The 58,287-nt window shown below is 38.1% G+C and overlaps 11 protein-coding genes across 18 annotated transcripts; 7 read left to right on the top strand and 4 right to left on the bottom strand.

The window, feature by feature from the left end:
- The first annotated feature begins 6,213 nt into the window (after positions 1–6,213).
- On the top strand, positions 6,214–9,337 carry LOC103440119 (uncharacterized protein At1g65760-like). 2 transcript variants are annotated; one of them, XM_008378791.2, is made up of 2 exons: positions 6,214–6,944; positions 8,059–9,337. In XM_008378791.2, exon 2 carries the CDS (start codon positions 8,076–8,078, stop codon positions 9,201–9,203), a length of 1,128 nt encoding a protein of 375 aa, XP_008377013.2. In that variant the 5' UTR covers positions 6,214–6,944; positions 8,059–8,075; the 3' UTR covers positions 9,204–9,337. The 2 variants fall into 2 exon arrangements, with proteins under 2 accessions (XP_008377013.2, XP_070681081.1); XM_070824980.1 differs by having other exon boundaries at positions 6,214–7,145.
- Positions 9,338–13,339: 4,002 nt separating this feature from the next.
- Positions 13,340–17,544, bottom strand: LOC103439739 (methyl-CpG-binding domain-containing protein 13). The gene is made up of 7 exons (XM_029106152.2): positions 17,340–17,544; positions 16,424–16,549; positions 16,227–16,322; positions 15,916–16,056; positions 15,662–15,773; positions 15,043–15,417; positions 13,340–14,797 (listed from the first exon to the last, which is right to left on the bottom strand). The coding sequence occupies exons 1-7, from the start codon at positions 17,421–17,423 to the stop codon at positions 13,632–13,634; spliced, it is 2,100 nt and encodes a 699-aa protein (XP_028961985.1). The 5' UTR covers positions 17,424–17,544; the 3' UTR covers positions 13,340–13,631.
- A 2,765-nt stretch (positions 17,545–20,309) lies between these two features.
- LOC103440118 (uncharacterized) lies at positions 20,310–21,314 on the bottom strand. The gene has a single exon (XM_008378790.1). The coding sequence runs from the start codon at positions 21,312–21,314 to the stop codon at positions 20,310–20,312; it is 1,005 nt and encodes a 334-aa protein (XP_008377012.1).
- Positions 21,315–24,500: 3,186 nt separating this feature from the next.
- Positions 24,501–25,453, top strand: LOC103439737 (uncharacterized). The gene is made up of 2 exons (XM_008378332.4): positions 24,501–24,917; positions 25,169–25,453. Exons 1-2 carry the CDS (start codon positions 24,566–24,568, stop codon positions 25,231–25,233), a joined length of 417 nt encoding a protein of 138 aa, XP_008376554.1. The 5' UTR covers positions 24,501–24,565; the 3' UTR covers positions 25,234–25,453.
- LOC103439738 (uncharacterized) lies at positions 25,413–28,405 on the bottom strand. Its single transcript, XM_008378334.4, has 7 exons — positions 28,157–28,405; positions 27,281–27,511; positions 27,016–27,156; positions 26,614–26,722; positions 26,407–26,468; positions 25,914–26,017; positions 25,413–25,702 (listed from the first exon to the last, which is right to left on the bottom strand). Exons 2-7 carry the CDS (start codon positions 27,371–27,373, stop codon positions 25,603–25,605), a joined length of 609 nt encoding a protein of 202 aa, XP_008376556.1. The 5' UTR covers positions 27,374–27,511; positions 28,157–28,405; the 3' UTR covers positions 25,413–25,602.
- A 1,090-nt stretch (positions 28,406–29,495) lies between these two features.
- LOC103439735 (protein phosphatase inhibitor 2) lies at positions 29,496–31,809 on the top strand. 6 transcript variants are annotated; one of them, XM_070824982.1, is made up of 6 exons: positions 29,604–29,680; positions 29,761–29,834; positions 30,097–30,169; positions 30,359–30,483; positions 30,700–30,882; positions 31,354–31,809. In XM_070824982.1, the coding sequence occupies exons 3-6, from the start codon at positions 30,165–30,167 to the stop codon at positions 31,599–31,601; spliced, it is 561 nt and encodes a 186-aa protein (XP_070681083.1). In that variant the 5' UTR covers positions 29,604–29,680; positions 29,761–29,834; positions 30,097–30,164; the 3' UTR covers positions 31,602–31,809. The 6 variants fall into 6 exon arrangements, with proteins under 6 accessions (XP_070681085.1, XP_070681082.1, XP_070681083.1 ...); XM_070824985.1 differs by having other exon boundaries at positions 29,606–29,680; positions 30,365–30,483; XM_070824984.1 differs by lacking the exon at positions 29,761–29,834 and having other exon boundaries at positions 29,496–29,680; positions 30,365–30,483.
- A 13-nt stretch (positions 31,810–31,822) lies between these two features.
- On the top strand, positions 31,823–32,954 carry LOC103439734 (uncharacterized). Its single transcript, XM_008378327.4, has one exon. It carries the CDS (start codon positions 31,876–31,878, stop codon positions 32,464–32,466), a length of 591 nt encoding a protein of 196 aa, XP_008376549.2. The 5' UTR covers positions 31,823–31,875; the 3' UTR covers positions 32,467–32,954.
- Positions 32,955–33,742: 788 nt separating this feature from the next.
- LOC103439733 (uncharacterized) lies at positions 33,743–36,713 on the top strand. Of its 2 annotated transcripts, none has more exons than XM_008378326.4 (3): positions 33,743–34,291; positions 36,073–36,149; positions 36,239–36,713. In XM_008378326.4, exons 1-3 carry the CDS (start codon positions 34,069–34,071, stop codon positions 36,341–36,343), a joined length of 405 nt encoding a protein of 134 aa, XP_008376548.1. In that variant the 5' UTR covers positions 33,743–34,068; the 3' UTR covers positions 36,344–36,713. The 2 variants fall into 2 exon arrangements, with proteins under 2 accessions (XP_008376548.1, XP_017188616.1); XM_017333127.2 differs by having other exon boundaries at positions 33,773–34,291; positions 36,251–36,713.
- Positions 36,714–37,445: 732 nt separating this feature from the next.
- LOC103439732 (uncharacterized) lies at positions 37,446–39,280 on the top strand. The gene has a single exon (XM_008378325.4). The coding sequence runs from the start codon at positions 37,606–37,608 to the stop codon at positions 38,974–38,976; it is 1,371 nt and encodes a 456-aa protein (XP_008376547.1). The 5' UTR covers positions 37,446–37,605; the 3' UTR covers positions 38,977–39,280.
- A 4,278-nt stretch (positions 39,281–43,558) lies between these two features.
- Positions 43,559–45,191, top strand: LOC103439731 (heat stress transcription factor B-2a-like). The gene is made up of 2 exons (XM_008378324.4): positions 43,559–44,264; positions 44,353–45,191. Exons 1-2 carry the CDS (start codon positions 44,013–44,015, stop codon positions 44,992–44,994), a joined length of 894 nt encoding a protein of 297 aa, XP_008376546.1. The 5' UTR covers positions 43,559–44,012; the 3' UTR covers positions 44,995–45,191.
- A 739-nt stretch (positions 45,192–45,930) lies between these two features.
- Positions 45,931–50,177, bottom strand: LOC103440117 (leucine-rich repeat receptor protein kinase EMS1-like). The gene has a single exon (XM_070824979.1). It carries the CDS (start codon positions 49,961–49,963, stop codon positions 46,070–46,072), a length of 3,894 nt encoding a protein of 1,297 aa, XP_070681080.1. The 5' UTR covers positions 49,964–50,177; the 3' UTR covers positions 45,931–46,069.
- Between the last annotated feature and the right edge of the window lie 8,110 nt (positions 50,178–58,287).

Here is a 58,287-nt window from a genome sequence, read left to right as displayed (position 1 = left end):
TATTTCTTCAAGTTTGGTCAAGATTCCAAACTGCGTACCGCCGGCCTCGTAATTTCAAACTTCTCATTTTTTTTTTCTTGCATCGTGAATAATACAACCGTGTTTAGTCAATTGCTGCAAATGTTGAGAAAGAAAATGTATGAACATATAAAAAACATGGATTAGGTCATATCTTATACATAAGCAAACAAACAGAAATGTCAACCGACTTTGTTTTTCCATGGATCAATCTCATTATCTCAGTGTCGTTTTTTATAAGCAACCTGCTTGCTGACACCATGAATTTGTCTGTAATGTTACAGTAAGTAAGCGTTTTATTTTGGTCAAATTTATGCTGCAATGAATGAATTACACGTCTTGCACGTCGTATTCACGCGAAAAAGCAGTCAAAATTCATCTTCTGTATTTAAAATAATGCAATCATAACAACAAAAAGTCCGGATGGATTGAAATTTTTCACGCATCTGTCCCACAACTTCCTCCTAGAGACTCTGGAAATAAAAAAGGATTACGTAATTCTACAGTCCATACCAGTTGCATAATTTAATCGATTCCCGAAGGAAAAGAGAAAGAAAATTTCACCATAGAACGATCGATTGATATGCTTGCAGTTCCATCTAATTTTTTTTTTAAGACAAAGTTGTAGCTTGGGGGATAAGTCAACTGTGCCTGTTAACATATAGGAGCTACGCACGGTGGCCAGCTTACAATTACATTGCAGAAAGTGACTTCCTGCAAAGTCGACTTTTGTCAATTGGATAAACGTGGATAAACGTGCTCCTTTATTTATAGAGTAGTGTAAAGGATTTGTTGACAAACACCAACACTACAAACTACCACATATCTCTTGTGCTTTTCTTATCAGACAAACCATGAAAGCTCAAAAGCCCATAATCCCAATTTTAGTTGTCATTTTTCTGTTATCAGTGATTCAAATTTGCAGCTGTCGACCGATAACTACTACTACTCAAGCTTCTAATGGAGATACAGAACAGAAGTCGATATACAGCAAGTATTTTCCTATGTTCCTAAAATCTATGGAGTCGATGATGAAGAACAAGATCAACCCGATCCATGCAGTTTCACACCGGCTTGTTCCTGGAGGACCAAATCCGCTTCACAATTAACTTGATGGCACCAACTGCTTTCACTTGATGGTTCATAGTTGGATTATAATATATTCCTTTTGTAATTTTTTTGTATTTATAATGTATAGTACATAGGTTGATGAGATTCCAAGTTTTCTATTACCGATGTCAATTACACGAGTTTAGCAAAATTAATACCAAATTATCTAGTTCGTATATGCTACCTCTTGCAAGTTTCTGTGTGTGAATATTGCATGACTCCATATATGTAGGCAGTCATTTCTGTTTAACTAAACATAAAACCAACAGTTAGAAAGAAAGAAAAAAACATAAAACCAACAGGCAGTTCATCCTCGATTAACAGCGAAATTTTTTTATGCTCAGGTATATTATATATACCGGGATTTGAGCCGTTAAATTTTGATTTTTGGGTGAAAGATCTAACAGCTAAAAATAATATGATAAAAAATGAAGGCAGACCAAGAAATACTCAACATTATGATCAAGATCACCAATATGATAGGAAATGAAGGGAGAGAAAGTCTGGAGTTTTGGATTTTGACAGAAACAAGAGTTTTTGTTTTGTTTATGTATCATTCGAGCTCCACGTGTAAGTTTCAACTGGGCTCAGTAATTGCCAGTGAGATGTTTGTGACAATTCCTTCTCTGCGAACTTGGAATTATGTCGAAAGCACAAATTCGTGGGTTCCAAGTTCACTGAGAATGATTTACTGAAATATGCACATAAAAGGCCTAAATTTTTTGTTTATCTTTTGTTTATTTCATCTAATTTTTTTTTTTTTACAATGTTTACATCTATCGTTTAATTGTAATGACACATATCATGATATAACTTTTGAGGTGGAACGATATCTAGACTAACATAATGAACTACAAACAGGTCCAGGTGGCCACTTATAGGTGCTCAGGGCGATTGCCTACGAGAATTGAGGTGGAACGATATCTAGACTAACATAATGAACTACAAACAGGTCCAGATGGCCACTTATAGGTGCTCAAGGGCGATTGCCTACGAGAAGAAAGTCTGCTGTGAAGATCCTTCTTGCAGACGTACGACTCATAAGTGGATACTTGTACGTGTTGAGTCCATTATGTTTGTCTAGATTTATTTGTTGGTTGCAAGAAAAGAAACTTTAATTCCTTAAGTTTGGGCTTGTTTGGAAGTATTTTTAAAATGGTTAAAAATGTTTTTGATGAAAGTGTTTTGGATTCCAAAATGACTTGAAGTGCTTATTGCAAGAAGCATCAATTATGCGTTTTTACAGGAAGCACTTCAAGTGATTTTCCATGATACACTAGCATTTTTCTTAGGTATTGGTTTCAAAAGCACTTTCATAAAAAATAATTTTAGTTATTTTAAAAGTACTGTCAAACGAGCCATATATATATACATCTTTGCAATATAACCATAAAAGTGTGTGATGCTTTTTTATTTTCTTCCGCAAAATCTTGAAAAGTGTGTGCTTTGCGTCAAATGATTAATTTCATTCACTCTTTTGTGTGGCTGCTAATCTTCCTTACAAAATTTCTTACCGACCAAAGTCATGCAGATAGCAAGAAGAGTCCTCTCTTTTGCATTTGGATGTGCCTATATTGGGTATCTACCCAATAGACTTTGTTCTTATTTGCTCTCTTTTTGCATTTCATTGCTCTAGTTATAAAGGTTTATGTTGAAAATGCTAGTGGGTAATGAATGCCCACAGTAATATTGAAATCTTTGGCAGATGAATGAAAATCTTGGCAGATGAATGTAGACTTTGGAAACAACATGATCCTATTTTCAAAGTCATGGGATGAAAATTTCAAATTGTAATATTTTATATCTGTTTCGCTCCATTCACTAAAAAGGTTATCCCTCATTTTGATCCTCGAAGCATTCAATGTGAAAATGAAGTAAAAATGATTGTTCATCTTCAAAGCATTGCCAATCAAATGCCAGATGCATTTAATGATGTTATGAAAGTGACAAAATCACATATACCAGCTGCAAATGCACCTGCAAGAATTGATGTCTCTGTTGGACAAAATAAAGTGGCAGCGTATGATTCATCTGGTGCACGCCTAAAGCGTGGTAAACCCCCAGGTTCAAAAGATTCAGCCCCTCGAAATAGAAAGACAAGGGTACAGCTGAATCCAAATGAAATCATTCAGGAAGAGAGAATGAATGACAAATCAACAATTCATGATTCTGGACATCCAGAAAAAGAAAATGTCCTTGATGAGACACATGTCCCTGAAGAGACAGAAGTACATGAGAGCAAAGAAATCTCCATAAATTATGCATGTACTAATGAATTGTGGGATCATAATGAAATAATCATCGACGATATGTTCGCATTCGCAGTAGCCACTGAAATCATATTAAGTGATGATATTAAGCCCCGCTCTGTTGATGAATGTAAACAGAGACAAGATTGGCCTAAGTGGAAAGATGCAATCCAGGCAGAATTAAATTCCTTGGAAAGGTGAAATGTTTTTAAACCAGTAGTCCAAACCCCACCTGGTGTAAACCCCGTGGGTTACAAATGGGTATTCACAAGGAAACGCAACAAGAAAAACGAGATTGCATGATATAAAGCATGACTCGTTGCACAAGGTTTTTCGCAAAGACTTGAAATTGATTATGAGGAGACATACTCTCCTGTAATGGACGCAATTACGTTCCGTTACTTAATAAGTTTAGTGGTTTCAGAAAAACTTGACATGCGACTTATGTATGTCATCACCGCGTATCTATATGGAGAATTAGATACTGACATATATATGAAAGTCTCAGAAGGACTTAAGTCACCTAAAACAACTAACAAATCATGAGGCATGCTCTCAATCAAATTAAGGCGATCATTGTATGGGCTAAAACAATCCGGACAAATGTGGTATAATCGTCTCAGTGAGTATTTGATCAAAGAAGGGTATGTCAACAATGTCATTTGCCCTTGTGTATTCATTAAGAAATCCAACTCTGGATTTGCTATAGTGGTAATATATGTCGATGATATGAACCTAGTTGAAACTCCTGAATAGCTCAATAAAACTACTAAATATCTGAAAAACGAATTTGAAATGAAAGACCTTGGGAAAACAAAATTTTGTCTCGGCCTGCAGATCGAGCATTGTGCTAGTGGAATTTTGGTCCACCAATTAGCTTACATTGAAAAAAATCCTAAAGCGATTTGGTATGGACAAGGCTTATCCACTCAGCACGCCAATGGTCGTTCGTTCTCTGGACGTTAAGAAAGATCCATTCCGTCCAAAAGAAGATGATGAAATGGTCCTTGGTCCAGAAAGTGTCTTTTTTATTTTAGAAAACTATATTTTAATCCTTAAATAAGATAAAGTTTAGAAAAATGTTTTATACAAGATTAAAATTTGATTTTAGTCCCTAGACTCTATTTAATGTCAACATATGTATTCAATGTTTCTCTGTTTTATTTATAATTTTATGGTGTTCATAAATTAAATCTTATGAAAATATTATAAATTTTAATTCTCATTATGGTAAGTATCTTATATAAGAAAATATTTTCATAGAGATTTTTTAGTACACTTATGTTTTTCTATATTTTCTTATGTGTCACTAATTCATTACAATATATTTAGGTATGAATATTTCGGTACACTAAGTTAGTATAATATGTTTAGGTACGGACATTTCGGTACACTAATTAATTTAGTAAAATATATTATGATACGAACGTTTAGGTACACTAATTAGAGGAAGTAAAATAAAATTAATGAATTAAAATATGTATAACAATAAATTTTAATTTTAATGTAATGACATTAAATAAGATATCTATTAAATATTAAAACAAAAATGTAATATGAATTGAATTAAGTGCACATTAGAGGACTAAAATCAATATCCAATCTAACACCAGATTTTTATTGAATTTTAATCTTCTTCAAGGATTAAAGTTCAAAACCCCCATTTTATTTTGATTCTATGAATTTAGTTTTCAATTATCGTTTTTAGTCATACTAGGATACTTCCAAAATCTCCAGTTATCAATTACAATCAAACAGTTCCGAGTACAACAAGAACACTGGGCCCTTAATTAAGAAAATTTATAAAAACAACCAAGCAACAAAAAGGTCAGACCAAGTCAACTTTGTTTCAGTCCAAGTCACACAAATTTTGTTTTTGACGACTCAAAGTTTATCACCGTGAGTTTTAAGGTATATAAGTTGGTGTTGAACGATGATCATGATCAGTCGGCCCTTGTGCAACATGTTGAGCCAAAAGGCATCGGAGACTAGGCTCTCTCCGTGGGCGCAAATCAGTCAACATCCGTCTTGGCTTCGAATTTTCCGGGATGTCAACCAATCTCCATATAAAAACTTCTGTTTTCCTTGACGGTCTTTGCCTCAGGTTTATTAATGGAGTCTGTATATGTTTACATCTTAATCATAATTACTGAAAAACTTAGCTAACATAATTGAAAAATAGCATGAATACATCGTACTAAAGTTACAGACACTAGTGTTACACGTACACAGAGATGCAAACAGCGAAAACTTCACCAATGCGGTCTCTTCCTAAAAGACGACACAAGAAAAGTAAAAAGGGTTAGAGGGAGGGTGAAAGCGGGGCGTGGAAGCAGGTTGCTACAATTCTATAAGCTGTACAAGGTTTGAAGTCAGTGTCTCTGCCTCCCCTTTTGGTTTACATCTGATCTACCGGAACTATGTAAACTTCCACTCTTTGTGAGTCGAGGCTCAGAAAGCGCTTGTTTCTTAAGCATGGGGACCTCAGCATGACAGAATTGCTCGCACAAATCATCCGTTTGGCAGAAGTTATCTAGACCAACATTTTTCAAGGTCAAGTCACTTGTTCCTTGAGTTTTTGATGAGCTTAGTTGCTGCTGAAAGTACTCCTCAATATGGGGATCGTAGTCTACTGGGATTGCACCAGTGAGAGTTTTTATAGCAAATTCAATGCATGGATAGGGCCATGAACCCCCAAAAGGCAACTCAGTTGGGGATCCTGACTTCTGTCTAGCGCTATCATCCTTTCCAACTTTCCCTCCGCCTTCTGGGATAAAAAGGTTGCCACTTTCCTGCTTCCCGCTGCTCATTATTGTCTGCTTCTACGTCCCCAGGACGACCTTTGGAGTTGCCAGGTCCCCTGAAGAATGCTCACCATTGCTCCCGGAATTGTCAAAACCTATTCCAGTGAGAGTATTGTAAATGCAATGCAGGGATCTGTGAAGAAATCCGCAAGAGGCAAGTCTGGTTGAAGTCCTGGCTTCTCTTCAGCCTTATCATTGGTTTCAAGTTTTCCTCCATGCTCTTTTGGGCTACTTCGGCCCCCCAATGGGAAAACAGAAGCACACCTTTGCTTCTCGCACCATTAATTGCTCGTTCCACATTTTGTATGCTCTTTTCTGGCTCAACCTCAAGATAATCAGGCTGTTGGGATCCGCAACTGGGCAAATCACCAGGGGAAGAACCTTCAGTTTTATGGCGTACTCCATCCCCTGACTGTTTAATTGCAACTCGACATGCACGAGTACTTGTTTTCAGTTCTGGAACTGGACCAACTTCAACTCCAGCTAGTCGCTTTGAAGCACGGCGAGGCAAGATAAGCTCTTTCTTGTTCTTTGATTTGCAGACGCCGGGACGGTTTCTTTCATGTTTTATCAGCCCACTTTCCAGGCATTGGTTACCCGGCGGGTCTCCACCTGCAGGAGCTGAAATACATTCAATATTTTTGGAATCACCATCCTGTTCATTTTGTTCTAAACCTTTGGCTTCTGAAGGATTTAAGCTGCCTAATTCAGTGCCCGCCTCGCCTGGAGCATGTAACTTTTCAACTGAGCTCAGTAATTGCCAGTAAGTTTTCAGTCATTTCGTTAATTTCATCTAAATTTTTTTGTTTTACAATGTTTACCTATGTCGTTTAATTATAACGACGCATATCGTTGATATGACTTTTGAGGTGGACCAATATCTAGACTAACATAATGCACTACAACACGTCCAAGTGGCCAATTATAGGTGCTCAAGGGCGATTGCCCACGAGAAGAAAGTCAGGTATGGAGATCCTTCTCGTTGACGTACAACTTATAAGTCGATACTTGTACGAGTTTAGTCCATTATGTTTGTCTATAATTATTTGTTGGTTAGAAGAAAAGAAACTTGTACGAGTTTACCCTTGCTTTACAAAGACATTGTTTCCATGACTCGAACCTGTGACCTTTCGGTCACAAATGAGCAACCTTTGCACAAAGGCTCACCCTCAAAGCATGAATTTAGTTATAGAAACTCAAAGCATGTGAAGTGTGAACTTAGGAGCATCACACACTTTTCATGGTCTACAAGGGAAAAGTAATAAAGTGTCTAAGCACAAGAAACTGAAACAAGAAAACAAATCCTAATTCTTATAGAAGACCAGTCGGCAATTAGTTTCATAATTCATATTGAAGACCATTTTGTTTGTAATCCTTATCATCCTTGTAGTCCTGCTACTCACTCAGTTTATGGATTATACACGCCGGGATGTATAACTAGGGACTATTAGTCAATTATTTACAATTAATCTTCTGCGCAAGAAAAACTTGTTCACAGTTTTGAAATCATGGCATCAGGTGTGTTTTCTCTTCATAATTCCCTTTATTTTGTACATTTTTTTACCTTGTTATATCATGATATCCTACTTTAGATACATATCAGTTTTTAGATATTAAATATCGGTGTTTAGGGTTAAAGCATTCTAAATTTATGGTCAACTTTTAGTCGTCGTTCTCTGTTTGTGACTGATTTGTTTTCCAAGTGCCTGACTACCTTGACGGTGTTTCATATATACATACTATTTATATCTTGAAATAAAAGAAATAGGGTTTTTCTTTGAAAGTAAAAAAGATGTGGTTTGTCCCGTGCATAAAACATCTATATTTATGTCTGCAATTTTATGTGATTTAACATATATAATTTTTCTTCCTGCCAGATTGGGCAAATCTTCCTATGCATCTTTTGGATTCAATTTTAGAGAACTTAGTGTCACGGTTAGATTATATTCGATTCAGTGTTGTTTGTATGCCATGGTATTGCGTTGCAAAAGATAATAAAAGAAAATTTGACGAGATGTCAAGTTGTCGTCATAATCCTCCGCTACTCTTGATCCAAACTCCTAAAAAACCCGAGTGGAATTTATACAACCCCATGGAAGACCAGGTTCTTGGTTTGCAGCTGAAATTTCCGAAGAAGCGACTCTGTGGTTCTTCAAAAGGATGGTTAATAGCTATGAATATGGATTTAGTAGTGACTCTTATAAATCCGTTTTTAAGGGTGAAAGGGAGGCAAAAGAGAGCAGATTCCATCATCCATCTTCCTCCTCTAGCTTGTCCAGATCGTCTGCTTGACCGGGTAAAGGCTGAGTTTGTAAATAAGGCGACATTGTCAGCAGATCCAATATTAGAGGCCGATAAATGCATTGTTATGGTCATATATGAGCCAACTGGTCATGATTTGGCTTTCATTAGACTCAACAAAGATTCATCATGGACTTACATTGTTGATGAAAAATTTAGCTCTCTCCAAGATGTTGTTCATGTTGGAGATAAGTTTTATGTTGTTGAACAAATGGGAAGACTTTTTTCTTTTGATATTACTACTGATCAATCCATCTCTAATAAACAATTGGTTGCTGGCGATACCTTGGAAGATTTCGAATACGAAGTAAAGACATATATCGTGGTTTTAGATGATAACGAATGGTTGATGGTTCAAAGGGTTGTTGAATTTGATCATGGTGGTCGTTGGACAAAGGAAGTTAGGATATTTAAATTGGATTTTGACAAGTACAAGTGGATTGAGACAGAAACCTTAGGTGATGTTGCTCTATTTTTGGGCGATAACTTTTCGATATCTGTCAAGGCCTTGAATTTTTCAGGATGTCTGCCAAATTGCATATACTTCAACTATGATTTTGATCGTATCAACAGTTATCCAAAGAACCGCATATATGATGATTATGGCGTGTACAACATTGAAAGTCGAAGCTTTTCGCAGGCTTACACCCAAGAGGCTAAGAGACTTTTGGAGAAGACCATGCAACCTCCATATTGGGTCGTGCCTACTTTGCAGTTGTAAAAAAGTTGTTATGTTTCTTCTTATGTATTATTTACTTCTGTCACTTTTATGCGTTGTATCCTTTTTTTTTTGTTTTACAATGGAAGCTCAATGGAGAGTTTATATATGCAACAAATTTTCCACCTTTTTGTTAAGAGACGATTTTCTAGAATGGAGCTTGAGAAAATAAAAATTCATGACATTTCTTCTGCGCTAAACTGGGAAAATTTTTAGCCGAAACCGAAAACATCTGGTTTTCAATCTTCTCCGGCGATGTTCAGTGTGGCCATATCCCATTTTGGGGGACATATCCTCAAAGCAAAATAACTTGGCTTCTTCCTTTCTTTTTCATTTTGGGGGATTTGAGCCATTAAATCTTGATTGTTGGGTGAAAGATCTAACGGCTAAAAATTAATATGATAAATGAAGGCAGACCAAGAAATCCTCAACATTATGATCAAGATCACCAATATGATAAGAGAAGAAGGGAGAGCAAGAAAGTCTTGAGTTTTGGATTTGGACAGAAAAAAAAAAAAAGTTTTTGTTTTGTTTATGTATCATTCGAGCTCCACATGAAAGTTTTCAACTTTGTGACAATTCCTTCGCTGCGAACTTCGAATTATGTCGAATGATCAGATACAAATTCGTGGGTTTCCAAGCTCATTGAGAAGGAATTACTTAAATACGCACATAAAACGCCTAAATTTTTTGTTTATCTGTTGTTAATTTCATCTAAATGTTTTTGTTTTACAATGTTCACATATCTCGTTTAATTGTAACGACACATATCGTAATATGACTGTTGAGGTGAAATGATATCTTGACTAACATAATGAACTAACATGTCCAAGTGGCCAATTATAGGTGCTCTAGGGCGATTGCCTACGAGAAGAAAGTCCGCTATGGAGATCCTTCATACGACTTATAAGTGGATACTTGTACATGTCTAGATTTATTTGTTGGTTGAAAGAAAAGAAACCTTGACAAAGAAACCTAGTAGTGTTTAGTCTGTTGAGTTTGGGTTCGTTTGGAAGTGTTTTTAAAATAACTAAAAACACTTTTAGTGAAAGTGTTTTGGGCTCCAAAGTGACTTGAAGTGCTTCTTGCAAGAAGCACCAATTATGCGTTTTTGCAAAAAGCACTTCAAATGATTTTTCATGATACACTAGCATTTTTCCTAATGATTGATTCCAAAAGCACTTTCATAAAAACGGTTTTTAGTTATTTTAAAAACACTTTCAAACGAGCCATATATATACATGTTTGCAGTAATGTGTGATGCTTTTTTATTTTCTTCCATAAAATCATGAAAAAGGTGTGCTTTGAGTCAAATGGTTAGTTTCATTCAAACTCTTGTGTGGCTGCTATTCTTCCTTACAAAATTTCTTACCTACCAAAGTCATGCAGACTGCAAGAAGAGTTATGTCTTTTGCATTTGGATGTGACACATCCTGACCCAGATTGTCCACTAAGGCTCTAAATCGAGTTGTGTTGGCCGACACCTAGAAGGTGACGAAACCATAAAATGTAGTGATATGGAAAATGTGAATAAATTTAAACCTAAAGGTGCCTAAATACGAGAGTGCGTTGTGAGCGGGAATGAACCCATTTCACATGTGGCGTCATAGCATAAGTAAAGTACAGTAGAGTGGATTGAAAAGCATACCATCGAAGGTAATCTCCAATACCAAGACTTGCCACGAATCCTCGTCGATACGAAAACTCTGCTACGTAACTCAATCCGGAAGATCCGCATCTCGGATTTCTGGTCCGTACTTCCAAAGATCCACATTGTGCTTCTAAAACATCATACTAAAGTTTCATTACGATCCAACAGTTGGATCTCCGCCAATTGCCAATTCAAGTGGCGATCAACATTTTATTTTACGAACTTACATATCCAATTCGAGAAGATCCATACGTCAGATTCTCAATCCGTAAGTTTCTATGGTCCTCAAATATTACATATAATAACGTACTAAAGTTTGGTGACGATCCAACGATCGAATTATCGATTCATAAAATGGTCAAGTGACGGACCTTAATGGAACTAGGTTCAAATGATGGAAATTCGTCAATCGTACTACACATACAGAATTAGAGAATCAAATTTAATCTAGGAAGGTCAGGGGATGCCTCAGCCCATGCGTCGCCGCCACACACCGCCGTACACGACGGCCGGCTGCCCCGACTCGCCGAAAAATCCAACTATTTCTAAAAATTTCCAAATTTTGCCACAATGAAGATCTCAATGAGTAGAGAAAGATTTATACATGTCGCCAGGTCCAATTTGGCCGGAAAAGCCTCAATTTCACTAAAACCTGTCGGAAACCTTAGAAATTGGTGGCTTCGATCCATCACCTCCGGTGCTCCGCCGCCCCTATAGTTGTTTGGGCTTTGTTCCGGACCTCAAAAGGAGTATGTTGATGGTGGTGGTCGACTGTACTAACTTCAAAAATAGAGGAATTTGAGCCGTAACCCCATGAACCCGCCGGTGAGTTTATCCCGAAATCAAACTCATTTAACTCGGTTTTTTTATGAGATTGGAAGAGGAAGGAGCGCTAGGTCAATTCCAGGTGGTGTGTGGCTTCTAATCGTTGGAGAAATCGTCTGAAAAGGCGTCGGAAATCACTTCTGTAGTAGGGTCAAGCAGCGGGTCACAAAATGACCCGGTTTGGCTGGGTGGATTTCCCCATGTTCCTCTCCTTTCTCTCCTTTCTCTTGGTCCTCATTGGTCAGTCACCTCATCTCCTCTTCTCTTTCCCGATTCCCTCTCTTCTTCTTCTTCTTCCTCCTCCTGCTGCCATTCGACAGTTTCTATTTCTTTCTCTCTTTTTTTCCTCCCAGCCACACACATGTGGCCTAATAATTTTGTAGTATAAAATAATATAATATAATTAAAATAGTTATTTCTTCAAAATACTTTCGGGTTCGTAGCTCCGTAAAAACTTTAACCGTAACTCCAAATTCACTTATGCTTGCGCTTACGCGTTCGTATCGTTGAGTACTTCAGAAATACGCTAAAAGAATATTTAGTATGTCTCACTATACGTTGATCAACGAAAGTCAAAACCTTCCTCTAGAGCATTTTCGTAAATTCACACTTTTAAAATTTATAAAATCGTAGAACTAGGGACGGATTGTCACAGGATGTGCCAATATATATCTACCTAATGGACCTTGTTCTTATTTGCTCTCTCATTTTGCATTTCATTGCTCTAGTTATAAATGTTTATGCTTTGATTTTATTTTAATTTTTATTTTCTATTTGTTAGCTTAATTTCTTGTTTTCTTGTTTTCTTTTTCTATTTGTTTGCTTAATTTCTTGTAAGAGCTATCAAAGCTATGAAATCTAAGCAACAAGTGAAAACTAAATTCATAGAATCAAAATAACAAAGCCACCTTCGTAGGATACACGGTTGCATTCAAGTATGCAACAAATTCTTAAAATATCCAGGTAGAGGTTCTTCTTTCTTAGAAGATGATGAGTTGTTTGTCGAGAGCTTTGTTCTTTTACCTTTTTCACGGGAGCAATTGTGCTCCTCTTTGTCGTCTTTTGTGCAGTAGACGTTATAGCAACTCTTGCAAAAGAATTTTCCTTCATACTCTGGTTTGTGTTTGGAATTGTAGCACATGTATCTTCCAAACACAAACAGAGTATGAAGGAAATTTTGTAAGAGTCGCTACAATGTTTACTGTATAAAAACCAACAAGCAGGCGCACAATTGCTCCGGTGAAAAAAAGAACATAACAAAACCTTCAACAGACAAATCATTCTCTCCTAAGAAGTAAGAACCTCGTATCATAGCTAGGTATTTTAAGAATTTGGTTACATGGTTGAATGCAACTGTGTTTCCTACAAAAGTGTCTGTTATTTTGATTCTATGAATTTAGTTTTCAATTATCGTTTTTAGCCTTACTATTACACTTCCAAAATCTCCAGTTATCAATGACAATCAAATAATTCCGAGTACAACAACAAAACTGGGTCCTTAAGTAAGAAAATACATAAAAACAACCCAGCAACAAAAAGCTCAGACCTCTACTGATCACCAAATTTAAACTTTTCCTAGAATTTTTCGGTCAATATCCGTCTTTGGCTTCGAATTTTTCGGGATGTCAACCAAACTCCATATACTACACTTATGATCCGAAAATTTGAAAATAAAAACTTCTGTTCTCCTTGACGGTCTTTGCCTCAGGTTTATTAATGGAGTCTATACATGTTTACATCTTAAACATAATTAGTGAACAAACTTAGCTAACATAATGGAAAAATAGCATGAATACATCGTACTAAAGTTACAGACACTAGTGTTACACGTACACAGAGATGCAAACAGCGAAAACTTCACCAATGCGGTCTCTTCCTAAAAGACGACACAAGAAAAGTAAAAAGGGTTAGAGGGAGGGAGGGAGGCAGGGGGAGTAGCTGTACAAGGGTTGAAGTCAGTGTCTCTGCCTCCCCGTTTGGTTTACATCTGATCCACCGGAACTATGTAAACTTCCACTCTTGGTGAGTCGAGGCTCAGAAAGCGCTTGTTTCTTAAGCATGGGGACCTCCGGATGACAGAATTGCTCGCACAAATCATCCGTTTGGCAGAAGTTATCTAGACCAACATTTTTCAAGGTCAAGTCACTTGTTCCTTGAGTTTTTGATGAGCTTAGTTGCTGCTGAAAGTACTCCTCGATATGGGGATCGTAGTCTACTGGGATTGCACCCGTGAGAGTTTTAATAGCAAATTCAATGCACGGGTCGGGCCATGAACCCCCAAAAGGCAACTCAGTTGGGGATCCGGACTTCTGTCTAGCGTTATCGTCCTTTGCAACTTTCCATCCATCTTCTGGTATAAAAAGGTTGCCGCTTTCCTGCTTTCTGCTGCTCTTATTGTCTGCTTGTACGTCCCCAGGATGACCTTTTGGAGTAGCCAGGTCCCCTGAAGCATGCTCACCATTGCTCCTGGAATTGTCAAAACCTATTCCAGTGAGAGTCTCTATTGCAAATGCAATGCAGGGATCTGTGAAGAAATCCCCAAGAGGCAAGTCTGGTTGAAGTCCTGGTTTATCTTCAGCCTTATAATCGGTTTCAAGTTTTCCTGCATGCTCTTCTGGGCCACTTTGGCTCCCCGATGGGAAAACAGAAGCACACCGTTGCTTGTTGTCACCATTAATTGCTCGTTCCACATTTTGAATATGCTTTTCTGGCTCAACCTCAAGATAATCAGGATGTTGGGACGCACAACTGAGCAAATCACCAGGGGAAGAACCTTCAGTTGTATGGCGGACTCCCTCCCCTGACTGTTTAATTGCAACTCGACATGCTCGAGTACTTGTTTTCAGTTCTGGAACCGGACCAACTTCAACTCCAGCTAGTCGCTTTGAAGCACGGCGAGGCAACATAAGCTCTATCTTGTTCTTTGATTTGCAAAGGCCAAGACGGGTCTTTTTCCTTTCATGTTTTATCAGCCCACTTTCCAGGCATTGCTTACCTGGCAGGTCTCCACCTGCAGCAACTGAAATACATTCACCATTTGTGGAATCACTGTCCTGTTCTGTTTGGTCCGAACCTTTGGCTTCTGGAGGATTTAAGCTGCCTGATTCAGTGCCCACCTCACCTGCAACATGTCACGAGTTCATATCAGATAAAAGATTATTAACTTAGTGTTGCAGAATAAGGGTTGGCCTTGGAAATCAATCGAACTTCCTAAATCATTACAATGTATAAAGAAATTAACTTCATGCCAATTTTCAGAGTCTCAAATCCCATTCCCACATAAAAAATAGAGGAAAGAATACGGAATATATCTACAAAAGGACAATACCAAGAGATTGTAAACAAGACGTGAAATTTGAACATTACTCTGATCAGAACTGTGTTCAGGAAGGGACGGGCCTTCAGTTGTATGGCGTGCTCCCTCCCCTGACTGTTCAATTGCAACTCGACGGGTTCGAGTACTTGTTTTCAGTTCTGGAACTGGACCAACTTCAACTCCAGCTAGTCGCTTTGAAGCACGACGAGGCAAGATAAGCTCTTTCTTGTTCTTTGATTTGCAGAGACCAGGACGGTTTCTTTCATGTTTTATCAGCCCACTTTCCAGGCATTGGCTACCTGGTGGGTCTCCACCTGCAGGAGCTGAAATACATTCACTTTTTGTGGAATCACCATCCTGTTCATTTTGCTCCAAACCTTTGGCTTCTGAAGGATTTAAGCTGCCTAATTCAGTGCCCACCTCACCTGCAGCATGTTGCAGGTTCATGTCAGTTAAAAGATTATTTTTGAGAAAGATTATTAACTTAGTGTTTCAGAATAAGGTTTGGCCTTGCAAAGCAATCAAACTTTCTTAAATCATCAAGACAAAAAAGAAAATAACTTTATGTCAATTTTCAGTCCCAAGTCCCATGAAAGGGGAAAGTAAGGAATACACCTATGAAGGACAATACCAAGAGACTGTAAATAAGACGTGAAGTTTGAACATTACTCTGATCAGAAGTATGTTCAGGAAGGGACGGGCCTTCTCTATTACATGAACAATTAAGTATCTCTCCATCCTTCATTGTCTCATTCAATTTCAAGCTCGGTTTGTCTAATTCCTGTTTCACGGTTACAAGAGAGAATCCAAACAAGGAAAGATATCAATGAAAAACTGTAAGTACACATTTTCCTAACAATCAAAATTAATAGCAGGCACAGTAGCGGTTAAAATCCAGACAATCCATTTTGTTGTACACTTACAAACGCTTTTTGATCTTCCGATTCCTTATCGCCGCTACCACTCGGCTCAAGAGTTAACGTTCCTGGCTGCTCATTTTCAAGATAGCGATGCACATCCCTGATAGAGCAGAATACTTTTTCACTTGCAGGAGCAATATAATGCTGCGCAGAGATTAAATATCAGTAAAAAAAGGAGTGAACTTTAGGGATGACCCAATATAAAGTGAATGAGTGGAATGAGCTTGAAACTGAAAGACCGTGGAAACTCTAAACAAGCCCATGCTGCGCACGCACACTCACATGAGCAGAGAGAGAGAGAGAGAGTTCATTACCGTGTCTCTCCTAGTCTTACGAGCCTTTTTTGTAATCCGAATTTCTTTGGTCCATCCTGGAGGTAGTCCTTCTGCTACAGTCTTCTCAACTACAACCTAAATGCTTGAAAATTGAAGTTTCCATATCTTAATTAGTAAAATCTGTCAAGATTAAACATCTAAACACAAATAATAAACAGAAGTTTGAGTCAACGGACATCATCTGAAGGTCGCTTGAGAGTCTCTTTAATTTTCTGTTCGTCTTCATGACTGGAGGTGCTGAGATATCGAGATACCTCTGCCCTGGAACTAAATCTATGCCCACTTGAGGATTCGTAATAATACTGCAACAAACACAAAATATAACCACCTCTACTAAATTATCTATCGCAAAAGATAATCAGATCTCTCTCCAAAATAATTAAAAATGGTGTCAAACTTTGTTCAAATAGTTTTAAAGTTTCATGTTACCACAAATGAAGTTGCAAGTTCAGTTCCCTATAAATAAGGATATCGATATATGCATTAAACAAGAAACTTTCCGGATTTAGTCCGAGAAATTTAGGCAGAAAAAAATTTGATGATACATAACAGATTGTCAAAGGAACTTGAAACTTCGAAATTCGATAGTACAAAGTTCAGAGAAGCACAGTATGTTCCACATATCACAAAATTCCATATAATCAACGTAGAAAATTGGTTTCGAAGGGAACATGGTACATTATAACACATTCAAAAACAGCAGCAAAGGTGTCAAATTTATTCTCAAAATCCACATTTTCAACAACCTAGGAAATGCCCCGTTCTAAGTTCATATCTAAAATGCACACCTCAACATCACAACTAAATTTCCAAACTTGTGCGGAGGTGCTCGAATCCTCTTCCGCGCAGTTTAAATTAGTTTAAAGTAGAATATCGCTCGTATCAATCCAACCTTCCAATCCTCTGTCCACTTTTATACAAGCACAAAAATTGGTTCTTACCAACTTACAGAAAACTAAATTAAAACTAAACTATAACTTCAATTCCAGAAATTACTCAAGGATGTTGCACCTGTACTAATTTCCTAATTAGGGTTTGAGAAGTCAATAAATAAACTTAATTAAAAGATAGAAAGGAGAGTAAATTCCATACCTTGTCTCTTTTGCCGTTTTTTCTAAACTTGACCTCCACTGTCCATCCAGTTGGGAGCCAGTCCTCGGAGTTCTGCTCCTCCATCGCCGGAAAATGACTTCCCCGGCGACCACCGCTGGAATATGAGTCGCACACACACTCTCTCTCTCTCTCTCTCAGTAAAATGTTGAAAACTAAAAAGCTTCGAAGGTCTTCGGACCCACGTGTTTCCGATACTGTATTGCTAGGGCTGCGAGTTATAATTGTTAGACGATAATACCCCTCGTTTTTTATCAGTAAAAGACACATTTGACGCGAAGTACCATAATATGAAGCAAAGTTTTAAAAGAGTGCCTAAGAACAAGTCCACTCCTAAAGACTTTGCACTAACATTTAGCACATTTATACACTTAAATGAACCGTAATAGACTTCAATGAATAGTAATAGGTCAAAGCATCTCCATCCCTAACAAAAAATAGCCTAATCAATTTTATTAAAATATTATTATTTTTTATTATAAAATAATAAAAATAATAATTTTATAGAAAAAAATAAAGAAGTCAGGAACCTCTTCTCTCTCAATCTATCACGCTTCTCTCTCTCTGGTTTCTCACATCCCTATCGCCGCCTCGTCTCTATCGCTCTGTCGTCCTTCACTCCTCATGGACTCGAATCTGCGCTCTCTTTCCTTCGAAAGGTAGGTGGCTTTCAAGTTCCACTACCCTCTATACTATCCCCTCTACATCCCCAATCGGTTCTCTCTCTCTCTCTCTCTCTCTCTCTCTCTCTCTCTCTCTCTCTCTCTCTCTCTCTCTCTCTTTTCCAACTCACTCCGGCGGTTCATAATTCCGACGTTGAAACGGCGTGGAAGATCGTACATGTAGACCTTGAGAGGCGGGGAGGTGGTGGCGCAGAGGGACCGGACAACCGGAGGCGGCGATAAGGGGAGGAGCGGGAGGAAGTAAGATCGGATGTCGATGGTGCCGATGAAGATTGAGTAGGTGAGGAGGAGGAGGAAGGCGAAGATGAGGGCGTCAGGCAACGGGTCACCAGCTTGATTTCGCCAGCGCCACCAACTGCTTTTCTTCTTGCTCAGTCATCTTGTGTTTTCTCGGTGCCATTCCCAAAAAATGCACGCTAATAGCCTGGTCCTTAGCTCTGTCAATTCTAGGCTGGTCTTCAGACCAGCTTAGGCTGGGTGCCAGGCAATTGAACGGGCTGGAGTGGATTGACTGAGTCCCGGCCCCTTTTTTTTACTGGGTGCCGGCCTAATGGTGTTCCAATGGAATGCTCTAAGGGCGGTTGCAGGCGATTGAAGACTTTGAAGTGGGACCAAGTAGAATAATGACACATGTTAGTGAAGAGCAGCAAGCTTTCAACTCTTCTGCGTGCTATCTCTTCCATCAAGATCACCAGATTAAGTGATTCAGGTATTTGAAATTTTATCAAACGGTCAAAAATTATTATAGTTTTTAAGGGATCAAAACAGGTGGACCGTTGGATGAAATTTCAAAGGTTCGGATCACTTAATCCGGTGGCCTTAGTGGAAGAGATCCGGTGAGAATCTCTTTCCGCACCTCTCAAGCAAAGATGGAAAGATTTATCCATATATAGCTAGAGATGAAAAAAATTAGCTATAAATTATGGACAAGGATTGTCTGCCCTCCTTGTTCACGTGCCCTCCCATACCCTCCTGTTTGTGTGGTCACGGTTAAGCCACGTCAACATTTTATATTACTATTCATTTTTGTCTTATTATCTCTATAAAAAAAACCAATATAAAATGTTGACATGGTTTAATTGTGACCACACAAAACAGGAGGGCACGGAGACAAGGAGGGTAGACAATCCTTGTCCATAAATTATTTCTCTTATCTAACATTCGTGTCATGTTTTCCGTATTGTGTCGTTTTCATGACATACTCGATATTTTAACGGATCGTGCTATATAACACCCGTTAAAATTTGTTGCATACACTAAATGCTCCCTTGAGCTTCCATTATAAACAAAAAAGGGACACAACGCATAAAAGTGACAGAAGTAGATATTTACACAAGAAACGTAACAACTTGTTTACAATTGCAAAGTAGGCACGACCCAATGTGGAGGTTGCATGGTCTTGTCTATAAGGGTGCGTTTGTTGCACCGGACTGTCTCGGACTGGACTAGCTTCAGGGACTAAGCTGGACTGACTTAGACTAGACTAAGCTAGACTAGCTTAGTGAAGCGTTTGGTGCAGCGTCAGACTAAAAAACAGGATAATTAATAACTATAATATTATATTATATAATACACATCTAATAATATTTTATTATTAATTCAATAATATTTTATTACTAAATCAAGCTTTTTCATTTTGAGTTCCAAAGTACACAGCCAGACACTCCACTGCTCTCTCTGGAGAGTTCTTCCCTTTTCTTCCTCTTTAGTTTCGTTCCCCATCACTTCTTTTCTCCTTCTTCTTTCCTGCAAGACAACATCCTTCAAATCATTTTTCTTGCAAATCGTCCCCCGTGCTACTCTCCCCTCCCTCTCTGTCTCTCCATTTCTCTTTGTCCCAAAGCTACTCTCTCCCCTTCTCTATCCATTCTTTCCGAAATTTTCTGGGGCAAAGGAAAAAAATTTGGAAATTTTCTGGGAATATTCGGGAATAAGGAAGAATTTTGCTATTGGGATTGTTGTTGTTATCGTTTTGCATATATGTTTTTGAATTTTGGTGTTGAGATTTAGGCAGTGGGTAGGGCTGTGTTTTAGATCTAGACATGGGTTGGCAAACGGAGTCGCCCAGAAGCATTCTTGCAGATTTGTAGTTCACAAGACTTGCTGCATGCGATCGTCCTATGCAAGTTCTGGAGACGGGATTAGCAATCCCATGGTTTTTGGGGGGCTTAGCAAAGACCGGCTAGGCCCTGTTTTAGTCGGGACGAGTGAGAGCTAGTCTCATTAACTCTAAGCCCTATGGGAAACAAACACGGGACTGGACTAACCCTTAGTCCAGTCCAGTCCAGTGAACTTTAGTGAGGGAAAACAAACACCCCCTAAGTTTCTTAGCCTCTGGGGTATAAGTCTGCGAATAGCTTCGACTTTCAATGTCGTACACGCCATAATCATCATCTAAGCGGTGTTTTGGATAACTGTTCACACAATCAAAATCATAGTTGAAGTATATGCAATTTGGCAGACATCCTGAGAAATTCGAAGCCTTGACAGATGTCGAAAAGTTATCACCCAAAAATAGAGCAACATCACCTAAGGTTTCTGTCTCAATCCACTTGTACATATCAAAATTCAATTTAAATATCCTAACTTCCTTTGTCCAACGACCACCATCATCAAATTCAACAACCCTTTGAACCATCAACAATTCATTATCATCTAAAACCACAATGTATGTCTTTACGTACTTCTGGAAACATTCCAAGGTATCGGCAGCAACCAATTGTTTATCAGAGATGGATTGATCAGAAGTAATATCAAAAGAAAAAAGTGTTCCCATTTCTTTGACAACATAAGACTTGCTTCCGACGTGAACATCTTGGAGAGAGCGAAGTGTTTCATCAACAACGTAAGTCCACGACGTATCTTTGGTGAGTCTAAAGAAAGCCAGATTATTACCAGTTCGCTCACGTTCATGTATGACCATGACAATACATTTATCGGCCTCTAAGATTGGATCTGCTGACAATGTCGCCTTGTTTACAAAAGTAGTCTTTCTCCGGGAAGACATATTATCTGGACAAGCTAGAGGAGGAAGATCGATGACGGAATCTGCTCTCTTTTGTCTCCCCTTCACCCTTAAAAACGGATTTATAAGAGTTACTACGAAATCCAGATTGACAGCTATTAACCATCCTTTTGAAGAACCACGCAGTCGCTTGTTCGGAAATTTCAGTTGCAAACCAAGGACCTTGTCTTCAATGGGGTTGTATAAATTCCACTCGGGTTTTTTAGGAGTTTGGATCAAGAGTAGTGGAGGATTATGACAACTTGACATCTCGTCAAATTTTCTTTTATTATCTTTTGCTACACAATGTCATGGCATACAATTTGAACCCAAAATTACACTATTGGTTCAAGCAATCAAGCTCGTTGAATAAGCAGATATTAGACCGTTGGATGATAAAATGGTTGAAATGAATTTTAGTTATTATTGAGAAATAATATTGTGATTTTAATCATGATATTATATCTTAATATTAATTGGGATATTTAAACCTAATATTTGATATATTCATATGGTTGTTTTGGAAAAGTTGATCCGAATGGACTCATCATATCAATCCCCAGATGCATGTAATCTCTTACGTGTCCTATTTCTGATCCAAAAGTGTGATGTACAAGTCAAACTTAGAATTCATGGATGAGGTTGGTGCGCATGATTTTTCTTATTATATTAAGTTGGTGAGTCAACATGCATACACGTGGAGGGCTGGGAGATTGGATTAAGTTGATATTTTTTGATAATGCATGATTGCACCTGGACAGATTTTGTGGAAAGATCTAGAGTTAATCTTGCATTTAAATTACTAGAGGCACTGAGGCAATGCCCCTTTTATTGCTGAGTCCAGTTGAAATACATGGCTAGGGTATAAACTTGCATGCCTTGATTCCAGCATCATGGAGGTCATCAGATGGGATGTTGCATGCTAATTATTTGAATAAAATGAGGAGTAATGATGACATCTAAAAGATAGGCTGTTGCTTATTTACCTAACAAGAAATTTTTAATTGTGACGAGAATACAGATAGTACATCATGTGTTTTATGTAAGTAGTGGAAAATTATATTTTTTAAGTTATTAACCTTTTAGCACACATATTCCACTATTTATGTAATGACACGTGGTATACCATCCTGTGTGACAGTCACACTGAAAAATCTCTCCTAGCTATCGAGTTTGAAAAGACAATGAACAAATCCCACATATCAATTTGAAGGATATGTCTTGGCTTCTGATGCGGATCAAGTTCAGTTCCGCAAATTAGAGTTGCAATTAGACTCTACAAAATTATCTGGCCGCGCCACACAACATTTGCTTCTATAAATACAGAGCCACGAATATCATTGGGACCCCCTCCAACTCAACACACAAACTACCATGCGCAAACTCTCGCTCTATGCGAAACCTCTCAACAACCTTAAGATTTTTATTTTCTTTTTCGCCAACACATCTTCAGTTTGGATAAACAGCATCGTTGCCATAAAATCAGTCGACAGTAGAGAACATTCAGTTTGGATAAACAGCACTGCGTCAATGCCGACTGATTATCTATCCAAGTCTTGGTAGAGAAGAATTTTCGAATCCTTATTAGTAGAGGTCATCTTATTAGCCTTCTCGGCAAAGTGAGGTGTTACAGATTACTGGGCTCGGCGCATTGAACGCCGAGTTGTTTTTATGATTGGATATTCACAAGTAAGTTTTAGAATTCGGCATTATGACGGCCAAACCACATTCACCATCAAGACATATATCTCTTTTGAGTACTTGTGTCTGTATAGTTTGGAATCAATTCGGCGTGTTTATACTCTTACGAATATAATCACCGTGACTGAACCCGGTGCTAAAGATCTGTGAACTTCACCAGACTAGCAGCCTTGTCTTCAAGCTCTAGAACCCGAAGGCCGAGGCGAGTTCATTCCTCGCCCGCAGTCGTAAGATCAAGAAGTCAGCAGCGCGCTCAACGCAACATCAACAAATTTTACTCCCTGGCCGAGCTCGGCCGTCGAGTTGACACGCCCCGCACATAACCGAATGACGTAGTTAGCTTATTCATTAATCGGCCTGCACTCCACGTAGACTTGATAGTTTTTAGAGTTAACAAATACAAACAACACTAAACCAAATATACTCTAACCGTGATACTAAATTCTCTAAAACTGAACCCAAAAGATGCGTAGGAAGATTTGTCCAATCTGACAGGAAGAAAAATTATACATGTTAAACTCATAGAATTGCAGACATAAATATAGAAGGATATTATCCTTTTCAAAAAAAAAAAAAAAAATATATATATATATATAGAAGGATATTATAATATAATATATAACAACAGCAAACAACAAAGCCCAACAAAGCCATATTTCATTAAGTGGGATATCCCAGTCTGCTCGTTATCATGATATATAACAACGTAAATAAATGTATAAAGTAAAGGGAAATACGAAGAAAAAACACACCTGATGCCATGATTTCGAAACTGTCCGTGAACAAGTTTTCCTTGCACAGAAGATGAATTGAAAATATATAAAATAATAGACTAAAAGTCCTTTTTAATAGACTAAATAGTCCTTATTTATATATCGCTGCGTGTAATCCATAAACTAAAGGAGTAGTATAACTTCGAGGATTTAAGGATTACAAACAAAAAGGTGTTCTATATGAATTATGAAACTAATTGCCAACTGGTCTTCTACAAGATTTAGGATTTGTTTTCTTTGTTTCGTTTCTTGTGCTTAAATTAAACGCTTTATTATTTTTCCCTTGTAGACCTTGAAAAGTGTTTGATGCTCCTAGGTTCACACTTCACACGGTTTAAGCTTCTAAAACTAAATTCATGCTTTGAGAGGGGAGCCTTGACGCAAGAAAGGCTATTCATTTGTGACCGAATGGTCACAAGTGGTTCGAATCATGAAAACAGTCTTTTTACAAAGCAAAGGTGAAGCTGCGTACGATAGACATTCCTCATGACTCTCACAAAGCGAATAGCCTTGTTGACTTGGGATAGTTTTTTTATTACAAAAAATGAAAGAAAAAAAAGAAGAGATTATTCATAATAGGCCAAGACTGCAAGTCATGCTCAGCCCATGACCGGCACAATAGGTTGTGAGCCTTTACGCTCATCTGGCCTATCTTTTAGGCCCACCCGGCCCATTTCTTATGAATTGGGCCCGGCCGTGCCTTACCTTATTTAAGCGGGCCGTGTCTCTGCCAACCGACCTGTTTAACACCTCTATGCATGCTACTACCTGAGTGGTGTGGCGATCACACAGAAAAACCTCTCTCTCTCTCTCTCTCTCTCTCTCTCTCTCTCTCTAAAAAGTGTGAGAAGTTTGGAAACTTTGATCGGTTGAGTTTTAATGGGCTCTAAGAATCGGGCCCAAAACAGATTTGTTGCACATTGATCATCTTTTGGCGGGAGTCCGTTGGCGCCAAATCTCCACATTATTTATCAACAAATAACAAATACTGAATAGGGCCGTCGTATTAAAGAAATCTGAGAGGGCAGAGTTGAAGGGAAGAGAGGAATGCAGATCCGGGTGAGGTGCAGCTGCGGAGAGGACTGCCGGGAATGGGCGGTGGTGGAATTGCAAGGGGTGGTGGAAGTTCAGCCGCAATTTCAAGACCGCCTCCACAACCTCCACATTGGTCTCCTCTGCCGCCCTTCCTCGCCGGAAACCTACACGTTTACTATCGGCTATCACGAACTGACGGGGACGAAACTGCCCTTAAAGAAGCCGCTCTTGGTCTTGAAGAAAACGAAGCACTCCGAAGATGGTTCTGATAACGATGCTCGTGCCGCGGGGGTAGAATTGGAAGTCATCGGAATCATCCGCCACCGGATTCTGTTCAAGGCCAGGCCTATGGCCCTCATTTCCAGTACGCTCTTTTATTTTTTCTACCCTCTTACTTTTGGAATTTTGGACTTTGGGGGGTAAATTTAAGGGAGTTTTAACAAAAATCCTGCAATTTAACCAAAAACTACATTTTTACAAAATTATTCTATTCACTTTACATTTTATTTTGTCTTTATCGTTAAAACTCAAAGTTTTCGAGTCATTTTCATTAGTTTTCCTTAAATTTAATGGAATTCTCACATTGGCCCCTTTTTTTTCTTTTGTTTTGCAAAGAACCCCAACCAGCAGTGAAGAAAAGCGAGCAAGCTCCTTTTGCAGCACCTGCCCTGGAAAACTGAAGCAGTTACAACTCTTACAGAAAGTAAAGGAATCGAAACAAATGTAGTCGAATTTCGAAGAATCGAATGTGTTTATGTATGTGACTCATTGCAGACAAAAGCTTTCTCATGATGCATCGCTAGATTTTGCCGTGCTTTGTGTGTACTAGTTCTGTTTCTTATTTGAGTTCGAAAGAAAGTTGTAACGGTCATATCGACACATAAAATTCATATTCTGCAACTTGATTCGTGACAGCCTGATACGATCTATGATACATAGAGCAGGAAACAATAATTCAACATCGAATTCAAAAAGCCCGATTTCTTTACACAATTGTTACAGAAGCAGAGCAAGGCAAGAAAACTGCATATCGGTTGATACATGCCGGTCTAGGCAGATGCCGGGCCTGCACGGGCTCTCAACGTTTCAGTTCTCTTGCTTCTCTCCATTACCGCCACCAACCACTCCACGCTTTCTTTAATCCCCATCCTGCAATCAAATGTCGAAGCGCTTAGCTATTGTGCTTTGTAGTTTTACAGCATCTCATTATCTCAGTGCTGAGATTTTTCCAATGTGAAATCTGGTTCATCGGGTGCCAAATTACCCTTTCAAAAGCTCCCTTTTCCACATTTGGAGCAAATAAATAATTAACTATCTGCCTATGTCGTGAAGCAATGGAGTCTAGAAAAGATCCACTTACCCATCGTATGCTGAAACGGCTTCAAACATATAAACCCTTTCATCCAACTTTTTAAGATCCAGATATCGAGCAAGTTCCTCGGCTGATACAGAATCAGCAACATCCTGCAATTGCAAAGACATTTCAATTTAAAACCAGCTTAAATCAACATAATGGATGCCATAACTAAATTACACATTACAAGATTTAAGATAAAAAAACAGATACGATATTAAAAGATAGATGTCGGAGGAGTAACACATTGTTATATCAACACATAGAAGGAAATAGTTCCATATGTTAGAAACGAGGATGCACAACAAATTACAACCCGTCTATAGAGATGTCACCCAATAAGAACTTATGCACATAGATTTCTATGTGTGTACATTCTGAATAAAATGTCAAAATTTGTTAAACTTCTGGTTTAGTGAGACATGCAAGCCAAAAATTTCCGATAGATTTATCACTAGGTTGCTTGTGATTTTGTGCGATCAACAATGTAGCCTCTCACCTGCTTGTTGGCCAAAATCAATAGAGGAGCTCCTTGCAAATCCTCATGCCGAAGAACTTTTTCTGGTTTTCAAAAGTAGTAAAATCAGGGTAGTGCATCATGTAATTTTGTTATTCCTCAACTTTAATAGCTATACTATCATATGATTCGATAATTACAACTGCAGCAGAATTTGTTCACAAGATTCAGCAATTGAACACCACCTACCCAATGCAGATTTTGAATCTTCAAAACGTGATGGACAAGTGGCATCAATTACATAGACCACAGCATGTGCTTCTTCATAATATTTCTCCCAGATTGAGCGAAGACCAGGCTGACAACAAACAAACAACCCTTTGCTTCAATATTTGTGACTGGCCATCTCAAAAATGAACATTGATGCTAGAGAAAGCGATTGATTCGCAACGCATGGACATTACATCGATGTTGGTATGTGATAACAAACTACTGATAGTAATAATACTACTTGCTAAACTAGTATTGTCTTCTAAGGAAAAGTAAATCTGAATTTTGACGCTATCAGCTTATGGTTTAGAATAAAGGAGAGAAAATCTATGTTGAAAGAAAGAATAAGAAAGATGAACAGTAATGATGAATTCCACATACCTGACCGCCTAGGTCCCAGAACACAAGTTTGGTATTTGATGCTTCAATACGACCAATATTAAGTCCCACGGTTGGAACAATCCGATCAGGAGGGAGACCTTCTAAGTTTGAGTAAATTGACTTCAACTTCTCGAGTAAAGTCTACAAAGTAATACCAGATTAAAAACCTAAAAGGATAAAATCCACTAATGAGGCCAAAGATAAAAGCATCTCAAAATGGCAACGAAAAGCACAATAACTAAAAGATTACAGGAATGCGTATTACCGTCTTCCCAGCCTTGTCGATTCCAAGAATGAGTACATGAAACTCCGTCTTACTGAACATATATTTCCAGAATCCATAAAACAATGAAAACATCTCTGCCTAGTGTAATCTCTTTACTATTCTGTCCCTACCGATCTTCAAGTTCAAAAAGAAAATCACTTCATTATATCAAACTTGACCGCCCTCTGGAACCAATAAAAACTTGATCTTCCTCACCTACAAATTTACCGCCTGAAACAGCATAAAAATGGCCAATTTGTTACAAATATACATTTTGAAATCTGAACAGAATTTGCATGCACTGCCTCAATACATTTTGCAGCTTAACTTTCTCATTGTCCTCATCAATTGAGGTTCTACGATTTCAACTATTTGTCAATTGCAAAATCCCAACTCTCGTAAGTAGTAATCGTCAAAATGCACATAAAACCACCCTTTTCCTCACAATGCATCGTCACAATCTACAGCAATCATTCTTAAGCATCTCAACTCAGTCATGAAATGCTAACAATCACACTAACAGATATTCTAATTCCACTTCTCACACCGCTGGATTCAGCACAAGTCACAGAAATAAAAACTTTTTTAGTTGCAGCACACCAACAAATCCAAATCACGAAGCATCGACATCTCATTACACCAAGAACACATTGAAACAGAATGGGATCTCCAATTAACCTCGCGAAACAAGCAAGCCCAGAAAGCAATTTGACCCAAAAATTAAGAAAAAATGAAAATTAACACGACCCAATTTCCGTTCAGTACTAAAATTCACAGACAGAACCGGGTTCATACAATCCAGATCAACCAACAAACTTCACCATGCTATGATAATAAACAGATATTCACGGAGAAAGCAAAGTCTCGAATTCTTACAGTTGGAGGGCTGCTGCTGAATGATGTCGTCACTCTCGATGAAGAGCTGCTGCTGCTCTTCTATGTAGCAATCGGGCCCCCAATCAACAGCTTCTTCTTCTCAAGCTGCAAAACTCTCCCTCCCTCTTTCTCTTTTATATTTTTACTTCCCAGATTTGTGATTTTTTTTTCCATACAAAAATGTTCATTTGTCCTTTTGCCATCCGCGACTTCATTCCCTCTCTCGCCTCTCCCATTTTGCCCTTGGTCAAGTTTTCGGGTCCATCCTGCCGGTCCATACTCCATGTGTTTGGACACAAATTTCAAGAACGTATTTCACAAATCACGTTTTGAGTTTGATTTATAATACGTGTAAATTACACGATGGTGTTCATGAAAAGCTGAATTGTTTCTGTGATTGTTTTCGATCTCAAAATAAAAAAAATTCGTGACGAAATCACTAGCTGGTCTCTTTTTTTAAGAAAAAACTATTGTTGTTGTTTCCTTAATTTTTTTATATAAAAAAAAACTATTATTGTTGTTTTTATTGTGTCATAAAAATAGTTTTTTTAATCTAACTCTTGTAAAAAAGAAATTCATAAAAAGTTCAATAGTGTTAGTGTAGAGTTGTGTCTAACTTAATTTTATTGTTACTTTTCATCCTTGCCCACAACAGTTAAAGAATGCACTGTGATTCAATTTGATTTAAAATGAATTTGAACCACGTTATTATTAATCTATTGTGAGGTTAATCTCACTCATTTTCCTTTTCGAATAGATAATATCGTTTATTCAAAAAAAAAATTGAGAAACTAAGTCAATAATCTTATTTAATTAAATTAAGTGTGATGCCTTTTTTTCATTCATAATTTGTGTCCGCGTCAATTAATAAATAAATTTGGTTCATGTGCTCTTGCTCAGTAGATGTGGTGCCCTCCACTAAGTTAGTTGTATTTTCTTTACTTATAAGTGCGCTGTCTCGAATCAACTTTTACGAATAACAAAATTAATACTTAAAGTAGTTAGTCGTAATTGTTCATGGTTTAGTTTAACTCCTTGTAAAAATTATCTCACTCATAAATTCAAGACATAATTTAATCAAATTTCTTCCTGAAATCCTTGGCTGACGTGGTTGGATCATAGTGTTGTAATTTGGAAAAGGATCCTCGCCGGATCCTTTTGTTGGGGATTCTAGGGATTTTCTGATCATGACCGTACATCGTGTGATCAGTTTTCGTTATGTATTATTTATATTTAATTTTAAATTTTAAAATAATTTTTAACCACATAATGTATGATAAACGATCACGATCGCGGGATTCTAGGGTTCACATGAAAATGATTCGGCGAGGATCCTTTTCCTTGTAATTTGTACATACGGTCCGAGATCTGCACACTCTAGAAAGCCCCTTGATGGCTTCAACCGATATTAAATGTTATTCGTCAGGGCAGTTTAGTAAACCTGGAAAATCATAAAACCAGGAACCAAAAATTCGATTCAGCTCTTCGAACGAACGTTCATTTTTCTCCCGAGGAAGTAAGAAGGTACCAGAATTTATTTATATTTCCTGCTCCTTTTCGTATTTCTTACTTTTAATTTGATTTTTTCGCTCAAATTTTCCCAGAAAACGCAGGAAAATGAAGGAAAAGGAAATTTTCCGATCCTTTAACCTACTTACTGTTTAATTGACCGTTTCAGGTTGGTTAGGGTTTTAATGCGCTATTGATCCATGGCTGTACTGGATAATTGTGCTTATTGTGCGTTTTTAATTAGCAGTGGATTAATTTCTGAGAAATTGAAATGAATTTTTTCCCCTTTTTTTTCATTTTTAGGTTTTTAGGTTATTGTATATGTATATTTCGTTATCGTTAATGCAGGTTTGATGGCCTAGAATCTGATTGTTTTGGGTTTGTTTTGCTTAATGTTGAGAAATTAACGACGATTTCGAATTTTGTTTCAGAGAATTTGATTCAATTGAGGAGTTGCTGGTTGTTGTGGTGCTTGTGCGGAGATCAGCTGCTTAGCAAAATGAAGTAATTCAATCTGTCTCCTGTTGAATTTTTTATACTTTTCGGGTTTGGTTTGTGTTAAACGCTTAGAAATGTTGCATTAAGTCATGCTTTAGAAGATGGTTTCGGTTTTGTAGAAAGGTGCATACTTTCTGTTTGTTATCAGATGCTTGAAGTTTATAGGTATACTGATTTTAGATTTTGCTTATTGAGTGGCAGAGGCCGAGTTAGATGGGACGAGGATAATATAGGAGAAATTGAAGCAAATAAACCTGTGAGACAGAAAATTACTGAGCCGAAGACACCATACCACCCCATGATGACGGATGATGAGGATGGTATGTTGGTTTCTATCTTACTTTTCTTTTTGTGCAGGCATGTCAACTGGATATGCATGAACACCGAAGTGTTTATCTTTATCGTATTTTTCTTATAAACTTCATGTGGTAATCTTTGGTTGTAGGTTTTCAACGCTTGTTTCCTGAAAGAAAAAAAAATGTGTTTATCTTACATGTGGAAACTTATCATTTTTTATGACTTTATAATCTTTCCAGGATCTCTGTCTCCTATACGAGGGGGTGGTACCTTCGACGATTGTGTTGGTGATGCAGATCATGCAGAAGCAATACGAACTGCTTTGTGTGATGTGGCATCATCAAGTAGAAAGAACGCGCTACAATCTACTGGCTGGACATCATCTGAAGATGAGGCAGAAGCTATGGAACAAGATGATGAAGGTCTTCATTCATCTCCTTTTACCTTTTCTCCTTAAGTTAACCCTTTCAATCGCCATTCGTTACACTTCTCACTATATTTCATTCCAGTCGGCTGAGTTAGTTTTATATTTTAGTCATCCACTGCTTGTTGATTAGAATATTTATACAACTGGATTGATACATGGATATGATTGAAGTTGCATCAGATGACATTACTTCATGTAAGACACATGAGATTAGATCTCAATGAACATATTTAGAGGTTATTATTGCCTCTAAACTTGCCGTCATTATATTCTGTTAATGGTCGGAACTTTTGTTTCCGATATTGCTTAATCCTCATCTAGTTCTCATTTTCCCCATGCCCAGTTCAAAAAGTCCGGCATATTTTCAAATTCTTCTACCCCTCAGTTACATTTATACAATTCATCAACAATTTCTTTACTGACATGTGGTTGTCTGTTCTGCGTTTTTGCTGTCGGACTTTGCCAGATTCTGAGAAAAGCAAGAGTTTTAGGGAGCTCAGAAGAGCCCATTATGATGAATTCCAGAAAGTAAAAGAACTCAGGCGGAAAGGTTCTTTGCTCGACGATGAAGAAGAGGACGAGGTCGTTAACATGGATAAGGAGAAGAAATCTGGCTCCTCTTCGTTAACTGCCGGTGTCAAAGAAATAGATATCGATGAAGATGGTACCGCATCAACCAAAACCTTTTCCGGACCTCCGGCGACCGGAGCTTAGAAGATCAAGCCAAAGCTAAGACTTCCTTTGATCATTTCACTGACATTTGGATTACAGTTTTTGGTTCCTTGTATGCTCATCTGATTGCAATTTGTATCTTTCTATTGTGTTTTTGGTATGTAAATAGTTCAACTTTATTTCCTTATCAAAACAATGTCTGAGAACGAGAGATATTTTTGTTTAATGCTGACGTGTCACTGATTGGCAACATCTCACTCACATATATAGCTCACACTCATCGCTGCTCTCTTATGATTCATTGAGACTCTGAGCAATGGCTTCAGAGCTTGCTTCACAAATATGCAGCCACTTAGCCTCCATCTTCACCAAACCAACCCACCCCCACCCACCGGTCCTCGACCTATTGGTCACCGAGCTCTCTTCCACAGCGGCACGAAAAGGCCGCGTCTTTCTTTATGGGGTGGGCCGAGAGGGCCTAATGTTGAAGGCGCTATGTATGCGCCTTGCCCACTTAGGCCTCTCGGCCCACATGGTATTCGACATGAACACTCCCCCGATCGCAGCTGCGGATCTACTCATAGCCTCAGCCGGCCCAGGTGGATTTTCTACTGTGGATGCAATTTGCTCCGTCGCCCGATCGAACGGCGGTCGAGTCCTGCTGCTGACGGCGCAGCCGGAGACTGGATCGTGTGCGAGGCACGCTAGCGTGGTTGGTTATGTGCCAGCGCAGACCATGGCGGATGATGGTGGGGATGTGATGAAATCTCGGCCGTTGCTTCCAATGGGGAGCGTGTACGAGGGGGCTTTGTTTGTGTTGTTTGAGATGGTGGTGTATAAGTTGAGTGAGGTTTTGGGTCAGAGCCCTGAGGATGCCATACGAGCCCGCCACGCCAATCTAGAATGACCGCGATTACCTGTTGAATGTGGGCCCACCATAGATCGTGAGATTGGAGAGATTTTTTATTGTGACCGACATATGGGATAATACATCACGTGTTAATATATAAATTATGGGATATGTGTGTTAAAAAGTTAATAACTTAAGAAATAAAATTTCTCATCACTTACATAAAAACACGTGATGTATCACTCGTATTTCTGTCACAATTAAAAATTTCTCTTGAGATTGTTAGTCACGTGCTCCACTTTCTATGCCTCCTCGACTGCGCAAAAGCTTTCGTACTCGCGTTACCCGCCCGGTCGACCCTTTGTTTTCCGTGTTGGATATTTGTTGGATAGTTATTTAGGCACTTTTGTTTTTGAAAATCTAGATGTTGTTGTGCACTTGCGGTAGGGTTAGATTGGTATTGTTGTGGTTTTAGAAAAAAAATAATTTGTATCATGTTGCGAGAAGAAATAGTTGTAAAATAAAGCAGCTGTGTGTTTCGTAAACATTTTTTTATTGTAAAAGAGCTTTTAACAAAATATAAATAAAAAAACAATGTTTGAATGTTCGATAAACTTTTATATAAAATTGAAGTGTCTTCCCTAGCCTATACTGTCCATTTTTTATTTTGGTTTTTAGAATTTTAAATCATTTAAAGAATTAATTATTTTGTGTAATCCACATGTTACCATTTGATTGGATTTGTGGGTCTGACATGTGTGCCAAATCTAAATGGAAAGGTGAAATTGATTTGCAATAGTAAAATGTAAATGACAACATTGATTGAATTTGAAAATGAGAGATTAAAATGATAAGTTTGATCAACCTCATAGACCATTGATGATAAACACCCACAAAAACTAGACATTTTTATTCCAAAACTTACGCACAAATATTACCTTCATTCATTCATCTTTCGAGTATTCCATAAAATTATCTTTTAGACGATTATTCTTTCCATGCATTAATTGAATGGAGTTTTAACGAAACATCTTCAATATTGTTCATTTTTAACGAAAAATCATAGTTTTATCTTTTTCTAGTACTATTCAGTACACCTTTACTTGTCATTTTTCATCAAAACTAAAGTTTTTTTGAATTTTTCGTTAGTTTTCCTTTAATGGAATGGCAGTCGACTGATTAATATACTAAATATCTTGCTAAAGATTGATTGAGAGAGAATGAAATGTATTTGTGTGTCTTTTCGGTTTTGAAAGAGTAGATTGTCGTTACAAACCCACTAGCTATTTCTTTTCTTTTTTAAATATATATAAAATATCTTAGCAAAGAAATATATCCTTCGGATCTCCACACAAAAAATCTAAAATTTGCTACGATTAATATCTTGGGGAGGTCCAATGAGTTGGGATATTTGCAAAGTGATAAATTCTGGTGAGCCAAACACATGTCGGTCGACGACAGCTAGTGCCATCCTCCCACAAACTCTTCCAAACTCCCTTCCAAAACCTCCAATTTGAAAAAATATATATAGCCAACCTGTATCATACCAAGCAACCCCTTCATAATTTTCAACCATCCATTAGCCGGGGGCTATAACCTAGCTACTTCCTCTCCAAACCACCGTAGGTGCCGGCGGAATTAAGATCGGAACTAGTGAGAATGGAGTTGTCCCCGGTTAACATGTCGTGGACGAACGAGAAGCACGTCAAGTTTTTGAACAGCATGGAGGAATCCTTCGTGCGTGCCATGCTTGAGAAGAAGAAGAATAACAAGGATCACCGTCATCCTCCTCGTCTCGACCGCTACTTGCCGGACACCTCCGACTCAACCCTGGATCTCAAAACCAGCAGCAGAATCACCAAAAACCGTAACTCCTTACAAGGTAATTAATTAAATGTTGTTATATTATTAATTAGTTAGGTCTGATCCGTTTTTATTGTACGCATTTTCCTCGTGGGTGTATTTGAAGAAGAACAGCACGATTAATTTAGGGTGTAGTCAAACTAAGATTTTAAAAGATTTAAAAAGATTTAAAAAGTGATAGATTTGATACGATTTAGGAGGATTTAAGACTCTTGCAAAATTTACATGGATTTTAAAGAATTTGAATAGATTTAGTTTATAGATTTTGATGGATTGGAGTGGATTTTCATATAATTTTTTTATTTCAAAAAAAAATAAAAGAAAAATATTTCCCCTTGTCCTATTGTACCCAATAGCCACTTTATCCCCTCTCTTTTCAGGTTCCCTTTCACACAACTACAAATTTATCTCTTTCTCAATTGATAAATTAACATAACTTTGGTGAGCTTTTGAACACTACACCACCAACAACCATCACCACCATCAAAAAACCTAGCTCAAATTGTGTTCAATACTATGAAATGCTTACAAAAAGAGATTCTACCAAAGTATATGGTGGTTACCTATATATGGCTGGGGTTGGTAGACATTTGAAGGTTGCCCAGATAGAAAATGATTTGAAATCCTAGGGGGTGAGGTTGGATTCTTTTTAGTCTTGATTATATATATTTCTTACTCTCAAATTCCACAAAATCCACAACTTATTGAAATCTTTCAAAATCTTAATTTTTTTAATACACTTAGATTTGGATGAATTTTAAAATCCTTTAAAATCTTTTAATTGACTACACCTAGATTTGAATGGATTATAATCCTTTAAAATCTTTTAATTGACTACACTAGAATTTTAAAATCTTTTAAAATCCCCTCAAATCTGAGTTTGAATACACTGTCTTTAGTATGAATTATTCAAATTTTTCTATGCCTTGTGCTTAACGTCTAAAATGTGTTAATATGTCACTTAGTACTACAATTTAATGATATTCCTTTTTATTTATAAGTGAGAGATATTAGATTCAATTCTTGCCAGAGATTCGTTAACAAAAATTATAAATAATATCGTTTGTTAGAAAAAATTGCGTCTAAACAGCTCCTAGAAAACCTAGTATACATAAGTACTGATCAATATACCCTGAGATATTTTGAGGTGTGGTGTTAGGTTGTTAGCAATGTTTAAATATCGATATAGGTAGAATATCGACATGAAAATTTAATAAAAAATATCAATATCGGTTTCCTTTAAAGGAAATTATGAAAACAGACAATGAGTGGGTATATCAACTCATTCAGATTAAGAAAAAATTAGAGAAAATTTTCTCAAAAAAATTAAAAAAATAAAAGTTCGAAATCTGCCATGGATCCCAGGATTTTTTTTTCAGTAAATAGGTAAATATAGTTGATATTATTGATTTTCCATATCTTGCCGATACAGGGTGAAGTTTGCATTTCACCCCATTTTCATATTTTCGTATTGATGATTGATTTTTTGAATATTTTAATGAAAATATCTACAATTTCATAGATATTTTAAACATTGAGTACTATTTAGTAGTTATGTGATTTATTTTAAGGAAAACTAATAAAAAGTCCAAAAAAACTTCTCTTTTAACTAAAAACTTTTTTTAAATGTATAATAGATAGTGTCAGTTAAAGGTAAAAATATGATTTTTCATTAAAAGTGAACAGTACCGAAAGTGTTTTTGTTAAAACTCGCCTTATTTTATTGTATTAATTTTCATTTAGTACCTTTTTCCTAGTGGTAATAAAATGTACTTACTGTGTTATTGATATTTGGTCTAGGTGGCAGAATGGGCGGTAGATGTGAAAAAAGATCGAGGACGGTATCATCTCAGCCTTCCAATGCATCACAAGATCAGGTTGGCAATTAACCCTATAACACAAAAGTTTAACTGATAAATACCATTTGCTTAATATTTTCTTAATTAATTGCGTGTCCCCACCGCAGGTGGTCCCACAGATTGAAATCAGAACGGCTGGTGATAAAGATGAGATGGAGCAACAAAATGTTAATGTACCAGATCAGCTGGCACTGGCTGCACCAACCAACTGATCAGATCAACCGTCCATCCATGGCTATGATTAGATCTTGCTAACGTTACTTAGCATTAATAACTATTTCTAGGGTTTTCTTTTATTTGGCGGGTAAATGATAGCGATGTTTTAATTGATTTTTCAACGGAAGAAGAGAAAAAGGACAATAAGAAACGGATGAAGAAATAGTACCAAATCTTGATCTTTAATTCCGGGAAAAATCTTATCTTTTGGGATAGAGCTTGATGAATTTGACTTGGACAGATATTTTTATCAATGGATGTGATTGTGTGGATTGATCACAAAATTATTGAAGGGACATTACATAATTCATATCCCTTTTTGTGTAGTTACAATCCAGATGTTTCATGAATCATGAATATTAATTATTTTTTTCTTAAAAAAAAGGATCAGCTGGTAGTTTTGTCACGGAAATTCACTCTTTTGAAGTTGGAGAAAACTCACAAAGGCATTTCAACATTCCCTATCCACCATCGTGTGATTCACCAGGGTCAGGAATCGAACGACCCACCCTAGGCTGGTTCGACCTTAAGAAAGATGAGGTTCTACAATAAGACCAATTGGCAAAATGAGACTTGCTTATAAGCACATACAAAGTTTCTCCTCTCATTAATATAAGAATCATTCTAAACATGACTCGAATACTGGAGAATATATTTGTGACTGTGGTCGAATAAGTGACTTGGTCCACCCACTTACCACCTCTAGGCTAACCTTGTGGGCTATTATAATTGGATTGTCATTGAAAAGAATGCTATCCCCCTTCTACAAGCCCAAAGGTAAGGAGCCCAATTACCACAAAACCAAAGTATGACCTTGACAACAACATAGAGTACACAAGGAGCAACAACGGGAAGAGATCCTCTTCAGATCTATTTTGTAAGGATCTTAAAGATTTTCACATTCTAGTCATTTATTCAATATTATGCGATCAGTTTTCATCAGATACTATTTGTGTTTAATTTTAAATAAAAAAAATCAAATAATTTATGACTGTACAATACACGATAAATGAATAAAATGTGAAGATCCTAAAGTGGATCCGGATGGGATCCAATTCCAACAAGAACAAGCATGTAGAGGATCCCAGTTCACTTCAACAACCTCAGAAGAAGTTTAGAAGCCAATCAATCTTAAGATCTCTCTCTCTCTCTCTCTCTCTCTCTCTCTCTCATTGTCTTTCTCTCTCTAACGCCCAAGCATTTGTCCCAACTCCACAGCACTCTCTGGTCTTTCAAAACCCAAACCAACACGTAAACAATGGTCCAATTCTTGATCACCTACAAGAATCTGATACTCCAAATCTTACTCTCCCTCACTCTCACCCTCCTCCTCACCTTTCTCAAAATCCCCGTCTTCTTTCTCCGCGGCCTCCACACCTACATCCACCCCGACAACGTCCAAAGCGGTGTCCGCGCCGCCATCCGCCGCCCCGATGGCCCCGATTCCGCTCCTGGGCAGCCCTCCAAATCCAACCCCGAGCTCAGGAAGCGGTCAAAGTCAAAATCCAACCCCGAGTTCGATGAAAACAATGCTCAGATCTTCCGCCTCAAGCTCGACGAGGCCCACCTCCAAACCCGCCTATATTTCAATGAGTATTCCAATGCCTTCACTTTCTCTTTCGTTGCAATTTCATGTCTTTTGCTTCAGTTGTTGTACTTGAATAACGAATCGGACGATAAAAATTCTGGGTTTTTAGTTAATGGGGTTTTTGTTCCGGTTTTGTTGGGATTTGCCGGTGTTTCTAAGTTGTTGGTTTTGCTTGGTAAAATTGCGTATGAGAAATCCGCTTCGAGGCGGTCCGAGAAGCAATTGAGTGTGATTTTGGGGGCTGTGGGGTTGGTTTTAGGCAATGTGATTTGCTTCACGTTTAGTCCTAAGTTTTTCGATTTCAATTTCGAGTCCATTGATGGGTTTGGGAAGATGTTTGTTGCTGTTTTGATGGGATGCTTTTCGGGTTTTCTATTTATTCCGGCAGTGAAGAGTGCGAGGTGTTTTTGGCTTGGAACTGATCAGATTAGGTCTGATTTGGTAATGCTGTCATGTGATTGGTTTGGCAGAGCTGTTCTGTATGTGAATCATATGATGATTGTGTTGACAGTTTTGTTGTGGATTAATCCCTTGGCTGGAATGTTCGTGAACAAGAACATCAATCGCAAGAGTGGAAGTGCAGATATGTTGTTTGGAAATATCGGATTTTCACCTTCGGATTTTGCTAAATTTAGGGTTTGGTGCTTGCTGGCTACGAGTATAGTACAGATTGTTGCTTTACGCCCGAACATACAAATGTATTTGAACGAGGCATTGCTGTCTTGGTATCAACGGTTGCATGCTAGCAGGGTTCCTGACTTGGATTTCAGTAGGGCTAAGGTGTTTTTGCACAATCACTACTTATGCCTTGTAGTTCTACAGTTCCTTGGACCGCCAGTTTTGTTGCTCCTCTTTCTTGGATTGTCTCAGATCGATGGTATCTCTCCGGAAAATTACCAATACATTTGTAGTCTAGCTCCTTGCTCTGCGTTTGTGAAAGAAGTGGCTCTCTTTATGGCTTGGTGGATCCTCTTTGTTTGGACGATTTACAGTTCAGCGACCATTTTTCTATATCGGCGCTGCATTTTGTACATGTCTTGACGACTTGGATCTGCTGATTCAACCTTCAAATTAATCCTTGAGTTGGACTTTTCACGAATTTTGAGTGAGAGTGTTGTGCTTTGTAACAGAATTTTGATTTACTTAACCTGTGCAATTCTGCCTCCTGGAGGGAAGGGGGAAGGGAGGATCGAACGCATTATCTGGTATATACTTTGGCCTCCTCTGTTTATTTTGTTGTTACATTGATTGACACTCATTTACTACATGTTAGGGTTCTGCTATTGTATTTTATTTTGTAAACGTCATAACTCGTGGCAAATTAGATTCAGTTTTGTGCGTATAACTGAGTCCCGTACAATTTTGATTAACTGGCTGAGCATGTCCCCAGAAATTGTTTGTGAATATGTTTACTTATACACGTTTTGTCCATCAAATGATCAACTGCAATTTGAACAAAACTAGGTAAAATCGAAGCGAATGCTAGGGAAGTTATATGTGTTTGATGAGTTGGTCTCTTGATGCAATGTTTGCGACGAATCCTATGAAACATGTCCGGCTTGTGCTTATTAGAGAACCATGTTTCATAGCCTTGTTGAGCAAGTATGGTTGTTATTATCTTGGAAGTATGTTGTAGCTGTAAATGCATTAAGATTCTATGTATCTTTTGAAAGTTTGCAGGAATGTGATGTTATGGAAAACCATATTAAAAACTAAAACCTGCACTCACGTAGGGTAGATTTCCTCCCGGAACATTCTATATCGTGACGGAAATTCTGTCATGATCAACTAGCCTAACCCTCATCTTGCATTGTGATAAGTTTCATAAGCATGGATCCAATATGGTGGCCAAGATGGAATGTTTGGATGTGAAAGATCCATCACGTTCGTTGCAGTAATGTTAGGGAGACCACATAATTATACCACGTGCTAATACTAAATCCACCAATCATATATCCCGTAGACGGTAAATATTTGTGTAAGATTCACGATTTTTGCACTCCATTTTTGTCATTTGCAGTCAAAATTAAATGCTTTACACTGTTTCTGCTGTCCCAAATGACTAGATTTTGTTTATCTTGCTGATCAAAACTATTCTAGAGTTGTTTTCTTGATGTTTCTAGTCCTCGTGTGTTATGATATGAGTCGAAGACATGATTTCATGCTGTGAACTGGGGATGCAAAATAGATTGATTGCCGCAAATGTTGAAATATGATGATGAGTATTGTATGAAAACCACAATTTGAATCACATACATTTATTGAAAAATAATAACTTACACAGCTTGAAAAATGATTTTTGCACATTTTTTTGGTAAATTTCCCCATCTTGTTCAAAGCCGACATTTGATTTTTCTTTGCTCTGTTCAATTTAAAGGTAGTTTAAAAGCAAAAATGCATGTGGAGGAAGAGAAAGGAGATGTAAAAACCATTTTTTTTTAAAGAATAATGTTATTCACACACTCATTCTTACATCTCACACACTCTTGTTGGCTATTGATATTCTGCAATTCAGTAGATTCAAAATGGCTTTTTCCTTAATCAAAGCATATCAGCTCGCCTTCTTGTTATCCAAAAGTCGGTTGAATCTGGTGGGCCCCTGCCCCATAACATCGAATGAAATAAGTGGACGGGTTCCCTTTCTACAACCCCTTTAATATTGTGTGTGTGTGTATGAGAAAGCAAAATGAGTGTGGATAACACTACCCTTTCTTAATACGTAATGTGACAAATGCGTAATGCATTTTCATTAGTAGGTTGCTCCACAATATTTATTTATCATTTGAAGAAGTTGGGGTTCTATTATAAAACTAATTGACAATATATGGACTAGCGTAATTATTTATAAGGAAAACTAACAAAAAGTCTAAAAAAACTTCCCTATTAACGAAAACCCATTTTTAAAGGTATAGTGAATAGTGACAGTTAAAGGTAAAAATGTGGTTTTTCGTTAAAAGTGAATAGTACTTAAAACTCCCTTATTTATAAGCTTATGCAATGTCTCTTCTCCCATCAATGTGAGATTCATTCTCAACACGTCTTCTCATGTGTGACGAATTTTCAAGCTTAACAAGTGGGCAACACAACGAGGTGACGTACAACATATGTGATCATTTAGCTTCGCACATTGGTCAACCTACTCTAATACTAAAAAAAATATTGAAATTTCATCATAAAACTAATTAGCAATGTAAGAAGTAATCCAACACGTCTTCTCATGTGTGACGAATTTTCAAGCTTAACAAGTGGGCAACACAACGAGGTGACGTACAACATATGTGATCATTTAGCTTCGCACATTGGTCAACCTACTCTAATACTAAAAAAAATATTGAAATTTCATCATAAAACTAATTAGCAATGTAAGAAGTAATCCAACACGTCTTCTCATGTGTGACGAATTTTCAAGCTTATCTCATGTGTGACGAATTTTCAAGCTTAACAACTGGGCAACACAACGAGGTGACGTACAACATATGTGATCATTTAGCTTCGCACATTGGTCAACCTACTCTAATACTAAAAAAAATATTGAAATTTCATCATAAAACTAATTAGCAATGTAAGAAGTAATCCAACACGTCTTCTCATGTGTGACGAATTTTCAAGCTTAACAAGTGGGCAACATAACGAGTTGACGTACAACATATGTGATCATTTAGCTTCGCACATTGGTCAACCTACTCTAATACTAAAAAAAATATTGAAATTTCATCATAAAACTAATTAGCAATGTAAGAAGTAATCCAACTATTTATAAATTCATATAAAATCTCCCCTTCCCTCAACAACTTATTTTCAACATCATTATCGTAACAAGATTGGACTAAAGAAAGAAACATTGACCGCACCAATTACCAAGGAAAAAGCATTTACATAAATTAATTAAATTAAAAAGTGGAGCGGCAGCCATAAGAGGAAGAAGATTGCAGTTTGGTTGCTTTGCTTCTTTACTCCACTTTTATCTTCTTTTTCCTCGCTTTTTTGCCCCACGCGTGACATATTCGACCAGACCATGTGACCGCACACTCTCTCTCTCTCTCTCTTTACCTTTGTTAAGATTAAAGATCATTTCCAATCCAATGGTGACAAATGCACATCACCTAAATATAATTGAGAAAGTTGAAAAGATATGATTGAGAGATGTTTTTTGTGTTAGACATTTAAACCATTACCTGAAGTTATCAATGTTATTATTTTAAATTTTGGAGACATAAATTTATAATAGTACGTGACAATATGTCTATTTATATTATTTATTCAAATGGATCTAAAACCTGAATTTTTAAGTACAGATTGTGGTTAACATTTTATAGTACTTCTGATTTCGTTTGGTTTTGAAAAGTTTAACGAAGGGAGGTTATCCCGTCTTAAAATATGGCATACCGAAAGCTTCTTTGAAGATTTACAAAAAGAGTTTTAGCCCGTTTTTTCGATTTTTACGTATAGCTTACTAAGAGATATGAACAATGCTTGACTACTTAAGGATAAGTAGAAACTCCTACTCAAACTTCTTCATGTTCAAATTACAGAGCTTTGTGTTTATGATCAGAATTGTTCATTTTATGAACCACTTTGTAAATATCATATGGACAAAAAATAAATTAAACATAAGGTTATTTAGTCAATCTATTATTGCAATTATTAGACGGTTTTACTTTTATTAATCCTATTTGTCTGTTTTTATACAATTCAATGACGAAACGATCTTAATTTTAATATTTTTTTTTTACAAATATGAACAGTTCTGATCATAAATACAGTTCTATAAGAGCATCTGCAAAGAAGACTTCAAATTCAAAACATCAAATTTCAATTTGATGGCAGCCTTAACAATTTGACATATTGTCAGTATTTTTCTTCCACCCAACATGCCAAAATATATTGTTTCATTTATGTTTTCTTTTAAAAAAAAATAACAAAAAGTTGGGATATTGATGGTTTAAAAATAATAAAAAATAGTTAAATTTGCTAGCATTTAAGATAAGACAAGTGAAGTGCCTTTGAAAATAGCAAAACTGACATAAAAGATACCTAAATATGCTAGCATTTAATCTCTGACGCCTTGAAGCAATGGTGTCAATTTTGGCATCTCATTTTCCATGTTAACTTAGACCATCTCCAAAGGAAATCTTAAATCCTAAGTGAAATGCAATGTAATCAAATTTGAAGGTATGAGCAAACTCCAACCGATATGTCAATCTTATGTGGATTGACATATGAGTTTTCATATGTCAAATTTGACATGAGAAAATGTGATGTTAAATCATTTTTAATTATTTTTTTGTGTGAGTCTTATTAATGCACCAATTATAGATCTTGAAAATTTATTTTAAATGATTTCTTTTTAAAATAGATCCTACAAATATTATTTATAACAAAAAAAAACATATCGGATGAAAAAAAAAAAAGAAATTCTGACATTACCACCTTAGCCATCAAATTTACATTTGATATTTTTCTTTTGACATCTCTATTGGAGATGCTCTTAACCTTCTTTCTCATGTCAACTTTGTCATCTCGATTGGGGTAAATGATCCGTCATTTGTTACCGTTATATGCTTATGTAGTATTTTTGACATTTCCTTTAAAAACGGTTTAAATCAACAACAAACAGTTTTTCTTTGAATAATCAAGTATGGTTGTTTATTGAAAATCAAACATAATTTAGAATGTCAAAAAATGCAATAATTTCGAAACCATATAAACATGCCATTAATTTCGAAATGGACTGCCAAAAGACAATTCTCACACAAACTTATTCCATCCCTACCAACCGCTCATAAGCCGCCACGTCCACGGAACCGAAGAAAATCTGACCCGGAAGTTTCTCGAAATGGTAAGAGTTTCGTGTGGGTTCCCTCTCCCACTCCCTCTCCTCATCTTCCCAACCTCCCCACCCTATAAATTCCCCCAAGGAACCTTCTAGAACCACCATAAACGATTCCCCCCTTCATTGCTCCAACCCAACTCTCTCCCTCTACTTTCCTCTCTCTCGCTCTCTCTCTATCTCTCTCTCATCGTCTTCCAAATTTCCATGTCAATTTTCCTCTAACGTTAGAGGTGCGGCTTTCGATATGGCTCCGACGCCGGTGGAGCCGACCGGCGAGTCCACGTCCAGCGAGTCGTCGCAGCGAGCTCTTCCGACTCCGTTTTTGACCAAGACGTATCAGCTCGTCGACGATCCCTCAATCGACGACGTCATCTCATGGAGCGACGACGGATCCAGCTTCGTCGTCTGGAACCCCACCGTCTTCGCCAGAGATTTGCTCCCCAAGTACTTCAAGCACAACAACTTCTCCAGCTTCGTACGGCAGCTCAACACCTACGTAAGCATCTTGATTTTGTTTCTTCAATTTCCGGCTATTTTCCGGTTGGAATTTATTAATTTCTGAATGTTTTGTGTTCGAATTTCAGGGATTTCGGAAGGTTGTGCCGGACCGATGGGAATTCTTGAACGATAGCTTTCGGAGAGGCGAGAAGCGGCTTCTCTGCGAAATACAACGCCGGAAAATCAACCCTCCGGCGCCGCCGGTGGCGTCGGTTTGGGCGGTTCCGACGGCAAAACCGATTATTTCCCCGGCGAACTCGGGCGACGAGCAGGTGATATCTTCGAGTTCGTCGCCGATCAGAGCATCGTCGGAGATTATGGACGAGAACGAGAGGCTGAGGAAAGAGAACATGCAGCTCACCAAGGAGCTGGTGGAGCTGAAGTCCCTCTGCAACAACATCTTCACCATGGTATCGAATTACGCTTGCGCCCAATCGGAGAGCGGTTTCCCGGAGCTAAAACCGCTCGATTTGATGCCCGGGAAGCGTTTCCCCGGAAAGAGGGAGCACGAAGAGGAAGAAGAGGCGAGTCCGAAACTTTTCGGGGTGGCGATTGGGGCCAAGCGCGCGCGAGAGGCCCGCGGCGATGGCGTAGAGAACGATGAGACCAACTTGCGGCTTCAGCAACCGAGCGCTAGCGAGGTTAAATCAGAGCCGTCGGATATTGGTCATAAGGAAACGCCGTGGCTGAAGCAGTGCCACATGGCTAATCAGAGGGTGTGCAATTGATCATAAGTTAGAAGCAACGGTAGATATTATATATATTATATGGAGTTGTAATAGAAGAACCAGGATTGAGGCACGTGTTAAAAATGGGTTCACGTGCGTAGTCAACCTCCAGGGGCCCATTCCCTTCAAGAAGTTTCTTAGACTTTCTACTCTTTTAGCTTTATGAATTTTGGAAATAACACTTTTGTTTTGTCCTCCGCCTTTTGATTTTGCATGATATTCCACATGGAATCTGATCAAATGTTCCCCACTTCCCACAGAGACAAAGAAAAAGCTGAAATAATAAGTCTACTAGAAATTAAGTTGGGAAAGACCATACCCAAAGCAACCAATCAATATGAAAAATCTGATCAAAATTCTTGTGTTCATCGGTAATATAAAATTATTTTATTTTTGCGGCACCTTATTTTTCAAATTTTCATTGAGTTTCGTGTTTAAATATCTAGCTGACTAAACATCGTTGAATTTATGTCAATTTTGGTGTAACATCGTAATTTAATGTAACTGGATATCGAAACTTACAAGTAAAGACTAAATCGTGGTGTGTGTTGATTGAAGCCTACAAAATTGAGTTTGGGCAAATTCAACAAAAAACGATGAAACTCATATTTGAGTAGTTCATCGTAATTGAAGATGGACTATAACATATTTTCGGTCTAGTGATTAAAATATTTGTGTCGATGGAATTATTGATATTCAAATTGAGTTGTATTTGATGAAATGATGAAAATTGGCTCAAAAACGTGAAAATTTAAAATGAAACTTTAAGGAATTTATCGTTATGTTAATATAGCGGTTTGTCAATATTTAACCATTATGTTGGAAATATTGAAGAAATTTATCGTTTTTGGGCGAAATTTAAGAGTTTCTTATCTTTCTCCAAATTCTCCGATATTGCTACGAAAAAATCAATGTACAGAACACATGAAAACTAAATGGTGCTTAATTAAACAACTCCAGCTTTTGATATGAGATTAGCAGACTAATTATACCATTAGTTTATAAGCCCTACGTCCCTTCCTAATTAGTTTACATCATCATTGTTATCAAATTCTTTGCCATAAAACTCTACATTTTACTCGTCATTAATCCCTTTGAGAAACTTGAGCACTTGAAGCATTGTAGGCCTCTGAGCTGGGTTATCAGAGACGCACACACAGGCAATCTTCAACACTTGAACCATCGTGCGCTTCGAATCCGCGTCAAGCACCATCGGATCAAGAACATCAGCAGCCTTCCCCTTCTTCAGCATCTGAAAAACCCACCCCACTAAATTCCCGCCTTCCAAATCTTTGAAATCGGGTCCGGTTGGCTCTTTCCCTGTCACCAACTCGAGCAGTATCACACCAAAGCTATAGACATCTCCCTTTGTGGTAGACCGCCCGCTCTGTCCATACTCAGGTGGAATGTAGCCAAATGTTCCGGCTATATCGGTGCTAATGTGAGTCTCACAGGCATTGATCAATCTTGCAAGTCCAAAGTCTGCAACTTTGGGTTCAAAGTCTTCGTTGAGCAAGATGTTGCTGGCTTTGATATCCCTGTGGATGATATGGGGGCCGAATCCATGGTGAAGAAAAGCCAGGCCGCGGGCTGCACCCGTTGCAATTTTGAAACGTCTGTCCCAGTCTAGGCCTTCAGGATCTCCACTCCGATTTCTCAGCCAAATGTCGAGGCTCCCATTTACCATATACTCATAAACAAGGAGCTTCTCCTCGCCAAGAGAACAGTACCCGAGTAATGGAACGAGATTTTGGTGGTTTACCTTCCCCAGGGTTTCCATTTCAGCCATGAATTCTCGATGTCCCTGAGTTTTATACTCATTTAGCTTCTTAACCGCAACGGCTTTCCCATCTGACAACGTGGCCTTGTACACGGTTCCAAAGCCTCCATCTCCTATTATGTTTGTCTTGCAGAAGTTGTTGGTGGCTTCAAGAATGTCAACTAAAGTTAGCTTGAGAAGCGGCTGCTGAGACATGGCAACGTTGATGCTCAGAAGCTCCTTTGATCTGCTGCTACTGAGAAAATAATGTTCCATGAAACTAGTCAACCTGGTTTCTTCATCTTCTTCAGGATCATGCCGGCTGCTTCGGGTGATCCATCTTACTACAGCATAAGCTGCAACAATAAAGATTAGAGCACTTCCAACTACAATAGCAGCGACTCCCTGGGCATTAAACAATGCTAATTCATCAAAACTCTTGGCATGGCAATCCAAATCTTTACTTCTCCCACACAGTTTCTTGTTACCGGCAAGCGATTTTTCTGACAGGTTCCGGCAAATACCACTATTAGGAAGGGGCCCTTCCAACCTATTTTCCGCCAAGTTCATGTAAAACAGATTGATGAGGCTGCAAATTTTCTCTGGAATCTGTCCAGAGAGCTTGTTACTTGAAACATCAAAATACTCAAGTTGCACCAAATTCCCAAGGTCTGGAGGAATCTCTCCTTGGAACGAATTTGAATGAAGATCCAAATCCGTCAAGTATGACAGATTACCAAGAGAATGGGGCAGCACCCCATCAAAGAAATTATTGCTCAAGTTCATCTTTTCGATCCTCCAAGCTATGGTATTCGAGAACAGCTTATCAACTCCACCATTAAGGCGGTTCTCCTGAACATACAGCCCCACGAGATTCTGCATGCTTGACAGCGATGAAGGAAGCTCGCCATCTAGCTTGTTTGAGCTTAAATCCAAGTGAGTTAGCTCTTTCAATTCCCCAAAGCTCACAGGTACAGAACCAGATAACTTATTACCAGTCAAATTAAGCTTCACCAAGCTTCCTAAACGACCAAAGCTTCCAGGGATGGTACTCGTAAGCTGGTTATTTCCCAGATTCAAGCCTTGAAGCTTCGGCGAATCACCAAACTCAGGAGGAATGGAACCACTGAGCATGTTCCCAGACAAATCCAAAGTTGTAAGGTTTGTTAAACGAGCGAGGGACCTTGGAATTTCACCAGAGAGCAGGTTGTTGCTGATCAAAACATCCACCAGAATAACACAGTGACCCAAATCTTCAGGTATTGCACCCGACAACCTATTGTAGGACAGATCAAACACTCCAACATGTTGCACAAAGCTCAAAACCGGGATATTTGCTTGTCGAAAATACAACGATTTTTTCAAAGGAATTGAACCAGATAGATTGTTGTGAGAAAGTACCAGACATTGCAATTGGCTTAGCTCTGCCAGCTCCGTTGGGATAGAGCCGCTAAGCTGATTGTTTCCCAGATCCAATGTAGTAAGACCGGTGCACTTGCTAAGCTCCGCCGGAATGTTCCCTTCCAGAAGATTCGAATTCAATATTAGAACAGAAAGGCTGCTGACATTTCCGATCTCTTTAGGAAGTTTTCCTGTCAGGCGATTGTTACTGAGGACGAGCCTTTCCAAGACAGCTGCCCGACGAATCTTATTCGAAATTGAACCGCTCAGCTGATTGTTCGAAGCTGTGAACTCCATCAAATTCTTCGAATTCCAAAGACTTTTCGGTATTGTGCCCGTGAAGTTGTTCGAATCAAGGTCGATCACCATGAGTGGAAGCTCCGAAAGGTAATGAGGGATTGCGCCGGCAATCCGATTGTTCACCAAGTTGAGCTGCGACAAGTTCTTGCACTTGACAAACGTGCTGTCAATTGTTCCCGAGAGGTAATTGCTATCGAGATCAATCTCCAAAAGCGAACCCGCATTGCAAATCTCTTCCGGAATCGGACCCGTCAACAAGTTATTGCTCAAGCTAAGTAACCTCAGCATAGAGCAGTTGCCAATCTCCGGTGGAATTTTCCCGGAAAACAGATTGCTCGAAAGCAGAAGCGATTCGACTTGCTTCAATTTTCCGAGCCAGGAAGGCAAGATGCCCGAAAGCTGGTTCTTTTCAGTGGAAAAAGTCATCAGTGGAAGCTCAGAGAGCTCTTCAGGCAACGGCCCCGAAAGCGAATTGAACGAAAGCATCAAAGTCGTCAAACTTTTACAGTTCCCTAGCTCAGCAGGAACAGACCCATTAAGCTCTGTGAAAACCAAAGCGAAAATGCTCATGTTCTGCAACTTCCCTACGCCTTTTGGGAACGAACACCTCAATGGGTTGTACGAGAGGTCAATTTTGGTCAACGATTCCAGCTTAGAAATCTCTTCCGGCAACGGCCCTGTTATGGAACAGGAAGCAGCGTCCAAAATTTCGAGCCGCGAAAGCTCTCCGATTTCGCGGGGCAACGGGCCGGAGATATGATTGTTGCCAATGTAGAGGTCCGTGAGATTCTTCAGGCTACCAATTGACGGTGGAATTTCCCCAGAGAGTGAATTGCGTGATACGTCCATGGAAGCTATAGATTGAAGCTTTGGAAACAGGTCAGAGGGAAGAGAACCTGAGAGGACGTTGTTGCCCAGGTCCAGGAACTTCAGCCGGGTCAAATTTCCAATCTGGGTCGGAATTTCTCCATAGAAGTCATTACTGGAGAGCTCCAGGGTTTGAAGTAGAGATAAATATCCCAGCTCCGGCGGGATTTTCCCGGTGAAAAAGTTGGTTCCGAGCTTCAGGGTCTCCAGCTCAGTCAACTCCGCGATTTGGGTCGGTATTTCGCCGGAGAGCTGGTTACCAGTGAGGCAGAGGTGGTTTAGGTGTTTGAGGTTGAGAATTTGAAGTGGAATTTTACCGTGAAGTAGGTTGGAGGAGAGGTCCAGCACGGCGAGGTTGGAGAGGGAGAAGAGGGAGGGAGGGAGCGGGCCTCTGAGGGAGAAAGACGGGAGGGCGAGCACGGTGACTCGGCCCAATTGGCAGGAAACGCCGACCCAGTCGCAGTGCGAGGCGGAGGGCCGCCACGAGGAGAGAACTGCGGGGTTTCCGAGGACGGTTTTGAAGGAAAGGAGAGCTTTCCGTTCAGGGTTTTGGACGTTTTGGCGGGAAACGCCATTGGCGAGTAGAATGAGGGACTCAAAAACTATGAAAATAACTAAAAACAGAGGCTTTATCGACGCCATGAAAGGGCAATTTGAGAAGAAGAAAGAGGGGTCGGAAGCTATGTTTTTCAGAGAGAAATGGCGGTGGAGAGAGGGGCTAACGGGTCATTTCACAAGCGTTGAGAAGAAGCTTGGACGCCATAGCTTTTCTCTGCGAGTTGAGTGTTTGCCAAGGAGGCCATAAAAGATCGAAGACGAGGACGACGGAGTGTTATTAATTCGGTCAGGAGAAGATTTGCACCGCTCACGTGACTTGTACTCTCGTAACGGCGATTCTGTTAAATTTGCAAATGATCCCCTTTTGTGACCCACATATTTCTTGAATTTATGTTCTGACCGCAATATGTTTCCTAGATTTAACATATAGATCCACCAGTGTCCTACTTTGTGCTACTTCATAGAATCCAGCTTTTGTCTCTTTTTAGCTTCTTTTGTATTTTCAAATGGAAAAGGATCCAGCGACCAGATCATTTTCTTAGGGATCTTAGAGATCTCGTAATCTCATCTCATCATCGTACATCGTACGGTCAGTTTTCGTTAGATACAATTCATATTTAATTTTAAATTTTAAATTTTGAAATTATTTATGACCGCACGATGTACGATAAACGGGTAAGATCAAGGAATCCCTAGGAAAATACGTTTTCAAATGTGCAGGTGCTTCGGAAAATATGGGTTCTGTTTTTTTGCATGCCATGTCCCCATCTCTTTTCCTTATTCTTAGCACCATGTATGGATGTATTTGCAATGATTGATTAGAAATAAGTACTTTGTGTAACTTTTGTTGTTGTCCCATAATTACTGTTATTCTCATTAAATCAAGTTTGCGTAGCTATAACATAGACTACGACCATCTCAATGATCAGATATAGTGATTGTATCAAATAAATTTTAACACTTTAGCCAAATTCAAATTTCACAATTGTGGACAAATTAGCATTTTGTAAGATTAAGGAGCTCATATGCAAGTTAATAGTTGAGGGAGCAAATTGAAAGAAGATCATAAGTTGAGAAGACAATTGATAATTTTTTCCACTTATTTGTTATTGATGGGGTCCACGCGATTTGGGTGAGATATATAAATAAAATAAAGTAAGAGCAGAAAAGCTTTCTTTGCCGCTCAACTCTATGAAAGTTCCAAGTTTACACGGGATAAATGTGACCCAACTTCTACCTTTTTCCTACGCTTACTGAAATTTTGAAGAAAAATAAAAACGGTTTGTAATTGACTACAATAATAATAAGGGAAATTTTATTTAAACTTATTAATCCTTTTTTCACATCTAATTTAGAAATTTTATCCCACAAACTTACCATTTTATCCTCAAATACAAAATTTACATACTTGAAAAAAATTACACAAACACATAAACTCACCCAACCACTTACCCTGGCAACAACCAGATTTGATTCTTGTCATCATTCCAGAAACTGTCACCACCGATCTGCTCTTTATCTCGTCGTTTTTCAATTCTTCATGCCCAATTCCATGGGACTGGATTTTCGTCCGACTATTGTCTCCTTAAACCTTAATGAACTAATTATAAAAACCCAGCAAATAATACAATTCACCATCACCAATTCAAAGTTGTTTGTTATTGCATTCTCTTGATTTGTAAAGGTATGACTCCAACTACTTTGTCCTCCAAACCCTTCTTAGCATTTGCATCAACAATTGCAGAACAAAAGTTAACCCAATTGCTAATCTTAGCATATGCAGCACCGATTCATCATCACCTCGCATCTTATATAAGGCTCTATGTACTGCAATTTGTTCAGTCCTCACCAATTTCATGTTCTTTGAGTCTCTAACTATATATGTAAGTCTTTCCCTCTCTCTGTCAATGAGCACCGCATTACAGTACTGCAAGAATACAATTTCATGGATGTCTTGATTACTGCAATAATTCAAGTTCAATTTGGTTATGACTTATATATATGCAGACCTTCGGCAATCCCTTTTTGTTGTTCTTCTCCACCCTCGGGCAATCCCTTTTCTGAATTCCGGCAACCCACCCAGCCACCAATTGTGGCTCTCAGGGCCATTTCGACCCACCCATATTCCCCAGTTGATACTTTCTTTCTACACCCATCTTTTCTTTAGGGCATAATTGGAATATAAAATTTAACAAAAATTTAATGGGTGTAGAAATAGGTTTATTGGGTCCAAATAAAATTTCCCTAATAATAACTAAGTCTTATTCGATATTAATTGAATTTGGTACTGATAATAAATTTAATTTTTTGGAAATACAGAAAAGAGAATTTTTGTAATTCCCAATATTTGTAAGCCCAAGAAATGGCTAAATTTACTATATTAGACAAACAGCGGTAAATAAATTGCATTGAAATCACCAAGTGGTACAACTTGAACATTTATATCTAAAAATCATCACTCTCCATTTTTTGGTTTCTAATTTTTTTCTTGAAGATTTCTATAAAAATGGTGAGGATCAACACTTTTTTTTTCTTTTTTAAAACAAAGTACGATATTTGAGAACGAAATACGTACAATTATTTCCCATGATGAGATTCACTGCATTTAGTTTTTATAAGCAAACATGTAGAATTTTTACAAAAAATTAAGTACGACTCTGAAAATGTTTAGCAATGCATATGAAAGAAACAAATAATAAATGCTTCTATTGTGCATATGTTTTTCTATCAAACGGAATTATAAACACAATAATACTTTTTGTTGTTTCAGAATTCAGAAATAGTCTTACAAAGACCCTCAAATACTTTGGGTTAGATTATCATTCATATATAAACTTAATTACAGTTACTTAATTATGATAATTCTCACATCAATTGATGCTGGAGTGAATTGTATAAGGCTAAAATACATGAGGGTTTGTAATTTTGTGAGCGGTGCACTATAGTTGGCATGAACGGTCCCTTCTTTCTCCAATGTAGATTGATACTCTCAACAAGCCCCTTCACTCGTGAGAATTTTCAAACATAACATGTGGACAACACCAAGTGGGTGATGTGAAGCACGTGTGTTCGTTGAGTTTCACACATCTGCTCTGATAACATGAAAAAACTTGAGGTTCCACAACAAACCAATTGGTAATATCAAAAGTTATGGCTGGTTTAGTATTGATGTGCTTTGAAAAAAAATTGTTTCTGCTGTGCTGTGAGAATAAGCTCATTTTTGCTGCTTCACGTTTTCAACTTTTTTTCATCCAAAATTGTGAAAATAAACTGTTTTTAAATGTTTATCAAACATCTTTTTGAGCTAAATTTTTTTTATTCCCATTTTTTTATAAAAATATCTCAGTACCAAATCAGTATTAACTCAACTTATTTTTAAGCTCATGCAAAATTTCTCGTCTTATTAATATGAAATTCATTATCAACTGAAACGTATTCCCCAAAAAAATTTCTCCTCGACGCTAGAATCATAGGTGTGCAACCTCTAGAGTGAACTGACGCGAAAAGCCCTCGAGTCGATGGTGACGGAGAGCCAGAGGACTCGGGCATAGCAGTGTATGGCACTGCGTGACATTGACATTAGACTGTGATTATTTGATGAGACATGAGAGTTTACAGGGGGAGGGGAGGTAGAGGGGGGACTGCCCCTGCGGCTGATATGTCCCTTCACAGGAAGCAAACCATGAACAGAAATTTAGGCGCACCCTGCCTCTGACCCCTGTCCCCGCTACATTTCATTTCATTTTATCCATAATCTCAATCTTAATTAGTTTGCGACTTCATGTCTCAAAATTTCTTTGATAAATACAAACACCGAGTGTTTACGTTTATGAAGTAATTAGATCATATTTTACGGTTGTTAATCATCAATATTAAATCAGATAATCAAACCAACAATCAATTGTGCTTCGATACTTGGCGGGACGATTGTACTAAAAAATTATTCACACCTTCAACAAAAGAAAAACACAATAGTATAGGGGTGTGGAATGTTGAAGAGAAAGTATAAAGGTTTGAATACTTCTAGCAACCAAATTAAATTAAAAAGAAAAGAAGGTAGGGAGGGTATCAGTTTGTGATTTTTGTCTACTGAAGAAAGCTGATATGGGCAGAAAGCTTTTACACAGAGGAGGGGGGCATCTGCCTTGTCCTATTGAAGCTGTATGGCATGAGTTGGTGGCGGTGGCATCTGCCTAGTTCAGGGATCTTATATCACCTGTGAAGATCTTCTGCCACCAAAAGTAGTATCAAACATTTGATCCCCTTTTTCTTCTGGACTAAAAATTTAAAGCCAAATTTCCCACTCATAATATAAGAAAACGGATAGACGGCTCATCCTTGATTACCTATAAATTAGATTTTTTAACATGGCTTAGGGATTCAACGTAAAAATAGAGTGGCGATGGTTGATTACCTGACCTCTCCCTCTTCTCTTTTATCCGGCCTTGAAACTGGCATCGTAAAATAAACTTATACAGGCGGAATTAGATTTTAGGGTAAAATACAAAAAACTACCTCAACTATTGATGTCACGACACTTTCATACCTCATCTTTTAAAATTGACAATGTCATACCTCATCTTTAGAATTTGTGCCAATGTCATACATCCGTCAGTTTTTCTATTAATTTTTCTGTTAAGTGCTGACATGGCTTGACACACCCCGTCCCGAAGGAGGGCATGCTGGCCGTCACGTGAGAGTGACGTAACCATTTACACAGTTCGGAAGCTTTAAAAATACAATTATACAGGACTGCAACCTAGGCTCTGATACCAAACTGACACACCCCGATCCTAGAATCAAGGCGTGACGGCCAGCACGCCTTGATTCTATGATCAGGGTGTGTCATGGCTACATGCAGGATCCACTCACTAATAATTAAATATATTTTTAATAATTAAAAATTAAAAAATATTTTTTTTTAACTCTCTCCCCCCCCCTCTCTTCCCATTTTTAATAGAAAGTCGTACATTCCCCTCTCTCTCCCTCTCTTCCCCATCTTCCTGCAATCCAGAAATAAGAAAAAGGAGGAGGAAGAAGAAGAAGGAAAAAAAAAAAAAAAACCCAACCCAGTTCGTCCCCCCCCCCCCAACAAACCCAGAAAGAAGAAGAAGAAGAAGAAGAAGGAAAAAAAAAACCTAAACCAAACCCAGTTCGTTCCCCCTCCCCCACCATAAACCAATCCCCTGCAACTCAGAAAGAAGAATGAGAAGGAAGAAGAAGAAGAAAAGAAAAAAAAATGGAAACCAAGTTCGTCCGTCCCCCCCCCTCCCCCCCCCAACCTGTAGAAGAAGAAGAGAGAGAAGGAAAAAAAAAAGGGTATGTCCCCCCCGCCCCCCCAACACCCAACATGCAGAAGAAGAAGAAGAAGAAAAGAGAGAAGGAAAAAAAAAAAGGACACCCAGTTCCCGCCCCCGCCCCCCCCCCGGCGGCACGCACGTACCCACCCTCTTCCTTCCACATCCATTCCCCCCATTTTCCCGATTCCACCTCAACGAGATTTGGGTTTTTTTCTGGTTTTTTTTTTTTGGTTGCAGGTAGTGGGTGCGAGGTTGGGTGGGAAGGTGGGGAGGTTGGGTGTGGAGAGCGGGTGCGGGGAGAAGAGGGGGTGGGGAGCGGGGAAGACAAATCGGTTTTTTTTTTTTTTTTTTCTCTTCTTTTTTCTGGGTTGAAGTTGCAGGAAGGGGGAAGAAGAGAAGATGGGGAGAAGAGAGAGAAGGGGGAAGGGGACAAACTGATTACTGGTTTTTGTTTGTTTGTTTGTTTTTTTTTTTTACTTTTCTTTATTATTTTAATATTTAAAAAATATTAAATGATTTTTTGTAGTTTTTAATAATTTTTTAATAGAAAATGGGTCCCGAATCAAGCTACGTCATCATTTAAGTGAGAAATTCAAGCCAAGTTAACGGAAGGTATAATATTAGCACAAATTCATAAGATGAGGTATGACATTGTCAATTTTAAAAGATGAGGTATGAAAGTGTCGTGACACCAATAGTTGAGGTAGTTTTTTGTACTTTACCCTAGATTTTAATATATATGCTAAAAAATTTTACTTTGTAGCTGTAATGAGACATTTTGATTTATGTTGTGAAGGAAGCTAAAGTTATATCATAAAATAATTGACAATATGTGGAATAGTCTAATTTACTTATAAGCTTATGCAAGATTTCTTGTCAATATGAGATTCATTTCAACAATTTAAAACCGCGACTAGTAGTTAATGAGGAATTTCTCGTTGCATGTTTAAGCCAAGCAGTGTTCCACAATTTAGACTAGGTAAGTGGCTTTCGAACTCATTTATTTCCGCTATACACCGTTACTCATTTATGTTTTGCAAATTGATTAAATCAAAGTGAAGTTAAAAGACAAAAATAAACGAAGTTGTAACTAAGAAAAAAAATGCCTGCCGAAATCATTTTATTTAGGCTAAATAGCCAAAATGGTCATTGATATTTGCATAACTTTTCTCTTTGGTCCCTAACATTTCAAATCGATAAAAATGGTCCCTGAGATTGTCCACCATCCATCATTTTCGTCATTCCGTTAAAAACTCCGTTAAGTGTCCCGGAGCTCTTGGGCGAACGTTTGGGCAATTTTCAAAGTTTCGTAACTCAATTGTTTCTTAATCAAATTCAACCCATAATATATCAAAATGAAGATAGGAAAGTCTAGAATAAGATTATATCTATTTGGAAGCCCAATGGCTGCCGGAGTTACCCGGAAAATAGTCTCAAAGTTGACTGGTCCGAAGTAAAATTGGAAAACTCTTCGGAAACTGGGTAAATTTTAAACGTTTATAACTTCTTCAATACTCAACGAAATCAAGTGATTAAAAAACAAAAATCATACTTCTCAACAATATAAAGAGAATGGTACATTTTTCGACGGCTAACTCGCCTTGGTTTGACCGGAAAACGGCTCGAAAGTGGCTTTCTGGATCTCAAGTTAGCCACTTTCAAGCAATATTCTGGCCAAACCACGGTGATTTAGCCGTCTACAAAGGTACCATTCTCTTCCTCTCATCGAGAAGTATGATTTTTGTTTTTGAATCAATTGATTTCATTGAGTATTGAAGAAGTTATGAACATTTAAAATTTACCCAGTTTCCGGCGAGTTTTCCAGTTTTCCCTCGGACCAGTCAACTTTGAAGCTATTTTTTGGCCATCTCCGGCAGCCATTGGGCTTCCAAATAGATATAATCTTATTCTACACTTTCCTATCTTCATTTTGATATATTATGGGTCGAATTTGGTTAAGAAACAATTGAGTTACGAAGCTTTGAAATTTGCCCAAACTTCCGGCCAAGAGCTCCGAAACACTTAACGGAGTTTTTAACGGAATAACAAAAATGATGGATGATGGAAAATCTCAAGGACCACTTTTATCGATTTGAAATGTTAAGGACCAAAGTGATGAGTTAAACACATCTCAATGACCATTTTGACTATTTAGCATTTTATTTAAAACGTTTTATCATTCTTTTGTCAATTTTAAAACTTCTTGTTAAATAGTGTAGTTAATGATTAGAAGCGGCAGAAGCTGAGAGGAAGAACACATCACATATATTGCATGAAAATTGAAACCCTAGCTAGGGTTCTTAAGAAAGTAAGCAAGCCATTAATGGCAGCAACAAGTGAAGGAAAGTTTCGGGGATGACCACATGTCTAGTCTGCAGTGCACTAGTCCATTGAACAAGAACAGTAATCGGAAGAGCTGAAGCGTGCACGTTTGGAGAGAGCTGATCTAGATTAGAAGAAGGAACAAGAAGACGGATTGGTTGCTAGATTTTGGGAAAAATTAAGGGTTGGGATTGATGGAAAATAAAAGGAGAAAAGCTTGTTTTGGTTTGCGTGAAGGAATTCCAAAAATGGAAGATTGAGAAAGATTTCTGAAGTGACTTTGCGTGAGAAAAGCAGAAGCAGGTGAGAACATCAACATGCATGGCTTTGCAATTTGGCATCATTTTAAGTGCAAAAGTACAGTGACTAGCAGTGCTTCTGCCAAAAACTACTTTTTCCCCAGCTGATGATATGAGTCCTTACGTATCTGTGACTGTGAAACAACCGCATATTTATTGATTCCCTCGAGTAGTTCTGGATGTTGGACTGATGGTGGATTGATGGTAGGCTTTGATTTCTCACTGTGTGTTTCCGATGACATGTTATTAGATGGTAGGTGCATGATTTTTTTTTGTTTTTTAAGTACATCAATATTTTTACACTGAAAGTAAGTGAAGTTTCATTAAGCCACACAATAGACAACGTAATTTAATATCAAATTCGCTATCTACGATATTCAAACCTAAAACCTTTCATTTCCAACTAAGAGGAATAATACCAAAACGTAATACTGAGTAACGATAGTAGATACATGTTTAAATTCATTTCACTATTTCTATTTGGGTT

The sequence above is a fragment of the Malus domestica genome, chromosome 07, assembly GCF_042453785.1.
Source record: "Malus domestica chromosome 07, GDT2T_hap1".
NCBI lineage: Eukaryota > Viridiplantae > Streptophyta > Magnoliopsida > Rosales > Rosaceae > Malus > Malus domestica.
The sequence above is the reverse complement of the archived record's forward strand: the minus strand, read 5'-3'. Positions and strand labels throughout refer to the sequence as shown.

Excerpts from the sequence above, each read along its gene's own strand:
- LOC103440119 (XM_070824980.1), top strand. The coding sequence starts at position 7,076 with ATGCACTACAACACGTCCAAGTGGCCAATTATAGGTGCTCAAGGGCGA. Across the intron at positions 7,146-8,058 it reads GCCCACGAGAAGAAAGTCAG|ATTGGGCAAATCTTCCTATG; the intron begins GTATGGAGATCC and ends TCTTCCTGCCAG.
- LOC103440118 (XM_008378790.1), bottom strand. The coding sequence starts at position 21,314 with ATGTCAAGTTGTCATAATCCTCCACTACTCTTGATCCAAACTCCTAAA.
- LOC103439737 (XM_008378332.4), top strand. The coding sequence starts at position 24,566 with ATGCAGATCCGGGTGAGGTGCAGCTGCGGAGAGGACTGCCGGGAATGG. Across the intron at positions 24,918-25,168 it reads GCCTATGGCCCTCATTTCCA|AACCCCAACCAGCAGTGAAG; the intron begins GTACGCTCTTTT and ends TGTTTTGCAAAG.
- LOC103439731 (XM_008378324.4), top strand. The coding sequence starts at position 44,013 with ATGGCTCCGACGCCGGTGGAGCCGACCGGCGAGTCCACGTCCAGCGAG. Across the intron at positions 44,265-44,352 it reads TACGGCAGCTCAACACCTAC|GGATTTCGGAAGGTTGTGCC; the intron begins GTAAGCATCTTG and ends TTCGAATTTCAG.
- LOC103439732 (XM_008378325.4), top strand. The coding sequence starts at position 37,606 with ATGGTCCAATTCTTGATCACCTACAAGAATCTGATACTCCAAATCTTA.
- LOC103439734 (XM_008378327.4), top strand. The coding sequence starts at position 31,876 with ATGGCTTCAGAGCTTGCTTCACAAATATGCAGCCACTTAGCCTCCATC.
- LOC103439739 (XM_029106152.2), bottom strand. The coding sequence starts at position 17,423 with ATGGAGGAGCAGAACTCCGAGGACTGGCTCCCAACTGGATGGACAGTG. Across the intron at positions 16,550-17,339 it reads AAAACGGCAAAAGAGACAAG|TATTATTACGAATCCTCAAG; the intron begins GTATGGAATTTA and ends TGTTTGTTGCAG. Across the intron at positions 15,774-15,915 it reads CGGAAGATCAAAAAGCGTTT|GAATTAGACAAACCGAGCTT; the intron begins GTAAGTGTACAA and ends ACCGTGAAACAG.
- LOC103439738 (XM_008378334.4), bottom strand. The coding sequence starts at position 27,373 with ATGTTTTCATTGTTTTATGGATTCTGGAAATATATGTTCAGTAAGACG. Across the intron at positions 27,157-27,280 it reads TCGACAAGGCTGGGAAGACG|ACTTTACTCGAGAAGTTGAA; the intron begins GTAATACGCATT and ends ATTACTTTGTAG. Across the intron at positions 25,703-25,913 it reads GCCGTTTCAGCATACGATGG|GATGGGGATTAAAGAAAGCG; the intron begins GTAAGTGGATCT and ends ATTTGATTGCAG.
- LOC103440117 (XM_070824979.1), bottom strand. The coding sequence starts at position 49,963 with ATGGCGTCGATAAAGCCTCTGTTTTTAGTTATTTTCATAGTTTTTGAG.
- LOC103439735 (XM_070824981.1), top strand. Across the intron at positions 30,484-30,699 it reads GATGACGGATGATGAGGATG|GATCTCTGTCTCCTATACGA; the intron begins GTATGTTGGTTT and ends TAATCTTTCCAG. Across the intron at positions 30,883-31,353 it reads TATGGAACAAGATGATGAAG|ATTCTGAGAAAAGCAAGAGT; the intron begins GTCTTCATTCAT and ends GGACTTTGCCAG.
- LOC103439733 (XM_008378326.4), top strand. The coding sequence starts at position 34,069 with ATGGAGTTGTCCCCGGTTAACATGTCGTGGACGAACGAGAAGCACGTC. Across the intron at positions 34,292-36,072 it reads AAACCGTAACTCCTTACAAG|GTGGCAGAATGGGCGGTAGA; the intron begins GTAATTAATTAA and ends TATTTGGTCTAG. Across the intron at positions 36,150-36,238 it reads CCAATGCATCACAAGATCAG|GTGGTCCCACAGATTGAAAT; the intron begins GTTGGCAATTAA and ends TCCCCACCGCAG.